Source organism: Chenopodium album, chromosome 1, assembly GCF_948465745.1.
Source record: "Chenopodium album chromosome 1, dcCheAlbu1.1, whole genome shotgun sequence".
NCBI lineage: Eukaryota > Viridiplantae > Streptophyta > Magnoliopsida > Caryophyllales > Amaranthaceae > Chenopodium > Chenopodium album.
Genome location: NC_137834.1, coordinates 66748551 through 66820639, shown reverse-complemented (window position 1 = coordinate 66820639; position 72089 = coordinate 66748551). Strand labels below are relative to the sequence as shown.

At 34.7% G+C, this 72089-nt stretch overlaps 2 protein-coding genes and 1 long non-coding RNA gene across 6 annotated transcripts; 2 read left to right on the top strand and 1 right to left on the bottom strand.

The window, feature by feature from the left end:
- Window positions 1–14647: 14647 nt before the first annotated feature.
- On the bottom strand, window positions 14648–45132 carry LOC145557351 (endonuclease 2-like). Of its 4 annotated transcripts, XR_014092297.1 has the most exons (10): window positions 44943–45132; window positions 43780–43954; window positions 23198–23314; window positions 22173–22228; window positions 20600–20683; window positions 20361–20456; window positions 19729–19796; window positions 18308–18381; window positions 18059–18215; window positions 17611–17932 (listed from the first exon to the last, which is right to left on the bottom strand). XR_014092297.1 is itself a non-coding variant. In XM_081618540.1 (9 exons), the coding sequence occupies exons 1-9, from the start codon at window positions 45048–45050 to the stop codon at window positions 18121–18123; spliced, it is 873 nt and encodes a 290-aa protein (XP_081474666.1). In that variant the 5' UTR covers window positions 45051–45132; the 3' UTR covers window positions 17948–18120. The 4 variants fall into 4 exon arrangements, 3 of the variants coding, with proteins under 3 accessions (XP_081474671.1, XP_081474676.1, XP_081474666.1); XM_081618540.1 differs by lacking the exon at window positions 17611–17932 and having other exon boundaries at window positions 17948–18215; XM_081618545.1 differs by lacking the exons at window positions 17611–17932; window positions 18059–18215; window positions 18308–18381 and adding an exon at window positions 14648–15061.
- LOC145557371 (uncharacterized) lies at window positions 24475–25987 on the top strand. Its single transcript, XR_014092300.1, has 3 exons — window positions 24475–24549; window positions 25655–25718; window positions 25861–25987. It is a non-coding gene; the product is annotated as an uncharacterized LOC145557371 (long non-coding RNA).
- Window positions 36345–38631, top strand: LOC145557344 (uncharacterized). The gene is made up of 5 exons (XM_081618535.1): window positions 36345–36451; window positions 36530–36641; window positions 36748–36926; window positions 37007–37127; window positions 37639–38631. The coding sequence occupies exons 1-5, from the start codon at window positions 36381–36383 to the stop codon at window positions 38224–38226; spliced, it is 1071 nt and encodes a 356-aa protein (XP_081474661.1). The 5' UTR covers window positions 36345–36380; the 3' UTR covers window positions 38227–38631.
- Window positions 45133–72089: the final 26957 nt, after the last annotated feature.

Below are 72089 nucleotides of genomic sequence, written 5' to 3'. Positions count from 1 at the left end.
ACAGACGGCGCCAAATGTTTTGGGTGTTTTTGTCCCTTGGGAGATTTACGTCACGAAGTCTGATCCGGCTGAGCTGTACCTGCAAAATAACGGAGACTCCGGGTGGTTGAAGCTCCGCCTCCGACGGTCAAGTTTGTAACTTGAAACGGAATAAAGAGAACGGAAATTTAGGTGGGTATCTGCTCGGATTCCAAGCTCAGGTCTTTCTCTGATGTAAGAGAGTAAAGGTGTAATAAATGATTGAATGTGTCCCCAAAATGGGGAAACATCTCCCTATTTATAGGGTCGTTGGAAATGTGCCCCTACCTAGGTCACTTGACCTAGATTTTAGTGGGCTGCGCCGTTTTACGGCGCTCCTAGGAATTTGGGCCCTTGAAGGCCGCCATTTCAGAGGCATATCTGAGGGCGCCAAGTGTTAAGAGGATGTTGAGCCACATGGGCCATCCTGAGCTCGACACGTGGCGACCTCTCATTGTTCCACGTGTCTAGGGTAAAAATACCCTAAACATTTACCACTACTAAGTAAAAATTGATTAAGCATGCAAAATAAGAAAGCCTTTCTTCTATAAATATGAAAAGATTCAGAAAGAGGTTTATCAAAATAATGGCGTGCAAATTCTTTCAAATTAACTATGTTGCCATATACTATTTTTGATATATCCCTTTCTTTTAAATTGAAGAAGCGTTCAAAATCCTTGTAATAATATGCATCTACTCTAGGGATTACTATGAGGTCTATTGCAGGGAAACCTAAAATAGCACCAAACTCTTCCGGCAAAGGGCTAATTTCATCATACCCTATTCTAAAGCAATGAGTATCAACATTCCAATATTCTAGAGCGGTATGAAAGAAATCTAAGTCAAGATCTACCCCTTTGACACCATAAATTCCCCCCAAGTGAAACAAATCTAATTCTTTTCTTTCTCTGGCATTAAGAGACCGACACCATTCGTGGGTGTATTGGGTAAAAGTTTTAGTGACTAGAGACATGATATTATTTTTCTAAGGCCAAGAATTATTTTATTTGCTGAAATTATGAAAATAATCGGTTGGGCAGGGGGCTATTTATGCACGAATTACGAGCAGTTTTAATCGGGGTAAAATACGGAGACAGCGCTAACTGGCGTCAAACGCCGCGATTTGCGCCAGACGCCAAAGCTTGGCGCCACATGCCAAGTGTAGCGCCTGGCGCTACACCCAATTGCGTGGCGCCAGCTGGCGCCAATCTGCCACGTCATCCGTGCTTTCTAAAATCGCGTTTTTACCTAAATTTGAGTCGACTAATGACTTTACGGCTCCGTTATCTTTTCTAAATGTCTTTTTATTCTTCTTTTAATTAATATAGCTATTATATTATTATATTATTCTTTTTTGGATTTTATTTAGGTTAATTTCTGAAGTTTTTTTTAAAATAAACACAAGCTTTTATTTGAATTTTCCTTTTTTTCATTTTTCTTTTTGGGGGAGAAAGTCGGATACCCTCCATCAATAATTAAAATGTTGGAATTTTTGCGCAAAATTACTTGTCACACTTTACTTGCACACACATACATGCACATAATAATATTAAAAAAAATGAAAAAAAACATGATAAATAAAATAAACTCATAATAAGTATGTATATACAAAATATGTCTAAAAATAGTGAGTCTAAGGCAAAGTTCTATACAAAGTCAAAATAAAAAAAATCACAGGAACAAACTACGGCGCCGGGGGACGTACACCCATCATCTCGTAAAACTGCGCCGTACGTGGAGTCACCTCTCCACCAGCTCCAGCTCCAGTATCCGCACGCATGAGGAGGAAAGCTCAACGTGGGTCCACTCCACCCGAGATCAACCTGAGGCTGAGGCTGCGGAGGCAACTGCGATGACGAGCCCACCTCGTACATCCCACCACCTCTAAAAGCCGAGGTAGCCTCTCCCTGGTCTACCAGTGCAACATGAGCACCCTCAGAAGAAGATCCCGAGCCCTCTGCCACATCAGCACGGGCAGCCTCAAAGCGACCACCTCTACCCCCTGACGTAGTGCGGCGACGTCTCGAGCTAGACCTCGCCGGATCCCTCCGCACCTCAGGTCTCGTGCGGGTATGAGAAGCAATAGGCTGACCCTGCCAAAAGAATTAAATCAGAAACAAGGCAAAATCAAAGCAGAAATGCAAAAACATATGAAAGACAGACTACCTCCTAGACGGCGTCGTCCCGACGGCAGGTAGCCGCATTCCTCATCCGGACGATCTGGCTCCGGAAGGCGTCTATACATCGTGCCATCGCCGAAACCACCTCGCGCAAGAACTGTCAAAGAAATAAGTCAATAAACATGCATAATATATATGGACAAAAATTGCAAATAAATAAGCTTACCCGAGTCTGTGGCGAGGAATCGACCGCTCTACGAAGCGCTCGCCCTCGGGAGCCGGAGGAATCATCTCCTCAATCGGCCCGTATGTCCCTTGGTAATGGATGGACATTCGGGGTGGCACGAACTCAGCAACATCGTCCTGATAAAGCAAAAACCAAGTCAGTAAAGCATTACTTGGGGGCTACTTAACGGAAAGTAAAAGCTGAAAAATCTTACCCCCACATCCTCAGCCGGTACAGGGGCTGGAGCTAACAACGGCAGTAGCTCCTCCGCGTAGCATCGCCCGAGGATTGCGTAAGACCGCCAAGGGGTACCATCTCCCTCGGACATGCTCAACAACCGTGCGGCGTCGAACATGTGACGTGGTGGAGGAGCAGGAACGACGAAAACATCAGAGGAATGTTGTCTAGCAACCCTCTCTCCCAAGTACGCGATCGCTCCATAAGTCCCCAGGAAATAGCGACGCTCAGCAGAGTACTGTGCGGCTAACCCAGGGATTGCCAAGCCGATCCACGGCCGGTACACCACCTCAGGCCCCTGCAAAGAGCATCAATCAGGCGAGAGTCCACCTAAAGCATCGCAAAAAAGGCAAATAAGAAAAAATCGTACCGCGATGATCTAGTCTCGGACATATGCAGTGGACATCCCCACACGGCGGCTGCCCCAAGAAGCGCTCACTGGAAATCCGCGCGGCGACGGTCTCGCCGGCGCAGCAAAGGGGAAGTACTCGTAGGACATCTACAAGGAGTTAAAATTATAAGCAAATGCTAGCTAAAATGTAGAGCTAAACTTTATAGGGAATAATTTTTACCTCTACGACCCTCCAAAAGACGGACAAAACAACATTCGTCCCAAAGGACCGGTGTCGACACGAGTCCCTCAGTGCACGAATGAAGTCAGCGTAGGCCAAACTGGCCCAATCATAAGTCCCGATCCAGTGTAGATCGCAGACAACAGGAAGGTAGTAAAGCAACGCCCTACTACCCTTGTCAGGGGAGAACGTCCCTGACAACAAAATGAGCGCAAAGATGCGCACCCGCTGCTCTCGGGTGGTCGCATCATCATCGAAAGCCGCTGCCAGCGTCGAGCGGCGAATCGCCCTTGCGCTGAACTGAGACAACTCGACCTCAGCTCGGGCCTGAATAGTGATCGGCCCCAACAGCTCCTCGACCTCGGGAGAAAAGACGCCGATTCCACTGTCGAACGGCAGTGGCACAGAGCTGAACTCCAGTCCTGTGATGAGACTGAAGTCCGTAGGAGTGACCATCATCTCACCCCAGGGGAAGTGGAAAGTGTTGGTGGTGTCCCAGAAGAACTTTACCAGAGCACACACTATGTGGTGACCCCCGCTGGAGGCAACCATCGCCTCGGAGGTCTTAAACAACGCAGCAAGTCCGCAAGACTCCCATGGGAGTCTTGTCTCAAGGTCCCTGGCGATGTACATCTTGTACAAATCGCCCAAGCCATCACAGCCGTAACCGTGATAGCGCGTCCTCCCGACCGTGATGCCCCGTCTCACCCTCTCAGAAATGTGGTGGACGGGGGGCAAAGAACAGGGTCCGCTCATCCCACGCGGGGAGTCGACCAAGCGAAGTGGATGGTGCAGGGTTGTCCTCCACAGGCTCATGCTCCCGTCGAGTGTCTCGGGACCGTGAACCAGAGCCTCGCTGTCTAGCCATGCTACATTATGCATAATTAACATAAATTAAGGTTCTATAGTATCTAAGGTTCGCCTAGCCGCATGATATTATGTTCGCAAAAAACAGAGTACGTAGTACTAAAACAAAGTACAAATTCAAATTGAGCATATACGACATTTTTCAAGCAATCAAACAATTTAATGCAATATTATAATAATTATTGTGACAAATTGGACAAGAATTTCTAGCAAAAACATCAAGAACAAGTCACATTGTTCTTCACGACCTCCAGAGGTCCAACAATGGCAAATTGCTCATTTCTTCACCAAATTGAGTCAAACAAGTCTCAAATTACTCCCAAGGCAATATATAAACATAATCAAGCAATTTCATGGCATAAAATTTGATAAACAAAGTGAATTAAGAATTATAAATTTTGAATTTACATGAAATTCGTGAATAAACATGTCTAAAATTTATGAAAACTGATGTGAGTTTGAAGAAAACTTACATAGATCGGGAAAGTTCTGCGAATTCGGTTGAGAAACGAGCAAGAACCAAGCAATTGAAGTTCTGCGAATTTTCGAGCAAACACGGCGAAGCAAAACAGCGAAAAATGAAGAAAAAAGGGTATTTAAAGAAAACCCCGTGCTGACGCCAAGCGCTAGGCTTTGGCGTCAAAAATCAGGCTTGGCGCCTGGCGCCAATCCTAGCGCCTGGCGCTAAGGCTATTTGTGTGGCGGTGATACTTTTTCAGCGACGCCAGAACACTCAGCTTCTCAGTGGGGTTGTTCTACCTCCTTGCAACATATTTTGGGTTCCTTGGTACGCCAGTTAGCCCCTCTAAGCAATTTGACACGATTTTTAGTAATCGGCTTGATTGCATAAAGTGATCGACCTGGTGAAAGATCGTCTCGTGCATTGGCTCATTAACAAAAGGCAGTGGTTCACTCGCAAAGGGCACCGACATACAGGTTCAAAGCAACAAAAGTGCCGACGTACAGGCATAGCGGGAGCAAAGTTCAAGCGAGCTTTTAAAGATCGACAAGCGGAGATCTTCGGTAATTTCCTTTGGAAAATTATTGCATCAAATGAGGATGGCTTCAAGCGAGGATATCTTCGACGGCATTCCATAGCTTGTGAAGAGTTGTCACACACAACTAAAGGTAATTTCAAGAGAAGTTGTCTTCGACCATATTCCCTTAGACGTGGAAGATGGTAATAAAACAGAAGAAGATTGTATCAAGCGAAGTAATCTTCGGTAATATTCCCTTGGACGTGGAATATTATCAACGCGGATGAAGATTTTTTCAAGCGAAATTATCTTCGGTAATGTTCCCTTGGACGTGGAATATTATCAATGCGGATGAAGATTATTTCAAGCGAAATTATCTTCGATAGTGTTCCCTTGGACAAGGAATATTATCAATGCGGATGGGGATTGTTTCAATCGAAACAATCTTCGATAGTGTTCCCTTGGATGTGGAATATTATCATAGCGGGAGAGGATCGTTTCAGGCGAAGCAGTCTTCTATGTTGGAAGCAGTTGCAAGCGTAGCGGTTTTCAAGCGGGATGGCATTCTCTAGCTTGCAGAAGGTCATCAAAACAGTAATGCAGCAACAAATCGGTTACTTTCAGAACGTGTGCTCGACGGTGCAAGATACGCGTTTCTTAACTCTCTTATCTGTTTTAACTAACGCTAGTTTTGCAGGTATCGGCGTTACAAGAATGGCTTAGAATCGCAGAACGTTCTGAATCATTCTCCGTCCCTATCGATACTTTGACTTTTGTTTTCGAAACTTGCGTTTCTCCAAACTCAATCAAAGTGGGGGCTTCTGTAGACACCCATTTGTGTCTCCCGAAAACCAAACCCAGTGATGAGTGCTTTTCGCGTCGAATCATAATCGAATGAAGTGAAAGTGTGGAAATTCTAGTGTTGCGGATAGTTTTAATTTCTTTTCTCTTCTCTCTGTTTTTTAAAACTTATTTTAAGAAAATAGCCAATCCAGTTTGGTTGGTCCATGATATGGGTCCAATAGTAGTGTAGTTGGATGGGGCTTGACAAGAGCTTTCCAACGATATATTATAAGCCCAATTCCGATGAATATTGAGGAAGTTATAGCCAATTTACTAAACTGGGCCCGTTTTGAGCCTTATATGCGGCCCAATGATCTAGGGGAGGGCCTAATATAGATTTATCATTCCTAATGCAATTAGGAATGGTTTTAGTCTTCTAGATTCTTCTAGAAGGTTCTTTTCATTCCTAATTCAATTAGCATTAATAAATTGACTTTTGTTGACTTTTCAGAGTTTTAATTAAAATTAAAGAGCATTTTTGAGGGAAATACGATTTTATCCTCCTGTACGACAATTTTTATCTGATTTTAAGAAAACGCGTGAATTTCTGAAATCAGCGCCAAACGCCAGCTGTAGCGCCTGGCGCTAGTGTTGGCGCTTGGCGCCAACAACCAGCGTTGGCGCTGGTTCCTTTTTTTGTGCATCAGACTCTGTTTTATTAATTTATCTTTTTGGCTGATTTTCTCTATAAATAACGTCGTAAAAACTCTGTTTTCATTCACCTACAACCAGTTTTCATTCTCATTCTCTTCTAATCATTCGCCAACAACTCTCACCAATTTTCTTTTTATTCTCTCTCTCTCTTTTTCTAAACTAGCTTTTTACATACAAAATTCCGCATTCATTAGATCTAGAAACACCTAGCCATATTCGAATTTGCCTTCGCCCTAGACGTGAAAGGTTTAATTTCTGAGGGTTTGGTCCCAAATCTCTATTTCAATTATTTAATTTAATTATTTGTTTATATTTTCCTTGAAGTTACTAACGTGTGTATTTTGTTATTAGAAAGAGGTACGAGGTATCAAAGTAAGTGCTTTAATGGTTTTTTTAATTGATGTTATGATGTAGAAATCATGTTTAGATTGTTATTTTGATTCCTAGTATCATGTCTAGGGTAAATTTAATATCAAATATGATTAGTGCGATGCTTCCTATTTTCTTCCTAATATTTATGATTGTTAGTATCATGTTAGGGTTAAAGATTTGATTTTTATTGCTTAGTGACATGCTAGGATTTGTTATTAATCTTGCTAGTATCATGCCTAGGATCTTGCTATGCCTTAACATGATTATTATTATTATTAATATGATTGTTATTATGATGATTGTTATTGTGATTATTCTTTATGATTTATGATTATAATTGTTGTGATGATGATTATTTTTTTTGTTATGATTGTTATGATTATAATTTTATTATTTTGATTATTATTATGTTGCTTGATTATATTTATTGTTATTGCTTGATCACACCTTTTATGCATGCTTAAAGGGAATTTGTACTTGTAATTGCGCTTAATAAGATAATTAATAATCTTGTTAGGGTTAATATGATTACAATTTCAAGTGATCGCCAATAATAGTTTATTTGTGCATTATATTCAACCAACATAGATAAACAGGTTTAGGGTTAAACCTATTGATTGTATGTTAGTCAGAGAGCGCACATGAATACGATCAGAATAAAGTAGAGGCTTATTATTAGGGCAGGTTCAATCTCTTTTAGGTTGGATTTGTACCTTCATCCCCGAACCCTATTTGGTTCAAGACCTTATGGAGTTGACGATCTCTTGGATCGTTAAGGGGTGTAACCTTCACCTCGTGAACGGTTTACAAGTTCCTAAAAAAACTTGTTGGCGACTCTTTTGCTCTATCTTCTTTCCCTTTGGACGCCACCGTACTTTAGTGTATGATCACAGTGGGGTTCAAGCTAGGGGTTAACGCTTAAAATTATTCCCCACATGACCCTAGAAGACATGGCAAGAACAATGCTCATAGCTAGTGGACTTCCTAGGAACTTCTAGGCTGAAGCTATCAATACTGCATGCTATATTTTAAATCGAGTTATGATATAAAACTCCATATGAACTGTTTAAGGGCAGAAAACCCAATATTTCTCACTTTAGAGCTTTTGGATGCGGGTGTTTTGTCCATAATAATGGAAAAAGGAACATTGGAAAATTGATGAAAGAAGTGATGAAGATGTGTTCCTTGGCTACGCATCTAATAGCAAGGCTTACAGAGTTTACAATAAAAATATTATGTGTGTCGAAGAAAGCATTCATGTGATATTTGATGTATCTAATATGTTTATGAATGTGCAAGAACAAGACACTAATGATTATGAAATTGGAATTGTTAGAGACAGGGAGGATGATGAAGAAGCATCTAGTCATCCCAAGGAGAGACAAGTTGAACCTGAACAAGATCATAAAGAAAATGCTGAAGTTCCTCCACCTGAAATTCAGGAGGAAAAAGGTCATGAAGAAACAGGCAACGAAGAGGAAGCAGAAAGAACAGAAGAAGAAGAAGAAGAAGTGCCTCAAATAGGAGTTCCATCCAAAGAGTTTCATCCAAAGCCTTTAAAATATCAAGGCTCTCATCCTACTGATCTCATCATAAGCGACATTGGTAGAGGAACTCGGATTAGATCATAGATGAGGAACTTATGTGCCTTCCAAGCCTTTATATCCATAATTGAGCCAAGAAATCATGAAGAAGCTTTTAAAGATGCTGACTGGATAATTTCCATGCAAGATGAACTCAATGAATTTGAAAGGAACAGAGTCTGGCATCTTGAAGAGAAACCCAAGAACAAAATGGTAATAGGGCTCAAGTGAGTTTTCGGAAACAAGATGGATGAATATGGAACCATTGTAAGGAACAAGGCCAGACTTCTTATGAAAGGCTACAATCAGCAAGAAGGTATTGACTTTGGAGAAACTTTTGCTCCAGTTGCTAGATTAGAAGCTATTAGAATATTAATTGCATGCTTTTGCTTCTTTTATGGGATTTAAATTATATCAAATGGATGTCAAATGTGCTTTCCTAAATGGTTTTCTTGAAGAAAATGTTTTTGTGGAACAACCACCTGGTTTTGAAAACCCCCAATTTCCTAATCATGTCTTCAAGCTTGATAAAGCTCTTTGTGCTATGAAGCAGGCACCAAGAGCCTGGTATGAAAGGCTCTCCAAGTTCCTTCTACAAAATGATTTTAAAAGAGGAAAAATTGATAAAACCTTGCTTTGGAAATCTGAAGGAATTGACTTATTAGTTGTTTAAATATATGTTGATGATATTATTTTTGGAGCAACTAACGAAATCTTGTGCAAGTATATGAATGGTGAATTTGAGATGAGTATGATGGGAGAACTCAATTTCTTCCTTGGACTTCAAATCAAACAAACTGAAAAAGGAATTGCAATTCACCAACAAAAATATGTCAAGGAACTTCTGAAGAAATATAACCTTGATCAAGCAAAAACCAACCATACACCAATGGGAACTGGCACAAGATTGGATGAAGATCTACAAGGAACTAGTGTAGATCAAACCAAGTATAGAGGTATGATTGGATCCCTTCTTTATTTAACTACTAGTAGACCTGAGATTACTTTTAGTGTTGGCTTGTATGCAAGGTTTCAATCAAATCCTAAAGAGTCTCACCTTACACCAGTAAAGAGGATTCTAAGATATCTCAAAGGAACTGATAATCTCTGTCTCTTCTATCCTAGAAATGATACTTTTGATTTAAAAGGTTTTGCAGATGCTGACTATGCAGGAGATTTGGTGAACAAAAAAAGTACTTCAGGAATGATCCAGTTCCTCGGGCCATGTCTAGTTTCTTGGGGCTCAAAGAAATAAAATACAGTGGCCTTATCAACTGCTGAAGCTGAGTACGTAGCTGCTGCAGCTTGTTGTTCTCAAGTTCTTTGGATAAAACAACAATTAAGAGATTATGGTATGAAGTATAATTGCATTCCTATTTATTAAGATAATACAAGTGCCATATGCATTTTAAAAGATCTAGTTCATCATTCTCGTGTGAAGCATATTCACATAAGGCATCATTTTCTTAAGGATAATGTGGAAAAAAGGCTTAATTAAGTTGGATTTTTGTAATACTGAAAATCAAATTGTTGACATTCTTACTAAGCCTTTGAGCAGGAATAAATTTGAAAAGATGCGCATGGAACTTGGCATGATACAATTGAGTTAAGAAGACCTCAAGTTCCCCCCAAAGGTATAAGTCAATTATGTATGCAATGTATGTCTTACACAAACTGAATATGTGAAAACATAGTCCTGAGCATTAGAATGTATGGCATTGCATAAGAGATTGTAGTTGTATGTGAAGAAATCAAATTGCATTGGGCATGTCTATGTTATAACAAACTATGTTGATTTGTTCCAAGTTCCTCCGAAATATTTTATAAGATTTTGTTTTATCTCTTTGTGAATTGATTAGCTAGTCAGTTAATTAATTTTATCTTTTTAAAAAAATCTTATCTCTTTATTTGATTTTGAATTATTCTAAAATGTTTATCTTTAAATTCAAATTTATCCTACAAAATTGTTGATTAAATACCCGTGACTCTTTGCATTCAATTCAAAGTTTCTGATCAAGCATTGCTTCTAGACTCTTCCTTGTCAAATCATATATAGCAAAAGTTAAATCTGACCAAGTGAGAAGTATTTTTACTTTTCTTCATCAATCGACACCTAACCCATTCAATTCACCTTCTACACTATTCCACGGACCTAATTTACCTCTCAAAATTCCACCACTATATAATGAAACCAAACCCTAACCATTGTTCCTCACCACCTCACTCCGTAAAATAAACTCTCATCTTTAGTGATTCTTCGCCAATTCCCATGGAAATCTCACCCAAAATTCAAACCTCACCTCAAAAAGAATCACCCATGGAAATAGAGAATGAAACCTCAACAAAAGCCGCTGTTGAAAATCCTCAAAATAAACCCATGGCTCGCAGCGATTCGAAAAAAAGGAAGATCGAGGTTGAAGAAGAATTGGACTATGAGGAACTTGGTGAACCAATTCAGCGGGAAAAATCGAAGTCAGCTGCTATCTAAAGGCTTGAAGCTAGATCCGATCGATTCACTCATGGTTTCTATATAAACCTAAAGGGGTGCGAGTCGAGTAAGTACATTGAACTTCTTGATATTCTTGAAGCGCAAAATTGGATTAAGTTGTTTAGTGAATGTTATGATAATATACTTGCTCATGCTCCTCTAAAAGAATTTTGTGCAAATTTTAAGAATGTGAATGGTGTGTGTACTAGCAAGGTTAAAAATAAGAAAATTAGTTTTGATGCTGATGATTTGTGTGCTGTGTTTGGAACTCCTAATGAGGGGTTTGATGAATGTTTTAAAGGAGAAACTGAGTTGAGTGTTGATGGTGTACCTATTGAAAAATTGTTGAATCAATTGGGAGTTAAGTTTCCAAAGTTCGAACCAACCATAATCTGTTATCACCTATTCAAAAGTTGCTATTTATCTTTGTTCACCTAGCTATCATCCCAAGAAACCAGGATAGACACGAGGCTAATCACCTTGATGTTGTGCTTATGTATTTCCTTGAAAACAAAATTCAGATATTTTCCATCCTTGATGATCCAGCACCTCACTCACTGTCTTGCCAATAATCTGAAGGTTGGGTATGCCAATCTGATCATTACCCTCCTTGAAAGTTGTGGCATCTCCATGACAAACTATGAAAGCCTCAAGCTTAAAACAAACCTCTATGTCCAACCCAAAACCCTTGAAGCCAAATTTCTAACTGTTGTTGATGGAGTTACCCAATTCCTTTCCAAATCTCTTCATAAGCCAAAATAGGATGAAAGAATTGTGAAGAAAATAGAAGATGAAGAGTTGGATAGATGCTTGGAGGAAGAAGACAGTGAGGGAGAGGGAGAAAAGAAAAAGAAAGAGGTGATTGAGGTAACAAATAATAAAGGTACTCAAAGTTCTAGGAAGAGAAAGAGTACTAGGTTGGCCTTCAGGCCAAAAAGGAAGGATAAAGCTGAGTCTGCCGCAGTTGTTGATTTCAGTGAGGAGAAATATAGTATACAGGGGGAGTAGGGCATCATTGGAGAGAAAGCTGGTTCTCAGGGGGAACAGGGTATGCTGCAACAAACCTCTATTGAAAAATCATTTCCTACAGGTTCAGGTTTTGCTGCCTTCAGCACTGTTAATTCCACCTTGGAACTCAAAGCTCTCAAGGAAACAGTGCAAAAACTTGTTGATGTCCAAATAGGTCTGGTTCAACGGATTGAAGCCCTTGAGAAGGTAGTGTCAGACTTGGTGAAAGCTTCCACAAAGCTTACCTCAACAATGCAACAGAGCACATCAATAGAGCTTACCTTATGTTTTGATGATGACTCAAGGAACCTAAGCAAACCCATATAAGTTTAAATTTCCTTTTTAGCTTTGATTAATGACAGGTTTATGCTACGAAATTCTAGAGTAAGAAGGGAGCATGGAACAAGGTATAGGTCAGCTATGGATGTAATACCCCTCATGACTGCTTTAAAAGGAGTTTAATATACTACTCGTACCAACAAGATGCATCTTCCTTTTAGGGAGCTCATATGCTAAGAATACTCTGTAGTTAAGCGTGCTTGGTTGGGAGTAGTCTTGACAGTTGTTGGCCCTTAATGCGCATTTCGTGGCAATAGGCCCCTCCGTAATTTGTTTGGGGTCGGGGTGTTACAAATGGTATCAGAGCAACCCTGCGACCGCGTGCTGACCGTAGATAATTAATCCTATGTCAGTCGTCTAGCGGGGGAGAATTCTGGGGCCATATAGCTGTAGCTAGACTGGATGTAACACTTTGGCTACCAACAAGATGCATCTTCCTTTTATGGAGCTCATATGATAAGAATACTCCATAGTTAAGCGTGCTTGGCTGAGAGTAGTCTTGGGATGGATGACCTCCTGGAAAGTTTTCTTAGGGCGTGCATGAGTGAGGACAAAATGTGCCGAAATGACTTGTATTGGTTTGTGAGGACTATTATTGGCCCTTGATGCGCATTTCGTGGCAATAGGCCCCTCCCTAATTTATTTGGGGTCGGGGTGTTACAATGGAAGGATAAAAAAGACAATCACAAGTCATGTTCTTTTAGTGAGGAACTAAAGCTCCAGAGTTAAAGCTTCAAAGGGGAGTTCCTTACATGAGGAACTGAAGCTTCAGAGTCGAATCTTCTCAGAGTTTCAAGGAGTCTAATGTAGTTTATTTTTATTTTAGGCTTCTTGTATTTGTGTTAAGTACAATGATAAATTAGGATTTAAGTGGATTTAATTTTATTAAGTAAGGATTTTATTATCCATATTTTAACTTGCTTAATTTCAAAAAATATCTTTTAAGTTAAAATATCTTTTTGTTAAAAAGGATTTTCTACTTTTATCTAAGTCTATCTTTTAGGAAAATCTGACTTGGGAAAATATTCTTTCCAACGTGTGTTTTACTTGGTCTAGGAGGTTGAGAAAAATCAGGGAGCAGTAAAACCACTTCCTGATAAAATGTTTTAGCTTGTTGCCCAAGCTCCCATGAACTGCACTTCCTAATTTCATGGAAGATGTGGATAAGTGGAGGTGAAACAGTGGTTTTTAACTTCCTTCTCCTCCTATAAATAAACTTGGTTTTCTGTTTGGAAAAATACACTTGAGCATTACAATCTTTTAGCTTTCAAAAGAGTCATAATCCACTTAAGTCCTTGAGTGTCTTTGCACTTAGCATTTAGAGTTTAATCTTGAGTTGTATTGAGATAGAGTTTGGGGAAACTCTAAGAGTGTTTATTGCTTTGAGTGAAGCAAGGAGAAAGAGAGAGTTAGAGAGATCAACTGATTGAGGGATCAGTTGAAGGGAGCTTGAGTTCGTTGAGGAACTTGAGTTTAGAGTCTTAATTTGTAATAGGTTGTTTGCTCTATTATTATTAAGAGTTGAGTTTAAAATGCCTTGTGGTCGTGGTTTTTCTTCTTATTAGGGCCAAGAAGTTTTCCACGTAAAATCTCTCTTTGCACTTTTAGTTTTGTTTGAGTTTCTTTATAAATTCCGCAAAAATTACCCTAGTTCCTCTACAATACAATTCACCCCCCTCTTGTATTGTTCATTTGAGTTAACAACTATAACTAGAACTTTAAGGTAATGACCTAAATAAACACAGGTAATGACCTAAATAAATACAGGTAATTACCTAATCACAAACATATTTCAAAAATCGCAAAACAAAATTCTGGATCAATCAATGCGGGGAAAAAAAAAAGAAAAAAAAAGGAACTCTAAACTGAATAGCAAACCCTTGTCATCCATTGACGTTAAAAAAAAATAAATAATAAAAATAATAAAAAACTTAAAATTAAGCATTTTACATCATCATATTACACACTCCTAAGGCTTTTTCCATTTTCAAAACTATCAAATAAAATGATTTTTACATTAATCAAAATCATCAATCGAACCCTAAATGAAATTTGTACCCTAATTTGGATGGGGTTTTGGACGGAATTTTGGTCGAAATTTGGTTGGAATTTTGGTCTGAATTGTTGTCGGAATTTCGGTCTTCGTTGCGAATAGATTATACATTAATCAAAACTATCATGAATGAAGAACAACGAAGTACAATGATGAATTTTTTTTCCTAAATTGTAACTCTAATTTAATTTTTGAAAATGATTTTAATTAAGTTAAAAATAGATTTTAAAAAACTATAATTATGTATTCTATAAAAAAATACACATATTTCACAATTTTGTTTTTTTTTTTTTTTTGAAAAACCGCATATTCACAATTATACATACATGTATAGTATATTTAGGTATTTAAAAATAAATAAAAAATGGACCAATCATAACATGACCCCTCATCATGAACCACGAGATGCCCCTAGTTTGATAGCTCTATGTAGAGGTATTGCTCCATCTACAAGCTTTCAGAGCTTGAAACATGTGAAAGTTGAGGAGTGTAAACTGGTAAAGATTCTCTTCCCCTTAGCTTTTGCAATAATACTAAATTAGCTGCATTACTTGGAGATATCAAATTGCGAAGTTATGGAAGCTGTAATTGGTTACATTGGAGATCATGAGATTCAGATGGGTGCGCCATCAGGTCAGCTAAATGATACCTGCACAGGGGTAGAGTACACCCATACCATCTTTCCTCGGCTGCAGGAATTAAAGCTGCAACATTTGAAGAACATCAGAAGCCTTACTCAACCATGGTTCCTTCTTGCTTTCCCAACTTTAGAACATCTAACGGTGTTCTCATGTCCATGCCTCAAGCTTCCCATAGGGCCTGAAGGCTTGGAAAGATTGATTGAGGTAAGAGTAGAAAGAAAGTGGTTTGAAGAGTTGGAATTTGAGAACAATGAAACAAAAATATCACTGCAAAAATGCTTTACAGGTAAACTAACTAGTGCAGGCTATCACTGCCTACTTTACTTGCTATCAATAGTATTTCTGCAGCAATACGTAGCAATAGTCTTAATAATCAAACATGACATAATTGCAGATGCAAGCTCATCGACTTAACGTAGCATCAACCATACTAGGAAGAAAGGCTTCATCAAGGTAGCTCACTATATTGTGGTTAGTCAAAGGAAATTTTGTCAAATATAACCTCTGTTGTTACCTTTTACAAGCAACTAGGTGAATTTGTGTTAGAGATGGATCATTTAGCTAATAATGACATAGTGGTTTCTATGAATTAATGTATACTTCGTATTCAGTATAAAAAGAAAGAATTTCTTAAGGAAACTTCAGTTTTCCTCTCTTTTACTAGACCGCCTTTGAAAACAATGACAAAGTTGAACTGTAACACATGCAATTGAGGGGTGTAGGCAAGTAGCCACACCCCTCAATGATAAATTTTGCAAATTGTTTTAAATGTTTTTTGTTCTGTATTAAAATAGTAGTTGTAAGTAATGAAACCAGTCTATGTGAATGCTATTCTTCTTAAAGTGACCTACTGTCAGTGAGAAACTGAATGTTTCACAAAACACTGAAGTCTGTTTAGCTAATGAAATATGCTATATGCTCTGCTCAGAAGTCTTAGGATGGAAACTTGTGTTTTCGCTAACAATGTGACTTAATATTCTCTCTAACTGTTACACATTTACAGAAAAAATCAATATGATAATGGCCTAATGGGGCATCAATGTTACTAAAGGCAACTAGGCATTATTAGTAATAGCAACTATCACTACCATTTAGCAAGTTCATCTATCCAACATAAACATCATAATACTCCATCTTGTCTCTAAATAAAAGTTTCGGCTGCAAATAGTTTTTTTATTTTTATTTTTAATTAACCAAATCCTACTATCTTGTTTTTTTTATATCCAACTTAATCAACCTATGCTCATCATCTTCATCTTTTTAAAAACGTGTGCAAATGGCAAATGAAACTGTTATATGGTGACAGAGGGAATACAAAATAAGCTTTAAATTTAGGGAGTAAAATTACATAACACAAAAGTATCGGCAGCAAAGAGTATTTTTTTATGTGCCATTTCAATAACCTGTTGTCGAGTCAGAGTATGGCAGCAATGCTGTACCTCAGTTTTATTTGTAAAAGGTTCAGAATTCAAAAATAGCCATTTGCAAAAGCAAACAAGTAGTCATCAATATAAGCAAGACAAAACATTGTAAATTCTGAATTGGTGATGAGATTTATATAGACATCACCTGAATTCATTTATCAACAGATGAAATTCCAGAATAAGAAATAGCAGCAAAATGCTGTAACAGTAAATCATCAAGCAGAAGTAGTCATAGGGCAACTCTCCTTTGGCAAGTGAATGGCAACCAAACATGCATAACATTTTAACAAGTCCATGCCATTGTATCATCACATGCCAAGGAAGATTCGCCCCATGACTAATTCGCTTGCTTCATGTAATGGCAACTCAAAAAATGCCTACACTTCCAATTTTGTGAGTCGGTTGCCTTTCACGAGTTTTACCTTTGGAGGAGCTCTCTGTATATATAGAGGGCTTTGTTATCTTAAACATGGAGTTTAAGTCTAGAAAAACTGGCATATCCTTGAAATATACTTAATTAAAATGCTCTATTACATTTAAAATTTCTACCTTTTTTGCAATTTATGTTGACTCTTCTATCATATCTGTAGCAAAAAACAAGAATCTGTCTCTAACTTTTATCATGAGTTATGCTTTTTCAAGATAGATAGATAAAGAAAATGGCAAAGCAAAGAGATGCCCTTTTGTGTGGGAATAATTGTAATATTATGGGCATATCCGCATATGCATGGTTTATACTATGTATTTCTACAAAATGGGGAGTGTTAACACCAACTAGCCTATGTAACATCTATAATCCAATCCCGTCTATACCACTGTCCTTAAGGCGTTCATGCATTCTTAATATAAAGGTGCAAATTAATAAATTACGCACGTTTAGTTTTGACAAGTGTCCAAGAACAAGAAGTAAGCAAAAGGGGAAATGTTGATCATTGCACTCATATTCACATATCACTACTTGAAAATGGAAAAATAGTGGAAACTTGCCAGATAAAAAAAAGCAAAGACTGATGAAATGTACAATTCACTCCAATAGTTTAGTGCACATAAACGTCTCTTCTCAAAATACATTGCTACGCAGCCTAAGTTACCTTTTTGGAAAAAGAGTGTTGTTTTGATCCTACGAGTAACCCATGCTTGAGCTAATTTGGTTGAAACAAAAAGAGATGGGAAGGTGATATATAACTACTAAAATGGGAGCAAAGCTACACATACACGTAGTGTATTAAGATACATGTATGAAGATCCTTGGAGAACACGTTACATAAGTTATCAATCGTTAGGAAAATTACTCACGTGTAAGTTTAGAGTTTTGTCCCACATTGAAAAATAAGAGAGAACAACACCAATAATACTCAAGTGAGCTTTGACATTGCCAATAAAATACTAACTTTTACTCATAGAATTATGTAATTTGTAGATTTCACCTTCCTATCAATCATTTGTATACAAGCACTATTACTGGATCCAAATATCATATATCTTACGCTTTTCCTTAAGTTCTTTCTATCTGAACGGTTAAAAAAAAAAAAAAAAAGTCAAAACATAAAGAAAATTTAGTAATGAAGGGGCATCAAGTATTAGAGTTAATATAACAAGAAATCTTTATAATCGATCGATTTGCCAATAATCCAACCTTTATTAGATGCCTACTAAATTCGAATTCGGAAATTGCCACAAATTACACCAGTTAAGTTGTTAAGTAAACACGCGATTAAGTGTGGCAGCTAATCGTACTCCGGCTTGTGCTAATCGTTGATTAACTATTGGTAATCGAGAAAAGAAGTAATCATCTGCAGTAAGTGAATAGATTATATGTCAACTAAGATAGTGGAACTTAATTTAATATTCTTTAGTATTGTTAGACCAATGATTAATGGCTTACCTTCTAGTGTTGAGTCTTCATCAACATCTTTGTAAGCCCAATTACAAGCTGCATTTATACTTTCTGATGCATATCTATAGCAACAGAATAACGTGTTAATTTACTTCTTTTGTTTTCCGACACATGCATACGTATGCGGCAGGCCCGTCTTTAGACATGTTTTTTCTCACATACGGAACATGGCCCCCAAAAATCAGGGGCCCATAATTAAAAAAAAAAAATCATAACCTCACATATTCACCTTCTTCTAAAGATCACACTTTCCAAACTAAGGGCATGTTCTCATTGACTGAACTCAGCTGAACTGAACTGAACTGAACTGAATTGAGCTGAACTGAACTGAGCTGAACTGAGCTGAACTGAACTGAACTGAACTGAATATTTTATAAGAGAAGGAAATAAGGAGCTGAACTGAACTGAACTGAACTGAACCGAGCTGAGCTGAACTGAACTGAACTGAACTGAACTGAACTGAGCTGAGCTGAACTAAACTGAGCTGAACTAAACTGAACTGAACTGAGCTGAACTGAATTTCAACGTAAGAGAATAGGCCCTAAAACCTAAAAATTCATCTTAAATCTTTGACTTTGTTTTTTAATTTCCAAAACAAAATTAAATTGATTATAAAAATATAATTGAGCATTTTGCTTTAAAAAGTATTAGAAGGATTATACTTTTTAAATAAAAAGTTTTTGTTTGTTGTTTTATTCAATTACTATTAAACTTAGTAATATGAATATTTTAGCTCTATAATAATTTGTTGTAATGTACTTTAAAAAAATTGTCATTTTATAATAATAATATTTTTAACCTTTTAAAATAGTCCTCTAAAATTGAAGGGCCCAATTTTAATAATTAGAACAAGGCCACTAAATTGTCGAAGATCATAGACGGCCCTGGTATGCGGTATGCCATATTGCCATTAATTCATTAATAAGCATATGGCTAGGTCTAACTAGTAATTAAGGGTGAGCTTATTCATCTGATTTTCCCTTATATAAATTATCTGAACTTATTAAACCAATCAATACTTAGTTTACTTGAATTTAAAGTTGGGTAGCTCTTATTATTAACCCTTAGTAGAACTTATATTTTCTAAACGTAATTTATCACAAACTTATTCATCCAGAGATAAGTGAAAATAAGAGGACTAAACAGGCCCTAACTTAATGGTTCCAAACTCTAGCACGTGTGAGGAGTTTAGCTCCCTACCCCCTCAAACATTGGAATATAAATTAATGAGTCTACTAATTAAGGTTTACTTCCTAGTTTCTAAAGACTTAATTGTTTATTTGAAACATCCTAAACACATTATTAATTAAAATAGATTATTGCATTGGAATTATATAAAGAAGGGTTCTAACTGAAACATAATATTGTAATAAATGATCGATCCAATAAATTAAAGTTGAAGAACATACATGTTTGGACATGTTGGTTTGTCATGATCGCAGTTTTCCCACTCTGGAACTTGATCAGCCCATTCATTCTAAATCACAGAATTAAAATAATAAATTGGTTAGAAAAAATTTCTTACCACTTGCAATATTAACATATATATCAGCAATTTTTTGGTGCAGCAGGCCAAACCATGCGACAGGGATTATCTGAGTTTTTTGGTTACTTGAATTACTCGGTCATCAGAGGGGTTACTTGAGTTTTTCAGTCAGGGGTTATTTAAGTTTTTCAGTGAGGGGTTACTTAGGGGTTCAAACAATGGTTACTCAAGGGGTTCACTCGGTTAAAGGTTACTTAGTCATGGGTTACTCGAGTTTCTTAGTGAGTCCACATTCAAAAAATTGTGACTCGAGTAACCCCTGACCGAGAAACTCGAGTAACCCCTGACCGAAAAACTCTAGTAACCCCTAACCGAGAAACTCAAGTAACCCCGAAAATTCGAATAAACCCTGACCGAAAAACTCAAGTAACCCCTGATCGAGAAACTCAAGTAACTCTTGCCGCACGGTAAATAGGCCGCATATAAAAATTTATGCATATACAAATCTCATGATCATAAAATAAGTCTATGTGAAAAATAGAAGAATGATAATACCGTAATATTATGCTGGATTGCAGCAACGAGGTCATCCACATTTGTTGTATTGTACGAGTCTTTTTCTTCTGTTTCAATAATGTTGTCATCCCAAACCTAAATTCAATAACACTAGTATTAGTTTGCAATTGTATCAATTTCAGTAATTTTTTGCCTTCAATTTCTTTGAAAGTACAAAACCATAATATAAAAAGGTACTCCGTACTCCGTAATACAAATGAAGTAACGCAATAACTTACGTGATGTAGATTAGTCTTCCTTGTGTACCAGTGCACATCTATTGTGTTTCCTCCCTTGTCTGAAACATGACTCACATGTAGTGGCTGATATGACATATATTAATCACGTTAGTAGTGTTACTCGTTTATGACTGGTAAAAATATTACTCCCGAAAAGATATACTTCCTAGATGAATTTGATAGCAATAATTTTTAGAATTACATATAGGAGATTAGGAGGCACAAACTGTTGTGTTATGTATATCAATTTTTTTAATAAAAGTGAAGTGACCAATTTATGTAGAATAAACTAAAAGATACTCCCTCCATTTTTAAATACTTGCTCCATTTCTATTTTTTGCACTATTCATTTGTCTTACTTTGACTAATGTTTGTGATTTATACATAAGAAAAAATATAGTCTTGTGGGTACTTGTTGGAATCATCTCAATGAATAGATTATTAATTTTCAATTGTTAGAATTTATACTTACTGATAATTAAAGATATTAGTGATCAAAGTTTAGCATCGACATACGTAGTGTCCAAGAAAAATGGACCAAGTATTTAAAAACGGAGGGAGTAGTAATTTTTTTTTTTTTAAAGAGACAAATAATGGTGGAGTATAATACCCTTGTTGATTTTCTCCACACATGCAAATATATGTCATTACTCATTTACATGCTCAAGTGATATGAAAAATGAACCCTGGCCTGAGGAAGAAGGGGAACTGTACACAATCCTATATTCCTATGCCAATAAGGGTATGTACTGTTTAGCCCAGCTTTTACAACTATATGTCTACTTTTAATTTCTGTTCGAAAATTGATTTTAAATAAACTACGGAGTATAAGTGAAAATAATTTCTAAAAAACAAAACTATTTCGTTTTAAAAAAATTAAACTAATCTTACTTAAAAGTAATCATTTCAACATACCATTGAAGTTCACTAACTTCAAATACACATAACTAATTACAAGTTAATTAATATTAAACAAAGCATATATTTCTACAATGCAAGGTTTGGCATAGTCGCAAGGGTTTAACCTCATGACTTAAATGGTTATGATCAAATCAAATTCCATTGGGAGCTCTATGGGGTGAAGTTTCCCTTATCCTTACCTTTTCATTCTCAATGAATTCAACCGATAAAACTAGATTGCCTTGACTTGTAAAAGGTGTTGATTCAGTGTTTAAACTCCAGCTAGAAATTGTTTCAAGAGCTTGACCATACATTGTCTAAGTTCTTTGTACTCAATCTATACAATACTATACGTTACCCAAATTGGCATATTGATTGTGGCCTTGTTTGGAGGGTAAGAAAATTGATCATTTCGAAGTTGTGGTAACATAATGTGAATTAGGAAAGCGTGAAAGTTTGAACTTAAGTACACTTTTGATTAAGACACATGATCTACCTGTTACTTGAGCACAACAAACGTGTTTATCATAAGAAGTTTTGTCATGTTTTTTTATATTCTACGAGTAAACAACTTAAATGATAGAAATGTCTAATAATACCCCCTCCTTTAAACACACACACAAATATAATATTATTTTTTATTCTAAATAATTCTAAAGACCTAATTATATACCTGGTGAATATCTCCAATAAAATGAGATAGGAAAAGAAGTGCTTCTGTGAAGTTATCTGTCAAATAAAGGAGTAATAAATTGAAGGAAAACATTAGTTTGAATCCAATAACTATGATAATTGGATCGATCACATAATTTCAAGTATATAATATAGGGAATGCGGAAAAGTTTTACTATTTTGTACTTATTATTAGATAACGAAATAGAAGCTTATTAAATAGAGGAAACTAAGAGCATAAACCGCAAGGGGTTAAATTAGAGTAATGAGGACAATGCATGTATCAATTAAAAATGGCTAAAAAGCAATCAATCAATGTTTTAGAAGATGGTGCAATAAGTAATTAAGTATTACTCCGTACATACCTCGCAAATTCAACTTCATGATACACATTTTCTCTCGCTTATTACGTATTACATGTGTGTTTTTTTTTTTAATCATTATTATTATTATTTATAACTTGATCATGTTATTAAAATAATGTCACATTCTTTTGTTCTTATTTCACTTTTTAATTTATGTTCTTTTATATTGAAAGAGAAAAATACAAGTTTATCTCCTTGATAAATAAAAGATATTTATCAAATGGCAAAACTGTAAATGTAAGTTAGGGGTTATAAGGGGACTATGGAGAAATTGGTGGGAAAAGGAGAAAAAAAATCATTGAAAATGGGTCATTAAACGTCTCTTATTCAATGCAATAATTCGGTAAATGGTAGTTTTTTACAACATTAATTATTTTATAAGGTAGTTTCTTACAACATCTATTATTTATAAGGTAGTTTCTTACAACATTTTTTTAATAAGGTAGTTTTTTCACAAAAATTGTCTTGTATAAGGTAGTTATTCACAAAAAATCCTTTTAATTACAATGCAACAAGAATGTTCCTAGAAACAAATAAGTGCCGAAATTGAAGAGTGAATGATATCAACATGACCTATTTTAGTAATAGCTAATAGATACTTTATAATCCATAAATAATAAAATTAAACGAACTCGTATTAGTTAGGTAGAGTGAGTCTTACATTGATTAGACGATGAAACAAGACTGTTACTTTTATGGGCAATAAGTTGAGTGGTGTAATTGTTAATAGCCCCAGCAACACAATTGTCCTTCACGCCATCTTCATCCTTGCAATCCCCTTTAAACCGTTTAGGTGTGCATGCCAAATTAAAAAGAGTGTAACATAAGCAATTAAGCATACAATGTTACAATATGCCAAACATGTAACATAAGCACGGAGACGTGAATTTAGACCCATTAAGAGTTTAAGACTGTTTCATATCCGATCAACAAATTTAATTTGAAAAGGAAACTTGAAAGTATCGTTAAGGATAACGATTTTCAATCAAATCAGACTCATGATCCTCAATCAAATCAAGTACCAAGTCAATGATAGCATACCTTGTGCAAATCTTTTCTCTAGCTGTCGTATATTTTTTGTATAGCATATGCTTAAAATAGTATTGGAATATTATCTTTTATACTCTTACTATCATTGCTTGTAGGATTCTAGAATATATAGCCTTATTGTTTATAATAATAAACTATTCCCGTGAGATATATTAATCTTTCTTGTAATCTATGTTATGTTACAATATACTTCAGTATTATATATGAAGATTATATTAGATATATAAATAATTTACATTTAAGGGAGTAAAAAATTAAAACCACATCAAATCTATAACCCTTATAAAAGCCCCAACCACCCTTACTATTCCAAATTTACTGTTCCTTATGAACAGGAAATTGACTTTTCTGCCCTCCCCTGCCCTTACCACCCTTCCCTGATTGCCAAAATTGCCAGGGGTGGTTCGGTCTTTTCGCTTTGCCATTCCAGCTGTTGTGAGTGAGCTGACGCGTGGCATTCATCCTGTTTGATTAGCTTTGTATTCTTTCTTTTTTCATTGTTCCATCCTGATTTTTGCTTTCTTTTTCCATTTCGTTTTTGTTTTTCCTTCTTGATTTTAAATGGGTGTTGCAGTGATTAGTTCGATGGCGAGGTTTCATGGAGCTGCTGGTGGTGTGGCTTTGGATGTCGTTGTTGCTTGCTGTAATTGCCGGTGCTATTTTAGTCTGAATGAGCTGAAGCGTGAAATCAAACAAATGAGGGAAGCAATCTGATCCCGATCAATAATTGTTCGATGAGTGCCATCAACAAATTATTACCATTTTTAGCTTTTATCTTCTTCATTTCGTTCTTTGTAAGGTATATGGCTTTGTTTTAAAATTTAACAATTTTTTCCCCGCTTCTTGTTGTTAATTGTAAATAGATAATAGTGTTTTTTTGTTTTGGCAGCTGTTAATTTCATGGAGTGGTTTGATGGAGCTTCTTTGGTCGCAGCTGTGGATCTGGTTATTGCTATGTGTGAGGTGTGGTTAGTTATTGTTTCGCATTTTTTGGCGAATTTTAGTTTAATTATTGTTGAGTTTGATGAGTAATGTGATTTGGTTGATTTAATTAATTAATTAGTTCATTGCTATGTTGTTTTAGTTTAGTTAGTTAATTAGTTCATTAGCCTAATTAAGTATGTTATGTTTTAGCTTTAGCTAATAAAATTGTGAACAAAAATTAATTTCCTGTAGATTTCTATTATGAATTAATTAGAGATTAACTTAGCCTCATTAAGTATGTTAATAAAAATTTGGCTTTGGAGGTTACAGTGGGAAAGGAAATTTGCTTTGGAGACTACACTGTTTAGATACAGTATTTATACAGGGAATTGTCTGGTACTGTATTGTGTATGTGTATATAAAATTTGACAGAGGGGTTTTAGTGTGTGCTTATTGTCTTTTTTTTTTCCTCCGAGGAGATTTAAAGATGGCTGTTTTTTGGTTATAATAATAATAGAAATATATTTAATATGTCCTTTTAAGTTGCATATCTATTATTTAATAGTTTTTAGAGGAGAGATATTTGTTTGTGGTGTACTGGATCAATTTATATGGTGTAGCTTTTTTGGCTAATAAAATATAATGGATATGTCCTTTGCTTTCAAATTCTATATTTATATGTGCTGCATATTTGGTTTGCCTTTTATTTCTTTTTGATTTCTGGCTTGCTTCTTCTTTATCTTGTGAGAAAAGAAGGTTGGTTTCTGAAACCTTGCTGCGGTGATTGTTTAGCTTGTAAATTTCTCATAAAAATGTAATATGCTTGCTGAAATTCCATATGGATGTCAATTGTACAGACAACATTGGATATTGACTTAATGAATCTTGAACTTTTACTCTACATGATCACCTGGACATATATTGATCTACAATTACTCACTTTACAATTATGATGTTCTTACAAATAATCTACAACGATTAATTCAAATTGGCTGTTTATGCATTTGTGTTATTTAAAGTTAATTTATGGAACCTTGGATTTGGTTAGATAGCTTATGTTTTTAATTTTCTGTGTTTTCTGTTTTCTCCTTTTTCTTTTCCTTATTTTCCCCCTTTTTTGAAAAATAAATGAAAAAAAAAACAGAAATATTGTAGGACTGTGCAGTTGGAGCTGGCTGTGGTGTTAAAATTGCTTGCTGCTATTGTTGGTAAGTTTGCTGAGTTCTTTTAAATTGAGATTTTACAAGGTGACTTAGTTTTCTTAGATATGCTAACTTAGCTGTAATTTGATTGTGGTTTTGGTTTAGTGGATGTGTATGTTTGTTTAATTTTAGTTTTTGCCGGTTACAGGTTATGACTATTCAGTCAAGCAAAATTGCCATTCCATTTCGACCTCTTTTAGGTCAATTGGTTGAGTGTTTAAATTTTCCTAAACCAATTTATGGTTTTATAGATAAGGATAGGAACAATGCCTGCGTTCGTATTAAAACTGAATGTGGGAAGCCTGAATTTGTATTTTTCGGTGGGGAGGCTAATACAGTTCAGGAGTCACAAGAAAGGGCTGCTCAAAAAGCAGTGCAAAAATTGATGAGCCAGTTTGGGGTGAAGGTGAGTGATTTTTCATCTGATAGAGAAAGGATGTATCAGCTATGCAGTAAGCTTTTTAAGCATAAGGTTGTTGAGTTATGTCGTGAGAAAGGAATAGAAATGCCTGTTGCACAGAAGAATTTGGGCAAAAAACCATCTGATGATGTTGTCCATGTGACGATTGATTTTGTGGGCTTTTTAGGAGTTGTTGTTACAAGGACTGGGGCAGAGGTGAGTCCATTAGAGACTATTTGGGTTGAAGATTTGGGTTTCGTGTCTTGGCTGACAGTGTCTTGCCCACATAATGGAGCTGAAATGGAATGCATCTATAGTGATCCTTGTCCTGAGGTAACTGGTGCAAAGGAAAAGGCTGCTAAAAGAGCTATACATTACCTGGTGACTAAGTATAGCCTGGAAATTGTCGATGCTAATTATGGTGCAGTTTCGGAGAAGAGTGTTGCTTGTAATGCTTTAAAGAGTAGGTTTTACCAGTTAAAGGAGCACTTGGCTGCCAGAGAAGAAAACTTTGCTGGTGATGAATGCTTGACTCCCACTTCTGAAAGGTTTCAGATACCTAAGGTTGGTTTGCCTCCACCTGCTCCAATGAAAAGACGCTTTGCTACACCATTAGATGCTGCATCTTCTTCTACTGTTAGAGTTTCGGAGCCTTTGGTTTCTGGCATACCTGAACTAGAGACTGTTTGGAAGCGCACGAAGTTTGCTTAGGCTATTTGGAGTCTTAGTTTAGTATTTTGGGTAGCAAGATGTTTGCCTGATTAAAGGTGTTTAGGTTTAGCATTGACATATGCTTAGTATTATTTAGATTTCTATCTTTCCTTTTGTTTTATTTAGTGCTTAAGTCTATGAATAGTTATGGCTGAAATATTTCATTACAAAATAGACTTGTATGCTGTAACTGAAATCTAATGTAATGTGTATTTCGAGTAATAAATGGACGAACTTTTGATTTGTATGTTGGTTCTAGAATATTTTATAATTTTATTGTTTATTGTATGGCTTCTTAATTTAATAATGCTCTTTCATGTTTGATGAATATGTTTAGCTTTCTGTTTTTAGAAGCAATATGAAATGTTTAAATATGGACTAGATTTATGCATTTCCTTTTCTCTTTGTAGTTTAAAAATATGTAAATTGGAATAGGTAAGATTAAACTTAGAAGAGGTAACAGGATGGGAAGGTGACGAATTTCAGAGGCTTTATAAAATGTCGAAAGGAAAATATTGTTAGTGATATGCAGAATTTCTTAAAAAGAAAAAAAGCAATGCAGTAGATTAATAGTATTCATTTTGTTTTGTTTTATGGCATTGAAAATAGGGGGCTTGATCACATTCAGGAATTATTGTATTGATGCTGCCTTGATCACAGGATGTTATGCAAAACAAATACTAGAACAGGTAAACATCTAGGTTGATGTATCAGGTTGTTGGAACTTTTGTAGATTTAATTTGCAGAACCTTTTAAATACCTGCTCGTTTTACAGACCCAAAAACATCTTCTGAATTGCAACTACGGAGAATTTAATATGTTTTCTTTTTACAGTAAATGACATAAACAGGAATCATCAGTATCTTGTGCACATTCTATGTTGAGATAGCTTGATCTGCACCAAAGTAATATGGGTATGTCTCAAAATTGACATGATGTTTAGGATGGATTTTTTTACGTATGCTCATTGCTATACTTATTTATGGTGTTTGTTTAGTGTCTAATTTGCTGAGTTACTGCTTTAAATATTTATATGATAGCTGAAGCACCTGTTAATTTTAAGAGACCATCAAGTAAAGGGCGGAAATCAAAGCGAATGAGTGATTTGATATCAGCTTATAATTCTTCTAGGTAAAATAGATGACTTATAATAATGGATTTTATTTTTTGCGAAGAAAATTCATAAATTTTTTATGCTTTCCACAGTCAAGCAGAACAATCAAATTCCAAAAAGGCGAAATCAAGGCCTTCAACATACACTGTACTTGAAAGTGGGTATTTTGCCTTGGTTTAGGTTTATAAAGTAGATATATATGTGGTGCTTTTTAATCGGACCTGGCGTAATTTTCTCTTTGTACTGCTACAGAAAGACCCGTGTCTCTTAAAATTGCACCATCAAATGCACAGAGTTCAAAGCAGCTAAGGGATGCTGCTAAAAGTAAGCCTTAGTCGTGATTTCAGTTAATAGAGTTAACACATATATGTTGTTGCACAATACAGTTATTCTAGATATCCTTTTATATTATTGCAGAAATCCCTGCGGCTACTATAGGAAAACCATTGCCTACGCAACCCCTAGAATTATCTCCGCCTACCTACTGTGCTAAATGCGGGGCTAAAAAGTTTGCGTTTGAAACCTTGCATTTCTGTTGTGGCAATGGTGATATTAAAATAGCTGCAAATGAATATCACCCTGAATTAGCGAGACTTTTTACTTCAAGGGATGAAGATGCTGTGCATTTTAGAAAGTATGCTCGATTATACAATAACTTATTTGCCTTTAGTTCCATTGGAGGTAAGACTGATAGAGAAACATATAAAGGTATATATGTCTTTAAATTACATGGCCAAATATATCATTCTGTACCAGAATTAATACCAGATGAGGATGGTCCAAAGTATCTGCAGCTTTATTTCTATGATGGCCAAAACGAATTGAAACACAGAACAAATTGCTTTCCTGAATTAAGACAGGATGTTATAGACAAATTAATGCAAATAACTAAAGATAATCCATATGCAAGATTTTTCAGATCTTTGAGAGAAGTAAATGTTGATGAAAGTACTAACATTATAATAAATTCAAACACTGTGCCAGATCAAAGGGTGTATAATGATCCCACTTCAGATGAAGTTGCTGTTATCTGGCCTGATAGTGTTTCATCGAGTCAGAGTTCATGGCCACATATTCTTGTGACAGCAAAATCTGCAAAATCCCATCGAGTTGCCCATTTTTATGGGTGCTATGATCCTTTACAGTATCCACTGCTCTTTCCAAGAGGCGAATGCGGTTGGCATCAGGGTCTTAAAAAAACTTCTTATGGTGGAGATAGGCAAGTGGCAGCAGAACCTGATCCTATTCATTCATGTGCAGTGCACACTATGGGATTTTTTGGGTTAATTACTTCTTTGCCTATGTTTCCTTAGAATTTGCTTAGTTTGGATTTTTTCTTGGATTTTAATGTATATAGGAGCTTCCGGAAGACATACCAAAGCTGATAAGAATATCTCCGCAAGGGAGTACTATGCTTATAAGCTTCAAATTAGACCAGGAAACATGCTGTTAAGAGCTGGGCGTGCATTTCTGCAATATATCACAGACATGTATATCAAGGTTGAAAATACAAGGTTAGATTTTTTCCGGCAAAATCAAGATACAATAAGAGCCGATCTTTATAAAGGAATTCTTGACACAGTGGAGAGCGGACAGACAAGTGCGGCTGATGTTGGTCATAAGTTCATTTTGCCACCATCATTTATAGGAGGCCCTCGTGATATGAAAAGGAGATATCTGAATGCAATGGCTCTTGTGCAGAAATACGAGAAACCTGATCTCTTTGTCACTATGACATGCAATGCAAATTGGCCTGAGATAAAAGCCGAACTAGAGCCTGGTGAGACTGCACAAGACCGACCGGATTTAGTAGCTCGTATATTTCGGGCAAAGTTAATTTCTCTGAAAAAAAAAATCAAGGAAGACATGGTATTTGGTAAAGTGGCAGCGATGATATATGTTGTAGAATTTCAAAAAAGAGGATTGCCACATGCTCATTTCCTGTTGATTCTGGAACAGCAACATAAGATGAAATCTCCTGCTGATTATGATAAGTATGTTTGTGCAGAGATACCTCCTGTGACTCAGCCTGAACTGCGTAAGATTGTAGTAAGGCATATGATGCATGGACCATGTGGCCAATTAAATCCAGAGTGCCCTTGTATGAGAAAGAAGGATAATCACTTTTCTTGTAAAAATGGATATCCAAAGCAATTCACCGTACAAACAACAACAAATAAAGATGGTTATCCTTGTTATAAGAGAACTGATACCGGAGAACGAGTGAAGGTCAGAAATGCTGAGTTAGATAATCGATGGGTTGTACCTTATAACCCTTACCTCACAGCACTCTTTGATTGTCATTTAAATGTAGAAGTTTGTTCAACTATAAAAGCGGTGAAATACTTATATAAATATGTCTACAAAGGGCATGATCGAGTGGCCTTCAATATTTCGGCTGAGGATAGAAATTCTGGAGATGAAATTGCTCAGTTTCAGTCAGGACGGTGGGTGTCACCGTGTGAAGCGGCTTGGAGAATTTTCGGGTTTGATTTATTTGAAATGTATCCACCAGTCTTACCTCTGTCTGTTCATATTCCAGACATGAATACTGTCTGTGTACGCCCGTATGAACGTCTGGATGTAGGTATTGCAAGCGGTGTTTATGCTAGGACTCAATTAACAGAGTTCTTCCGTATGAATGCAGCTACTGATAATGGTCTTGGTTACTTATATGGAGAATTTCCAGAACATTATAAGTGGGATGCTTCAGCAAAATCATGGTCCAACCGACAAAATAAAAAAAAGATGGTTGGGCGATTAGCTTTTGTGTCTCCTTCTGAAGGTGAACGCTTTTACCTTCGACTGCTATTACTGCATGTCAGGAGTCCAAAATCTTTTACAGACTTACGCACAGTTCAAGGTTATGTATGTGCAACTTTCAAGGAAGCATGTCTTAAAGCTGGCATTTTAGAAGAGGATGATGCTGCAAGCATTTGTTTGGCTGAAGCAACTGAAATTCAGCTCCCTGAGGCTCTACGCCGGCTATTTGCAACTGTTCTTATATTTTGTCAGCCGAGTGATCCTGAAGAACTGTGGCGCAAATATTATTCTGCATTGTCAGAAGATTTTGCACAAAAAAACTCTGGTGCAGAAGCCAAAATTAAAAAACTAACTATCAGATCAGTGGAGCAACATCTAGAGGCTATGGGGAAGTCATTATCTGCCTGTGGTCTGGCTGTTTTAATGGATGACGATGATAGCCAGATTAATAGAACAAAAGACATTCAAGATGCCTTAGATGCTCCAATTCCTCAGGCTTGTATAGACAGCCGTGGCCTACTAAATACAGCGCAGAAAGAAATTTTTACATGTATTATGCAGCATATAGTGGAAGGAAAACCAGGGGCATTTTTTGTAGATGGTCCTGGTGGAACCGGCAAAACTTTCTTATATAATGCGCTGTATGCTGAGATCCGCCTTATGAATAAGATTGTTTTACCTACCGCTACATCTGGAATAGCTGCAGCAAATATTCCCTCAGGTAGAACAGCACACTCAAGATTTAAGATTCCAATGGACAGCGATACTTCATTAGCCTGCAGCGTCTCTAAGCAAAGTAGCTTAGCAGCGTTAATAAAAGAAACAGCTCTTATAATATGGGATGAAGCATCAATGGCAAACAAGCAAAATCTAGAATCTCTAGACCTTTTATTACAAGACATATGTGATAGTGATGTGATATTTGGTGGGAAAGTAATTGTCTTCGGTGGAGACTTTCGACAAGTGTTGCCTGTTGTTCCTAACAAGACTCAGAGAGAAGCAGTCGAAGCAAGTGTAGTGAGTTCTTATATATGGCAGCATTTGAGGAGATTCAGGTTAACTGAAAATCTAAGAGCTAGGGAAGATCCTTCATTCTGTCAGTTTTTACTAGCACTGGGAAACGGTGAACTGCAGACCAAGGAAAGTGATTTTGTTGAGTTGTCGCCTCAGATAGTGCAGACTTTCCAACCTGATGCTGATCCAATAGAGAAGTTGCTTGAATCTTCTTTTCCAGAACTTGGTTCAGGTGCTCTGGATCCTCAAATCTTTTCAAGAAGGGCTGTTCTAACACCTATAAACGACGATGTTGACACTATAAATTCGTTCATGATTGAGAGATTCCCAGGACAAGCCATATCTTATACAAGCTATGACAGTATTCTAGATGATTGTGGCAGTGTATATCCTACGGAATTCCTGAATAAACTATGTCCGGGTGGAATGAGCCCTCACAATCTTGTGCTCAAAGAAAACTGCCCAGTAATATTACTTAGAAACCTCCTGCCGTCTTCTGGTTTATGCAATGGAACATGCCTTATATGTAAAAGGTTTTTCCCTAATTTAATTGAGTGCGTGATTTCTGTCGGACAATATCAAGGAGAACATGTATTTATACCCAGAATTAAACTCAGACCATCAAGTTCTCAAAAATATCCTTTCCAATTTCAGAGGAACCAATTTCCTATCAAGCTGAGCTTTGCAATGACTATTAACAAGTCACAGGGTCAAACTTTAGATCAAGTGTTAATCTATCTCCCTCGTTCGTGTTTTTCACATGGTCAGTTATATGTGGCTCTTTCACGTGCACGGTCTGCAGATAAAGTGAGGGTTATATCAGTAGCTCCTACTTTACAGCATTCAGAGAACTCTGTTAAAAATGTCGTATCTTATGCTGTCCTAAAGCTAGCAGGAGTAATCTAGGTGATTATACACCAACCAAGCTTAGTAAGTTGATTTTTCTCCGTGTCTAACTTTACTACATTGCAGGGCAAAAAATTTCAAGAGAAAGTTAGACAAACAAATTACTAATAAGATAAGCATTAAAGAGCATACATTTATAGGTGAACTAAGGTGATTTGAAGAGTTTCTTATATGTGATAAATAAAGACTGAAATTGTTTTAAAATTAATACTTGGTTACTTGGTCTTTGTGTTGCACTGTAAATTGTTCTTGATTAAAAGAATGATTAGACAATGGTAGGTGTAAGGTGCTACTCCACTACTCCATGACATTTTTTATGGGTAATTTGTCCAAATTTATCGAATTTGTTTGCCTATTAGTTATTGTACTATGTTACTTTGTGTTTTATGGTAAATGAAGCAAATTGTAATTTTGTATATGTATGCTGTCAATTACTGTAAGATACTTAGATGTGGGTAAAATGGATTTTTTCAAAGAGCTTGTCTTGTTGATTTGAAACTCAACCAAGTTTATTTAACTATATTTCAATTTCAGGTCCTTCAAAAGTTCAGAAGCGGCTCCAGAGCAATTTTGTGAGCATGGTTTTGTCATAGCTAAAGCACCCTGAGTTGAGAAATGCAGCTTAGAAGTTGTTTAGAAAGCCAGAACTTAATTCTAGACCTAATGTTTTCTTTCGAGAGTGTTGAAGCTGCAATAAAGTTTGTTCTTGCCAATGGTGAAGAGCCCGGTATAATATTGCACATGCAGTGACAAGCCAGGTATCATATTGCACATGTCATATATAAACATTTTGTGCGCTTCGAACCTCCTAAGGTTCGATAAAGAGCCTGAGTTTCATAAAGCCTGATAGAGATTATTAGCTTTGCCTCTATTTCCTATACACAGCTAATTTCCAGAATACGTCTCTGTCCTCTCACTCTCTCCTCTATTGTGGTGCACTCCGAGTTTCGCATTGAACCGTTATCTAAGCTTCCTACATTGAAACTTCTTGTGATTTGAGGTAAATTTTTATCCTTCTTTATAACCATTGAGTATGAATTTGACAATCTACGGTTTAATTTTACTCATATTTTCATTTAGTTGTCAGTATAATCAATATAGGTTTAATCTACGGTAAATTTTTATCCTTCTTTATGACCATTGAGTTTGAATTTGACAATCTACGATTTGAGGTAAACTTCATCCGCATTTACATTCAATGTAATGCATCTAAGATCTAAAAAAGCTATACTTTTGTGCTCAAGGAAAAACAGGATATTTGTTAATCTTTAAGATATATATTAGGATTGTCATAGAGTCTGCATTTAAAAGCCCAAAAATTATTGAAATGTATAAATTTTGTATTCAAACATGAAATAGAAATTGATATTAAGAGCTGTGGAGTGTGTATATATATATGTGTGTGTGTGTGTGTGTGTGTGTGTGTGTATGTGTGTGTGTGAAAGAAATGCTATGAAATATAGGTCTGCTTTGATTATGACAGATTGTAAAAGCCACTCCCTTAAAAAAAGGAAGATTGTAGGTCTGCTTTGATTATGACAGATTGTAAAAGCCACTCCCTTAAAAAAAGGAAGATTGTACTGCAATATTTTTACTACAATATGACTGTCTATTATATAAAAATAACATATTATTATTCTATTACTTATAAAGACAGTAAACTTTTGCAAGCTTTAAAAGCTAATTCAAAAGTACAGTAGGGAGCTGGAATTCTTTACCTAAAGTATGGAATGAACAGTACAAACAGTAAGAAGAATAAAAAATTAACATTTGCTATTCTGAACACTGTAACCAGAAGCTTCCCCAATTACTGTGTTCTATTCTCTATTTTAAAAATCTGTCCTGACTCATATAAAGGTATTTGCTCTTTTGCCTTTCGTTTTTTTTTTTCACAGAAGATATCAAACAAAGTAGCAGTGCCTTACTCAGCCATGGCAGGTATGGTCTCTTCTTTTACAGCTTGCTTACATTATCCTTTAGCTCAATTAATCTTAAAATTTAATTTTAAATGTTATAAAATTTAACATCATTAACTAAAACTACTACTATACAAAATAATATGAAACCATTTATACACACAGATCAAAAATACAAAACGGCTAGACAGAAGCCAGAGTATGTGTACTTGAATCAGTTAAATGCAGCAAGCAAGGCTTATATAGTAAGGGTAGTTGTTGCTGAAAAGGGGAGGGACACACTATCTTCCAAAAAAACAGTTAGATTCCAAACTTTACTTCTAAAGGATGAAAAGGTATGTATTTATTACTTCTCATACTAACTCTATTACAGTTATGATAGAATTAAAAGAATATTCCTGAGTATAGTCTAAATTATGTCAAGCATTATGGTAGGCTGTACAAAAATTAGACAAGCATATAGTGTAAATAGTTATGGTGGGCTATAGACAAATTATATCAACTACTTTTATAATAATCATGCTTATGCTATAATCATGCTTTTACTTATGCTATAATCATGTTCAGCTTAAGATGCAATTAAATAAAGTACACTTAAAGCTAAAGCATGAGTCAGGTGAACTTTAGTTTTATAATTATATCATCAAGCATTCAAGGTAATTAGATTATATCATCAAGCATGAGTCAGGTGAACTTTAGTTTTATAATTATATCATCATGTTCAAATTATATCATCAAGCATTCAAGGTATTTTTTTTTAAAAACTATATCGATTTACCTTACAATAAAATCTCAAAACATCTTCTAAATATGCTATTCTACAAAGCTTAATATAGTTAGATATTTTGAGTAACCTTCTTTTTGTCTTTTATAATGTAAAGTACATAAGTGCTAAAATCACTTTGTTTTAGCAAAAATTATGTTACAGAAAGAACGTGTTCTGTGCACTTTAAATCTCAAACATAAAAAGACTTATTCTACATGTAAAATATCAAAGCATGTATAGTTAATAATTTTAAGGAAGTTTATAATATAGTTATTAGGCACACTTACTTCATTATCATTTTCTGCTTTATAGGGTAATAGGATGCGAGGTACTTTATTCGGCGATCAAATTGAAGCATTTGAAGAAGCATTACAGTACCTAGGTGAATACGACATTTCTGCTGCACCTATTAAGTTCATTGACGAAAAATGGAGAACTGAACTTGATCAATTTCCCTACCAAATGACTTTTGGTAGTAGAACTGTGATCCAACCAGTTCATCCAAAGCTCGGACCAATTCTGCCTAACTATCAACCAATAGCGAGTATACCTCGTGCAATTGATCTTGATGAGAAATGCGGTATATTACACTCACATAACAGTTTCACAAAAAAATAAAATTAACAGAACATTAACAAACTTGTCTGAATTTACAGATGTGATGGGTGTGGTGTTATATGTGGAAGAAGAAGCAAGGAAAGTTGAAGCCAGAGATGGAAAGCGAGAAAGCTTCGTGCGAGAAATAGTAATTACTGATCAAAGGTTAAAATAAAAACAGCTAAATGTTTAGGCATACTCAAAATATTATTGGATACATGTTACAAATTGAAATCACTAACAATAACCATTTCATGTAACAGTTGTGATCAGCCGCTCACCATCTCACTGTGGAATGATCTAACTGCACCAAAATACTTTGACAAGTTAACTAATTGGGCAGAAGCATTCCAGGTTATAGGTTTCAGGGCTCTTAAACCACATACTCGCCGTAGTAAGACAAAAGCTACTGTACTTTAGTTCTTTGAATGATCTGTTGCTATGAGTAAATAAACACTATCTATTTTATTTAGGATTTTCAATGAATTCTGGTATGTCCACTCGAATAATCTATGAACCTGAAGGAGATCGTGCACGTGAGCTATCTGACTGGTAATCTCCAAAACTTAGCTAAGCAAAAACAACAACCTTTATAGTATGCTGATGGTCTCTATAATTAACAATGTGCAGGGCTAACCTCTTTCACCAGAAGGTATTAGATAGACAGGCTAGAATATTGGATGTTAAGTACCCAAGTGAAAACAAGAAAGTTGTTTCAATCGCTGAGCTGCGGCAGAAAAAGGTAAAAAATAGTTCATTACAGCCTCTCAGAAGTTAAGTTCACAACTCAGTGGTACTTAAGTGTGCATGCTCTAACTGATATTCTGTAACTTATAATAAATTTGTAGCCAAGCAACACCATACAAGAAGAACTTCTATGGATAGAGGTAACTATTCAGAATGCAGAATTAGAAAAGGTGAATGCATATACAGGCTGTTCGAATTGCTGGAAACGCACCAACCTTCCACTGCAGAAGCGTTATTCTTGCACTTCTTGTTATAAAAAAGAATGCATCTGCACTGAGAGGTATAACAAATACTCTTTTTTAAAGCCAACCGTATCTGTTAATATTGTACCTAACAAAAATTACTTTGAATTTATGCCAGGACTACCTTTAAGTTTGAGGCTAGCGATGGCACAGGAACTATGGCATTCACCACATTCAACGATGACACTGAAAGACTGTTTAAGAGAAGTGCAGCTGAAATCTACGCCATAAAAGAAGCGGTAAATTACACTTACCATGTACCTAGCTTCTAATTTTCAAAACAGTTTATATATGCTTTGTAAAATTCCAAAGAATGCTCGAACGTTCAAACTTTATAAAATTATAATTAAAAGCAAGAAAATTGATAAGCTTAAAATTAACCAAATTCAATTTAACCAAACAAGAGCATAGTTAAACATAAGATAAATAAAGAATATAGATTTTTGAATAAGCAATCAGCCTTGACATGTCTAACGATCCAGTAAAGTTCAAAATGCCAAGCACACTTATCTTATACCATAGTAACATAGAACACAATCCCTTAATTAAGCATGAATTGTAGAATAACCCTGCTAATCAGTCTCACCTAAAGAGATATCAAAAAAAAAAGGAAGTAAAAATAGAGTAGAGAAGAAATATAGTCATCTAAGTAGATAATATTAGCATAATAAACAACCAAAGATATATATTATAACGGTTACAAGTTTGAAGTTAATACTAATGCTTGACATGATGATAAACACAATGCAGGATGATCACGATGCATTCAGGCCAATTCAAGACATGCTTAGCAACAAGCCGTTCTTCATTAAAGTAGGCCCCACATTGCATTTAGGCCAAAACAATGTCCTGGAATGGACTCTCAAGAGTATTGAGCTGAAGGAAGATCTTGAGACACAAGAAGTTCTGCAACCATTTGATAGCAGCTCCAACCAAGCAAAAGATGCCAATGAAAAAGCTAAACAGCAGACAATGCAACTAGCAAATCCTGAACCAGTCATTCCAACCCCAAACATGAAGGATTCTTCAGAAAAGCATACACAAGAACGACATTTCACTGAAACGCTGGAGTCACCTCAGCAAGATATTGAATCACTTAAGCGCAAGAAATCTTTAGGGAAAAGCCCTGTGCAATTCCAAGGTGACGAAAATGAGTCCCAGCCACCGCTATCACAAGTCCGTGCAAAGAAGAAACTTTGCTTTGGCGGAATGACTCCAGAGAAGCACAACCCAGAGATATCACCAGAAAAGGATCAAGCTCAAGATGTACCTGTGCCTCTGGAAACTGAGAAAAAGCAAGCCAAGCCTGTAATTGTGAAGACTGAGAAACTGAAATAATCTTCCATCAAATCTGCCACGAACAATGATCGTCTCTAGACTACAAAAAAATATATAGTAGCCTAATGAAGTACTGCAGAACAGAAATTTAAGGTGCACTACCTACACATCCTCTAAATATTAAATCTTTTGCTAGACTATAAATATATGGGCAACTATAAGAACTTTGCTTTTGCTAAATACTAAGCACAGTAAATAGTTGCCCAGGTATTTTATATAAAACTCCAGCATCATGTAGTACTTAATCTACAGCTTAGGTTCATAATTTCATGTATATAGGAGTAGAATGCTGTAGCAGTTAATCTTTTGAGGGTTTCCCAGGAACAGTAACAGCAGTTGTTGTTCCAGGGAAACACCGTACCAGGATAATGATCTGATGTATTGCTAAATTAAAGCAGATGTTAAATTATATTTATAAATATATAGTAGATTATATATGTTGCTTATATTCAATTTATTATTACACTCTTTTTCAAAGAACTGCATAAAATTATAAGAAATAGTCATTAATACAAATAATTCACATTAACAATAAACTTCAACAATTTTGAAAGCAGCACCTCCATAAGGTATTATGATACTGCAGCACAAAAAAGAAGCATGCATGACACTTATTCAGAGAGGACAGCCATTGCAATTTATCATCCACCATTCGTTTAAAGCTGTAACCATTCGTTTAAAGCTGTACCCATGACACTCTGCTAGCTTCTTTATATGAATACAGATATTAGTGAAGGACAAATGAATTCAGATTTCAAGGACAATATACTTGGTTTATTGATTTTATTTTGTGAACTGTAGCCATGTGAACTACAACATAAAGTAAGTTACTTATCAGCATTGATGTATCAATGCAGAGAAGACAAAAAAATAACAGAAGAAAAAAGCTTCCTCAAGTTTGGGCTCAAAGTTCTACCTTCCTCAAGTTGAATTTTACGATTTAATTGGGGTTAATGTGGGTATGATTGGTTTTTTTTTTTTAACATTTTAAATTAATGGATCATTTTGTTTTTTTGATAATTTAGGTGGTTTTGCTGGGGGTGGGAGTGGGAGTAGGTTGGGGAAGGAGTATGGGTTGGTTTGTCAGTTGTGAACGCAATTAAGCATTCAAAGATAGAATAAAGAGCTTGTCCATTGCTATATGCAATTATGCTGATAATCAATTTAATGATGATCACAAGTTGATTCATAGAAACTGAATTGGTCGTAGCTTTCATATAAATTTATTGGATAATCCATATAGTCTATTATATCACATTGCATTCATAGAAACTGAATTGGTCGTAGCTTTCAGTGAGTAGTAATTTTAATGACAAATCAATAAGAGTTGTCATTCATACCCACTGAACAACAAAGCAATAAAGATAAGCATGCAAATGAACAATGTCGACAGCAAGAATAAATTTTCAGCTTATAATATCCAATAAAAGCAAATAGATAAAGATGAATTTCTTCACATATTGTCAGCCTTAACAATGCATCATATATTTATAGCCTGAAACAAATATAAACGAGAACATGGAAAAAAAAGGACACTTCAGCATGTCTAAAATCAGTAATCATACAATTTATTTGTACATATAGACATAGGATTCCAATTTTATCAATAAGACAAAAAATAAAAAAAAAAGCATAGAGATATATTATAACACTACAAACATATATACACCTTTTTTATGGATATAAACTTCCTAAATATTTCATAGAACTACCTACGTGCAATGCATGCAATTGCAATTCACATTATTTTTTTTTAACAAAAAGAAAAAAAAAAAAAACAAAAAAGATTGTGTGTATAAATATAGAGCTATTGCTTTGCAATTCACATAACAAAAACAAAAAAAAACAGAAACAATCCTCTACCAAGTATAATACACCCATCTCACAAAATGCTTCAAAAAATAATGCAAGATCACACTAGCTTTCACCTTCCTCTTATTAGCCAAAAAAAAATACCGGCTTACCTCAAAATACCATTCTATATATCGAATTACTAAAAATCAACACCAAAGTTAATGGTAAATAAGGGAATCAACTCCAAAGTTAATGGTAATGTATTCCCTAATAATAAACTTTACTGCAATTACGTTGTTTTCAGTTGAATTCACTACGTAGGCTACGTAATTGTAATAGAGTTCATTAACGGCTATTTAGGTAATTTGTCAATAGAAAAACCTATGTAAATATTGGCAATTACATACCTAAATAGCACCCAAATTACGTGTTGAAGCCAATGATTTGGGTCTTACAACGAAAAAAAAACACCGTGCAATCCGTTCGGTTCAACAATTTCCTACGAATAACTTAAGAGAAGTGTGCCAATATGAAAGATTCACAAAGGCGACTGATTATGGATGCCGGGGTAAAAAAAAAAAATAAACATTTCTACGATTTCAAGCATTAGTACTTTAGATGCTCTCACAAATTAGCCGACATTACTTTCTATGTATTCTAGGATTAATGTAATTTAAATATTGTTTCAATAAAGCAATAGAATTATTATTAACTTTGCAAATCTGTTTTTATGTGGTTGTTTATTGTTTTAGTTGGGTGATTTGATGGATTTTTTTTTATTTTTTCTATACACGGTAGTTCTCAAGCCATGTTCAATTTTTTGGAATCATTAATAGTTCTTGTAATTGAAATGCAGAAATCTTTATAAAACTACTCAGTCATAATAATGTATAAATAAATAAGTTTCTAAGCAAATTAATGATTTTATACAAAAAAAAAAAAAAAAAAAAAAAAAAAAAAAAAAAAAAAAAAAAAAAAACAAACGGTTGGCTTTAAAAAGTGTTTCTTTGCTTTATCAATAGAACGATTAAGTAGGATATACATTGCATATTCCTTCTGTGGAAGGGAAAAGAGAACGGTTGTTCCCGATAACCACTTTTTATGATTGGGCTTAGAAAATGCTTTTTTTTAACCCATTTTATAAACTTTGTACATCGCTTACTTGAATAACAGTTCTAATGCGTTCTATGAGGACTATATATTATGAGAGTGAGTTTAGGAAGTAGAAGTAACACTTAGCTTAATTGGGTCCAATTAATCTATTACACTACTACTAATTAAAATATAAACACTAAATTAATTGATTTTCTTTCTTCGTTAATATCTTAATTTCTTTCTGCCTACTTTCCTTTTTTGCCCTTTAAGAAATTAAAAAGCTACATTTTCACATGTAAATTTTTGGACGGTTGTGATTGAGTTGATGGGAACCAAGTGTGGGCCACGTGGGTATATCCGACAAATAATAGTTGTCTGAGTGGGGCACTTAAATCTACTCATGGGGGTATTTTAGATGCTATACTTAAAAATGGGCCCTCTCTTATTTCTTTCTCTATCTTGATCTGGCTATAAATATAGCACTTGAACTTCTCATTTACAACAACAATAACACAACAATATCATTCACCGTCTCTCATCTACACAATGGCTCAAAAAACAACCCAAAAAAATAATACATTCCTCCCTCCTCTCATCAATCTAAAATCACTAATAGCTTTCCTAAGGATACCTCTACACACAAAAGGTTAGACATGCTCAACCCCAAAGTTGATGGTAAAAAGGGAGTTATCGCCAGAGCTTGTGATAGCGTATTCCCTTAAAATATTCTTTAATACAATTATGTCACCAACGGCTTAATCAACACCGTCGGCACCATACTTGTATTAAAGTTTATTAATAACGCCCAAGTTATGCGTTGAAGCAAATGGTATTGGTGTTTACAAGAAAGAAATGGAAAAATCTTTCACCGGATAAACCCAACACCTACTAACTAACTTGGGACAACGACGTCTACATATAAAATCCTTTAATTTAAGGAAATTTGTATGTTAGGCGAAAATGAAATAGATTTCTTATGTAATAATTTTAGAAAAACAAATGTACAATCAATATAAGTTTGTATGTCGTACTTAATGTATTTTCGCATTGCAAAAAAAAAAAAAAAACAAATATTCTTCCTATCAATAATATTCAATAATTCCAAGATAGTTTCATTTGCTCGTTAATCTTAGTTAGCTATAGATAGATTAATTTATTAGGATGGTTTCATTCCAATAAGCAAAAAAAGTTGGAGTAAAAAGGTTTCTCATGGAATTGTTATATAGTAAGGTAATAATCAAAGAGAACATCAGTAAAAAAAAATTGTTACTACTCATATCCTTGTAAGACCTGAAAGAAGACTTTTCTACTCTCTTCGGTTCATATACTTATTGTTTTAACCAATTTTGTCTACAAAAAAAAAAAAAAATAAAAAATAAAAAAAATAAATAAAAATAAATAAATAAAAAATAACATAAAATGGGGAGAGCATAACATTTTGGGCTAGATCCTCAAAATGGGGACAAATTCCTCAAGGGTTCAAACCAAGTCCAGTAGAGCCTTGGCTTTATCCAGATAGGCCCAATTGTTGAGGCTACACCGACCCATCAGAATCTAAAGCTCATAGAAGCACAATATTTTGTTGATTACTGTGAAATTTACATTGATATACAAACAATTAGAGTCCCCATCTATAGCATGATCATCAAAGTTAAATAGTCTAGGAAACTACACCTTCGAATTATACAGAACTCATAATCAATCAAAGCATGCAACAAAACAATCGAAATATGGCGAATTACATTAAAGGATACACAACAGGTAATTAGACACTAATCACAGAAGCAGGATCACCGTTGAGGGACCGGGCGCGTAGCGCGCGGGCCAACAACTAGTGAAGTATAAAAATGGATTGTTTCAAAAAAAAATTTAAAAAAAAAAAAAAAATTAAAAAAAAAGGTATAAAAATGGACACCTATAGATTGTTTCAAAAAAAAAATGTTGGTAATAGAAGCCCCTATTATGCACGTTATATCTAGAAGAAATGATTTCAACAACATAGGTATGTATTTTATTTTAATTGAAACGTGTTTAAGGTGATATATCTTACTTTTTAGAAAGATGAGAGAAATCTTATGTATCTTTTTAGAAATATAAGAGAAATCTAAAGAGAGTAACTAAAGAAACACGTATACTTTTTTTTTCCTTGGGGTGTTAATGTGTCATGTAGTGTGGTGTTAATGTGTCATGTCGGTATCAATATTATAGGATAGATCAAGGTTAATTTGGTATTTATAAGTTTATGGAACCCAAGTCATAAACCAACCTGAAGACACCACACTAGATGCCACGATGATAGCTATCCCACCTATCCTAGCCTCATGGCCCCAACCTTATGTGGCACTTGGCTTGGGATGCCTCCAAATACCTTACCCAACTCACAACACTTATAAAACGTTTACTACGTATTACAAAGAACTTACAACTCAATTTACACTCTATTTGAACCATTGATAGTTCCCTCAAAGCACCCCAAGTGTTGTTAAATTATTTTAAGGTCAACGTTGTTTATTGACATGTGTGTCATTTGTTGTCCATATTTAAAAATAGAGAGAGTAATTTATTTTCAACTTTTCAATAAAAAACGTACACATGAATAAATGATACTCTGTAAGAAATTAAGAAGTAAAAACATTGTGAAAAGAAGCATAGAAGAAGGCATACTGTTGTACAGGAAAGTGCAAAGAGAATCAGGGACGTTAATGTAATGGAGGGGTGAAGACCAATGGTAACGGAACTTAACATGGTCTGCCCATGAACATAAACTCCCTAAGTCCCCTTCGGCGTAATCTGGTAGCAGCTGCTTCACTGCTTCATTTGCCCCATCGCTTAACCGCGACTGCCAACAATTATACATAATTAATGGTGTGATACACATGTATATAATACATCAAGTTATTCGTGCATATAATAAATTAGTGTGATACGGTCTCACTTCCAATTTAATTGACACTGACACTCACATAAAATAAATTAGTAGTGTTGCTAATTTAAATTTAAAATATTCTTCTATGGCTTAGTGCTTTAGTCATTATATTTCTTTATTGTTTCATCAATCGGTTAGTTTTCGCCACATTAGGACATCTTTTTTGATTGTATGTTGTCTTTATTTTTTGGTCAAGTAGTCGAACACACTATTTAAGTCAATGACATTCTAAGTTATTTAAGTCAAAACCAAAAAGTGGAGAAAATTTTGCTAGGCCAAATTAAAGAGAGTACTAAAAATTGTCGTGGATTTTGGCTTTTGAATTTGGTACTCCGTATAAAAGTTGACTAGTTCAGTAGTTTGCACATAAACAACAATCAATAGTTTTAAGAAAGAATCAATATTAATGGTATTTATAAACAACTACTCTGTAATAAGTAATACTATTATAAGTCAAAATCTTTATGGTCAAACAAATCAAGTGAATCAGCTACAGTAATAACAAATCAAGTGAATTAGCTAATTAACTAGATAAAATCATTAACATACAAGTAATTAATACGAGTAAATTAATACGTTACAAGTAACAATAACAACCTTTTCTTGATCGATTGCAAAATTTTTCCAAAGGTTATGTTTTAGTAAATTGTTACTTGCAAGTTTCAAAGAGTATCAGTATAATCCCTATGCAGCGAATAAATAAGATTCAATCAAAGAAAAAAAATATAGTGAAGAAAGAAGATTAGTACGGAGTACAATATTAACAATGAACGTTAACAAACTAACTTGGCCAGAACATTATACTATAAATTAATCAGAACGATGAATATAACATGAATTTCTTCAAAAAAAAAATAAATGAATGTAACATGAATTGTTATAAGAAAAGTAGAAGAAGAACCTGAGCAATTTTGCAAACAGATGCATGACCATCAATGCCCCAACAATGAACATTTGAACAGAAAAGCGCAACAAAGAGGAAAACTAGCGTCAATTTCACAGTTTCCATTTGTATTCCCTTTTTTTTTTGGTTTTTCTTGAATAAGAATTTTTGAATTTGTGATGCAATTTAATTAATACAGTAGCTAGGTCAGTAGTATCTATATATTTTGTGCATTGTTCTTATATCAATGGGAAAAGGTCCCAAAAAGGAAGAAAATATCAACAAAATAAAGGCTAAGTGTGAATTTGTGAAACTTTGTTGTACATATTTAGTAGCATATCCTCCATTTAATTTGTATATCAAATCATATCTTTTGACTTTTGTTGGATGGTTAAATTTGTACCTCTTTTGCCTCTCAGTATATGTGTGAAAAATTGTTATGGAGGGAGTACAATATACGGAGCACGGTACTTTCTCCATTTCTTTTAATACTTGTAACATGTTTCAACTTTTAACATTGCTCTTCTTCAAAAAAAAAAAAAAAATTGCTCAACACTACTAGAAAACCGGCCATTTTCGACGGAAAAAATCCGTTGAAAACACCCTGAATTCCGTCGGAAAACACGTTTCACGCAGAATTCTGTCGGAACTGGTCGTCGGAAAAGCGGACGGAAAAATCCGTCGGAAAATTATTTCATGAAATTAAAAAAAATACATCGCGCCACCACCGGCATGGCGTATTACCACCTACAACCACCCAAAACGCAGCTGTCAACCCCACCCCCACCCAACTAACTGAACCACACCACGACCCACCTAAACCCGACCCATTTCCTAGCCCTAACCTAACCACAGCCACCACCTAAACCCCCCCAACTAACTCTAACCCTCCCAAACTAAACCAAGATTTAAAACCACCCACATTGCCCCATCTAAACCCGACCCACTTCCTAGCCCTCACCTAACCAGAGCCACCACCTTAACCCACCCCACCTAACCCTAACCCTCCCAAACTAAACCTAGATCTAAAACCACCCACCCAGGGGCGGACCATAAGAGGGGCTCCCTTGGGCTTGGCCCCTGATGATTTTTGGGGAAAAAGTTTTAAAGCCCAATTTAAAAAAAAAAAACAAAAAAAAAACAAAAAAAAACTACTGATGGCTTTATGTGGCTAACTAAGAGAAAATTTAGGAAAAGGAAAAGATTCCTTAGCTTCCCAATTCCCAAAAAAAAGTACGTGACAAATTAATTCATTGTGAAGCCTAACCCTTTGGCCTTTCCCCTCCCTCTACTCTGTACATTTTTTTTTGTTCCAATTCAATTTCAATTTCAACTTTCAAGAACAAATTACAAATTTACAATATCACTAAATCAGGTATTATACTCAACTGCTTTCTCAATTTTTTGTTTTTAATTTTTTGTTTTCAATTATTATTTTTTTTATTTTTGCAATTAATTTTTTTTATGTTATACTATGTACTATTGATTAATTTGAGTATTAATAAACAAATTGATAATTTAGGTGACAAGATGTTATCAAAGTCAATAAATTACTTGCTTTAATAGTTTGCTAAAGAAATAGATTGTGACAATTGTATGAGAAAGAATTGGATTGTGACACTTGCATTTTTTTTTTTAATTGTTTGGTAATATTTATTAGGAAAAATGGAATCTAAAAATCCAACCTTTGGCCGGTCTGACAATAAAAATTCAACTTTTCATTAACCTCACAAAAATCCAACCTTTGCCCCCCACCTTCTTTGACAGATCCATTACCTGTTGATGCCCGGTTTTTGTAAGTTACATGCCACATGTCAGCTATTAATTGGTCAATTATTTTTTTAATCATTTAAAAAAAATTAAAAGAAAAAAAAAGCCCCATCCCCACAGTACCTAACCACCCAATTCCCCTGCCACCACTACCACCTTAGGGTGGTCGGTTTTTGAAGGGGAGGGGGTAGGGTGGTCGGTTTTTGATGGGGAGGGGGTTAGGGTGGTCGGATTTTGATGGGGAGGGGATTAGGGTGGTCGGATTTTGATGGGGAGGGGGTTAGGGTGGTCGGATTTTGATGGGGAGGGGGTTAGGGTGGTCGGATTTTGAAGGGGAGGGGATTAGGGTGGTCGGATTTTGAAGGGGAGGGGATTAGGGTGGTCGGTTTTTGAAGGGGAGGGGGTTGGGTGGTCGTGGTTGGGTGGTCGTGGGTCGGTGACCGGAAAACATGGAGGGGAAGGAAAGAGAAAGGAAGGAGGAAGGAGAAAGAAAAAAAAGGGAAAAAAAAAATTAACCTGTTTAACAGGTTCAAGGTCCAATGGACCTGTCAAAGAAGGTAGGGGGCAAAGGTTGGATTTTTGTGAGATTAATGGAAGGTTGGATTTTTATTGTCAGACCGGCTAAAGGTTGGATTTTTAGATTCCATTTTTCCTATTTATTATATTTAGCTATATTCTTATACTCCTTGTTATTGTTTTAGACGTACACTTATGTTAGATATAATTGGCCCCCGAAAGAAAAGGTTTCAAGATCCGCCACTGCACCCACCGCGGCCCCCCTAAACTCGACCCACCCACCAAGGAAAAAAATACAACATAACAAAAAATGTTAAAAAAAAATCAACAAATAAGTACTCGAATAACATACCTCAGTAACCGAAATTGGCTTCTTTTTTTTGAGAAAAGGAAAAAATTTATTAATCACAATCACAAAATTTACACGGAGGCTACTAAGCCCCTAAGCAAATAAGCTTAAGCCAAGATAACTCACTAGCCTTACCTCTAATAGCAATTACGTTACTAATTCTATGATATACATCATGACATATCCTGCTAATTACAACTTCATGTCTAAGCAATCTACTCTTCCACACAACCTTATTCCCTTACTGCCAGATGCTGTAAATGAGTGTAGAACAAAGAGCATGCAGAACAACCTTCTGGAATCTATTTTTAGCCTTCCAACACTAAGTATTGCAATCCTCCAAAGTAGAGAACTGATTATGAGAAACTGAACAAGTTTCTTGCTGTAATCACAGTGAAAAAATAAATGATGAATGTTTTCAACATCCTGAGAGCAAAGAGGACAAGTATCATCGGAAATTACACCATATTGCTTCAATTTTTCCTTGGTTCTCAGTCTGCCCCACATAGCCATTCAAGCAATAAATCTATGCTTTGGAATGATGTACCTACCTGTTCTAGACCATATTTCACCATGGAACTTCAGGATTATCATTCTGCATCCATCTATAAGAATTAGCCACAGTATAACCACCATGATTATGCTTCCAAACATTTCCAGCAAACCCATCTTTAATTTTCTCCTTAATCTTCCAGATTTGCTTCCATTGCCAGCTAGCTTGCCCAGGATAGCCCACTCTCTTCCAACTTCTGCCTTTAATGTAATGGTGACAAACCCATCTTAACCACAAGCTGTCATTCGATCCCACACATACTTTCCCATTGCAACAACATTCCATATGTGACAGTCATGAACACCTAAGCCACCCTGCTTCTTAGGTCTACAGATGATATCCCAAGCAATAGGAGGAATTCTAAAGAAAACATCCCTACCATCCCATAAGAAATTTCTACACACAACCATAACTTCATCCAACACCTTTTGGGCAAAATGAACAGGTTTGCCCAATAAGTGTGCAAGGAGAAAAGAACACAGTTAACCAAAGTTACTCTAGCATAATAGGACAAAGATCTGCTTCCCCAAATTCTAATTCTAGGAAAAACCTTATTGATCAAAATCTGACAATCATCAATAGAGAGTTTTTTAGCATTAACTTGCACTCCCAAATATCTAAAAGGAAGATGGCCCTTCTTAAAATTAAAAAAAAAATCTTATAATTCTATCCTTTACTTCCTTAGGCACATTGCAGAAATAGACATTAGACTTGTCCTCATTAGCTATCAGACCAGAAGCAGCAACAATTGTTGTAACGCCTCTTAAAATAAGCTTAGCAGATTTCTCATCACCTCTACACATAACAATCAAATCATCTACAAACACAAGATGATTAAGCTTAATCCCCCTGCATCTGGGACGAAAGTGATAGTCCTTGTGATCACCAATTTTATGCAAGATTTTGGAAAGATAATCCATGCATAAGAAAAATTAAAGAGGTGATAAAGGATCCCCTTACCTTAAACCCTTCTTCCTTGGAAAAAAAACCCCTTAACTTCTCCATTAGTAACAAGAGAAAAGATAGGAGTTCTAACACATTCCATAATCATCTTACAGAAATGATCAGGAAACTTTAAAGCAGCCAACATATCTTCAAGGAACCCCCAATTCATAGAATCATAGGCTTTTCTAACATAAATCTTGAAAATCCACCCAGGAGGAGAGCTCTTCCTTCTATACCTACCCACAAGATCTTACACAATACAGATGTTATGAAAAATTCTTCTGCCTGTAATGAAACCATATTGGTTTGGGGCAATAATATCAGGAAGAACTTTCTTCAACCTATTACAGAGGAGCTTAGTGATCACTTTGTACACTACATTGCAGCATGTTATTGGTCTGAAGTCAGTTACATCAACTGGATGATCACACTTTGGAATCAGGACCAAGTTAGTAAACTTAAGCTCTTGACTGAAAAAACTCCAAAACTACCTCACACACATCATTACCAACAACATCCCACCCAATCTTGAAAAATAAGCTGTTAAAGCCATCTGGACCAGGGGCTTTGATCCCATGAATACCAAACATCACCTTCCTAATCTCATCCTTTGTAACAGGAGTATTCAAAATTTGTTAATGATTAACTGTCAACTGAGGCCCTAAAACAATAGTCTCGGGGTCAACTTTGACATCACAAGGGTGCTCAGAACCAAGAAGCCACTTGTAATAATCAGTGATAGCCCTTGATATATCATTCTTATCATTACACCAACATTCATGCATATCTTTAATAGCCATAACCCTCTTTTTATAAGCCTGCATCCTTATACTCTTATGGAAAAAACCAGTATTCTCATCACCCATGCATTTTCAGCCAATTCAACTTACTTTTTTGCTGAAGAAAAGAAAAATAATATTTCCTTAGCTTATTAAATTTGTCTAGAACTGCAGCTTCATTCTCCTACAAACTCATATCAGTATAATTAGCCTAAATTCTCTTTTGAACGTTAGCTAATTCCTGTTTAGCTTCCAAGAACCTAGCTCCTATTTATGAGTATTTAGATTTATTATGAGCTTTGAGCACTCTCTTGACTTCCTTGAGCTTCTTAACCACTTGAAACAACTTCCTGCCAATGACAGCTTTGTCACAAGCATGCTTCATTAGCTCCCCAAACTCAGGATGGCTTCCCCACATATCAAAAAATTTAAAAGGTCTAGGACCACTTCTTACTTCCTCCTCAAAGTGAATAATGGTTGGACAATGGTCAAACCACAATTCAGAGCTATAATAAACATAAGAAGCAGGGAACACATTAATCCAATCAGCATATATCATAGTCCTGACAATTTTACTGTATACCCTTGCCTCACCCAGCTGCTTATTAGTCCAAGAAAACCTAGCTCCAGCTTGAGTCATATCTTGCAAATCACAAAATTGAACACAATCCTTCAAAGGGGCAGTCTCTCTATTAGTAATCTATCTACCAATTCTATTGTCAAGATTTAAGGGACAATTGAAATCACCAGATGTAATACCCCTAATTTTTAAACCAATTTAATTTAATTATTATTTATTATAATTATTAAGCTTTAAGTATGTCTTATTTCGGATCTTATAATCCCGTTTATAAAAATGGACAAATAATTTTCCTATACTATAAACTATTTTCTTAAGATATTCAGATTATTAAATTATTAAATTTCAAGTGGATTTTTAATAAGAAAATTGTCATAATTTCCTAAACTCCAATTATAAAGTTATTATTTATAATATGAGCCTTATTTCATGAACATAGTTTTAGGTGAGTAAGCCATTTATTCTAACCCATATGAGTACTTACAAGCCCAATTGATATTTACAACCCAACTCATACTTTTAGCCAAAAAAAAAAGGAAAAAGAAAATAATTTAAGCCAAAAAAAAGGAAAAAGAAAATAAAATTTCATCCCCAATCACCACAAACTACGTTCATTTTCTCCGTTCCTCCATGAAAGCTTCATAAAATTAGCTTTTCCAACTAATACCTCACCCGACTATAATTTCTGACTACATTCACCTTCACCCTCCACATGTAACTCATCTACTCCATCACCATTATAAAACTTGCTCCCAACCATTAAATTTCACCTCCAAATTAACCAATTGTAATTCAAAGTTTCACCTCCAAAACAACCAATTGCAAATTAAAGTTACAATATTTAATCTTATTTTAATCCCTAATTTTCCCTATAAATAAAGCAAAGATTTTGAACAAATTCATTTGCAAATTATACCCACAAAATTTCAGCAAATTAAAATACTCAAAACCCATTTTTTCCCCTTTCTCTCTCCTCTGCGCCACCATCGACCGCACCGCCACCCCCTGGCCGCGCGCCACCAGCCGCACCACCTCCACCTCGCCGGCAGGCCACCAGCACCTGCTGCCCAGCCAAACTCACCACCCACCCTACTTCCTTCGTACTTCCTGTAAACAAACAAAAAAAGAGTGTTAAGTTTGTTCTTCTAACTTACTTGATATAAAACCCACCAAAAATACTTATAAGTAAGTGGGATTTTTCTATAATTTATGTATGGTTGTATAAGTACTTTTATATTGGACTACTTGTTTTGAAATAGTTATGATTTGTCTTACTTATTATTATTTTTAGTTTAATAACAACTACTACTTATATGCTACTATGCACTACTACTACTTCTTACTTATATATTATTATTATTATTATTATTATTATTATTATTATTATTATTATTATTATTATTATTATTATTATTATTATTATTATTATTATTTTATCATTATTATTATTACTATTACTATTATTACTACTATTATTATTATTATTATTATTATTATTATTAATGAATTACTAAAGATTAGTTTATAAAGTAAGTATTAATTTTATAAAAAGTAATATTTAAGTTGTTCAAGCACAACTAGTTTAGAGTTTGTATTATGTCTTTGGGTTTATTGTTAAAGAGTTATTGAATAAGAGTTAGTGGTTATTGTAGGGAGAGTTTCAAGTTCGTAATTAGGAGTTTCGTACTTGTGTGCAAAGATCAAAGTACGTATTCGTGCCTAGATATTTAACTATGTGATTTTATATGCAAATGCGTTTTATGTTTTTAAATGATGAACTATGTTTGAATGTTGAACAATGGTTTATAAATGTTTATAATCTAAATTCTATAAGCATGTTTCAATAAAAACTATTGTTCGCTCTTAAATAATTAAATGCTTTATGAGCTTGATTGTTAACTTACTTTGTTTACCAAATTGTTTAAAAGGGAAAATGTTATCATTTTTATCATCCCATACATGGGAATTGGAAGACTGATTTATCAAAGATATTTATTGGATTTTTCTTGACTCCTACTACGCGGAGATAAATTATAAGACTATGATCTTTGTATTATCTAGTCTTTCCTTGAGTATATACTATGTAAATGAGTTACTAGCTTGAGGGGTGTGCACACTTAGGTTGGGAAATTTTTTATGAAATGGTTAATTATTCAACCTTTATTGAAAAATACTTTAGAAAATTATAAATTTTGGAATGTTTTCAAAAATATGAAATCTTGCCTATGGAAAGTTCGAATAACCATGTTTTATGAAAATTATATATTTAGAAAAAAAATGTTAACTAATTTACGTGTTTAGCACTTATATGTACTTAGCATTTTGCTAACGCGTATTTTTCTTTTGTTTTGGCTTGGCCCTACTTATCATTTATGATGAGTAAATAGGTGATGGCGATGACTCAACGTGAGCTAAATGTTGCATCAGGGACGAAGGGCAAAATCACCTAGTCTAGGTTCACTATTATGAATTAGTATGAATACCATTTATGTTTCAAAAAGATTTATGTTTCAAAACTATTTCTATTTTCAATTAATTAATGAAAGCTAAGATGTATTCCTTCCGTTGCAAGTCTCTGTTTTTAAAAGCTTTACGTTATCACGTGGCAGTAATGCTCCTAAGCTACTCTCTTAATCATGTTTTGTATTATTATTATTGGAGAGTAATTTGGGGGTGTTACACCAGACATTATCCAAGGACCAGAACAGCTTCTAGAGAGCTCATTTTACTTGCTCCACAACTTAGCTCTATCATTAGCATCATTGAAACCATACACAAAAGAGCAACTAAAACTATTTTGCAAAGTCTTATTTATGATTTTAGTGTGAATCAGGCCACCAAAATTCTTCCTCCTTTAACCTTGATGAAACTAGTAGTGACACACCACCCATTAAACATTCTAAGATAAATCTCAGGAAAATTCTCCACTAAAACTTTATTCTCAATCAAACAACAAAGACCAATCATATTCTGAATTAAGCAGTTTTTTTATCTCTAGTTGCTTAACAGGGCGATTTAAGCCCCTGATATTCTATATAAGGGCTCTATCCATAATCCAAAGCTGAAGAAACACCCTAAGTTTGATAACCTAAGGGAATATCTCCCACTACAAGTTGGTCAGCTTCCCCTGCACCACCTAGCATAGAAAAGGCATTCTTAACAGGCACCTCCACTCTCTTAGAAGACTTAATGGGGCTTAATCTCTTCTCTTTCCTAGTAGGGCTAAAAATTGGATCATTTTTGTTCAAAGTAACATCCTCAATCTGCTCATAGTTATCAGTAGCCTTAGCTTAAACTGGAACTGGAACAGATTCAAGTTAAACTTGAACCACTTTAGGCCTCCACTCCTTTCTTATTTTCTTATTTGGGCAGTGATTAAGATCATATCCAATACCCTTACATCCTAAACTCCATATAGGCTTCCATTCCCAATAAACTTCTTGAACAAACAATTCACCATTTTCATCATAATATTCTATAGAATCTGGAAAGTTCTGCTTCAAATCAACTTCTATCATATATCTCACATATGCAACCCTATCACGAGATTGAGTAGCATTATCAGGTTTGATTAGAGTTCTAATTAAACCCAAAATCTTCTACAAACACCCTTTCCCCCAATACTTCAGAGGAAGACCATGCAATTGAACCTAGACAGGAATCTTCTACATTTCATTTGCATTCAATTTCATCCCATCCTCCCATTGCTTAAGGAAAATTGGTCTCCTATACATTAATAAGTTTGCAATAGCTAAAGCTTTATCTCTCGATTCAACATTAAGAAACCTAATAAAAAAATACCCCCTCTTCAATGGAATTACTTTGTCTATGTTCATTTTACCCCAAATTCTCCATCAAAACCCTTTAAAGGTCTTAATGTGAGGATTAGCAGCAATAGTGAAAGCAACTACCCCTAATTTCCAAAAATCCAATTCATCTACAATGTCCTCCATTGTTAATTTCAAGCTAGGTTTGACATGCAAATCTATATTAGAATCAATTACAACATTTTCAATATCAATCGGAGATGATACCTTTGCACCAGAATTAGATCCTCTGTTTTTCGACCCCATAGACCTAGATTCACCAGCCTTGAGATGAGTCATCCACTCTGAAAGCTTTAATTTCTCCCTTGATTTGGTGTCAACTCCTCCAAAGATTGCGCAGGAGAGAATGCATCGATCCAAATAATCTTCAAGGTCAAACTCCTATGGCAGAATTTGACCCATATTTCCTCTAGACTTTGTTTTCTGCCCCCAGTGTATCCCAGCAAATCATCACAAATTATTAAACTCTTAGTGTTCCTTATAGCAGTCTATTCCCATTCCTTCAAGCTCTGTTTCCCCTTCTTCTTCCTCTCCATGGCAGAGGAGCTTCGAGAGAGTGAGAGTCTAGAGAGAGAAAGAATATTTTTTTTAATTATAAAGTAGTTTTTTATTCTTTACACCGAAATTGGGTTTGAATTATTAAATTTGGTATAAATTGGCCAAATTTGACCATGAAAAGTTTAGCTCTACACTATTCATGGTCAAATTTGACTAAAAAAATCATTAATTTCGACCATGAAAAACACCAAAGAGAAGAGAAATGAGGAAAGAGAAGAAAGAAGGAGAAGATGGGGCGGAGGAAAGAAATAAAGAAGAGGGGCGCAGGAGAGAAAGAGAAGAGGGGCGCAGGGGAGAGAGAGAGAAGAGGGGCGCAGGAAAGAGAGAGAGGAAAGAGGGGCAGGAGAAGAAGGAGAATGAGGAGGTAGGGTTTTAACAAGGAAGGGTTTGTTTTATATATATATATATATATATATATATATATATATATATATATATATATATATATATATATTTATATATATTCCGACAAAATATTCCATTAGAAACTTCCAACGGATTTAAATTTCGTCGAAAAGCCCATTTTTTCCGACGGAATAAAAATCCATCGAAATTTTTGATGTTTCCGACGGAATTTTGTGTCCGTCGAAACCAGTCCGTCGGAAATTAGCCTATTTCTGGTAGTGACACACTTCTAGTTGAGACAAAAACTATAAGAGGGGGGTGAATTGTATGTGAGTTCCTAGTGACTACTTTTGCAGGATATAAACAAAATATAATAGGAACTTGCCATAGTAGGGAATATTTTAAGAATCACACACTTGAGCCCCACTGTGATCATACACTTAAGCATGGTGGCATCCAAATGGAAGGAAGCTAGAGTAAAAGAGTCGCCAACAACTTTTAGGAACTTGTAAACGGTTCACAGGGTGAAAGTTACACCCCTTTACGATCCATGAGATCGCTAACTCCATAGTGGTCTAGAGCAATGACTTTATATTCGGGAATGAAGGTAAAAATCCAACCTAAAAGAGATAGAACCTGCCCTAAAAATAGGCCTCTACTTTATGCTTCTCATATTCATGTGCGCTTTCTAACTAACATACAATCAATATATTAATCCTAAACATGTTTAATCTATGTTGGTTGAATATTAATGCACAAACAAATCTATAATTGGCGATCACTTGAATTATAATCATATTATCCTAAACAAGATTATTAATTATCTTATTAAGCGTGATTACAAATACAAATTTCCTTTAAACCTGCAAGAGAGGGCGTGATCAAGCAATAACAATAAGGGGTCGTTTGGTTGTCATAAGGTAAACGGAATGGAATGACCAAAGGGAAAGAAGGACAATGGAATGAAAATCCCTTAAATTTTCAATGTTATTTGTTTTAAAAAACAAAGGGAATGAAGCCACTAGTCCAACCACCATACCACCACCACACAACAACCTATCTCTTCACTTTCTACCTTTTCCAACCACCATATAGCCACCTCACTATGCGCCGCACCCCCCTCCACCACCGCCGCGCTTTGCCGCCTCTCCCCAGGCCTTTGCCGCCCCTCCCCTCCTCCCACAAAACTCTCCCTCCTCCTTGAAAAACAGGCCCGTACAACCCTAGAAACCCCTCCATATTCCCGTAAAACCGTCGCCCGCCCTTCCCTCCACCCTAAAACCCTAGCCGCTAGGGTTTTGAGGGTGGAGGGAAGGGCGGGCGGCGGTTTTACGAAAATATGGAGGGGTTTCTAAGGTTGTACGGGGCTATGAGTTGTTCTTGCGGGGGAGGGGGAGGGGCGGCGTGTCATACCCGTATTTTTAATGTATTTTATATAATATTTATTTAATTATTAAATATTTTTTGGGTCAAACTATTTTAATTATTGGACTATAAATAAAACAAGATTAATACTTGGATCAACAAATATTAATCCATACGTAGCCCGTCTTCATAATATACCCAACCATTCTATTTTCATATTTAGGCTACCTATACTATTAATCAAGTCCATAATTTTTATAAAGCCCAAACCTACCCTACATTATAAATACTCATTCAATCTCCAAAATTTTCCCTACACAAAAGTCAAATGGTCCAAGTAAGTTATTTCTTTTCTTTTCCCTTTTTTCCATTCTTTTCTTCTTCTTCTTTCTTTTCTCATTGTTTTTTTCTTTTCCTTTTGGTTTCCCTTGTTTCACGTGGGATTCACACAAGGAGGAAATGGGGTGCTTTCTTCCTCACGGCCCCACCCACCGAAATCCGCCACCGATGCCGGACCACTAGCGGTACCAGATGAGTTAGCCACCACCGTACCACCTTCATTCTCTCTCTCTCTCTCTCTCTCTTCTCCTTAATTTTAATTATCTTGACAATTATATGTATGGATTTTGGTTTTCATTGCATTGTTTAAAGTATGTTTGAGTAGTATTAAAATCATAATATTAAAATCATGTTTTAATAGTTTAAATTTTATTTTCAGATTTTGATAGGACTATAAGTTAGGGCTTTAAATTATTCAAGACTTGATTTTTAGGGTTCATGTATAAATTAATTTATCTTTTATATACTCAATGTTTCTACGGATAATTTAAGTATAAAGATGTATTTTGATGAAGTTTTTAAAGGGTTTTTGATTAGTTTAAATTGTGGTTTTATGAAAAGGGTTTAATTACTATTTAAAGAAGAGATTAATTAAGGATTTTACTATAATTTTCAGATTATTATAAGTTGTTTAAAGTGAGTTTAAGTTGCTGGAAATTGTGTATACATGAATAATTAATATAGTATTATTGTCCCTTTATGTAGGAGACTTGGTTCGAGAGGTGTTATAGTGTATTTGGCCACTTCAAGGGCTTAATTGAGGTACGTTCGCGTACTCAAAAAATTATTAAGCGTATAAAAACATGCTAGGATTTACTTAATTGATTCCAAGTTAGTGCCATGATAGAAATTGGTTGGAATGCATGGTTGAATTGAAATGAGATTGGTGATTTGAATTGGATTGATCAAATTGAGAATGGTTTTCGTGAATTATTTGTGAAGCATGATTGGTTGAAATCAATTACTTATTGAAATTATTGGTGATATTGAAATATTGTCATTGAACCATATTATTATTATTGGCACGTTTGACGGTTTATTTAATTAAACTAAATGTTTAATTTGGCTTGGAATATTGAAAAAAAAAATTATTATGGTTCATATAATTTTTATTAATGCTATAAGCATGAGGAAGGAGCTATTTAAGTGTCTTTGTACACGAGAAATAAATTATATTTTTGGTGCCTTAGTGCACTTAAGGTGTTTTCAACACCAGGGGATAGGATATGTGCAGTGGCGCATTATGCGTTTAAGGTGTCTTTGACACCGAGGTAGATTTAAAAAGGGTTCAACATTAAATATTATGTAGTCACTAATTATTCAAGAATTAAATTGGTATGTTTGATTGTTTGAATAATTAAGATGATTGTTTGTGTTATGGTTTGAGAGTCATCACCAAGTCTAATAATATGTAAATCAACGTAAAGTGAAAGATATTACACACAAAAACTCTTGGAACGTATACCTTGAATATGAACATATGGGGGGGGGGAGTTATGCGACTTTATATTTTGACCATAACTTCTACTGGGGATACCGGACGTTGTACTTTCCATTTTATTATGCGCAGGAATTTCTCCACTTACGAGTGGTTCTTTTATACTGGCACAATTAGCTCTCGTGTTAGTACCCCCTTTATTGGGGCAGGTTAAGGGAAACCCATTTGATGCGTAATCAAGCTAAATAAATAAATTAGTTATTTATTGGATGGTCATGTTGTATGTTGTGTACTTGTAAACAGGTACAACACGGTAAGTTGTGTGATGATAGGGTGAAAGCATGTTAGTGTGTTTTTTTTACGCTTATGTACTCAACATTGCTGATTGTGTGTTTGTGTGTTTTGTTGACCTTGTCTTTACTTTGGCCCTATGACGACCTATTTCTAATGGCGAGTAGTGGGGACAAGTAGATAGGAGCTTTTCACTGATGGGCATGAGTGAAGAGCGAAGCATGCTTAGTTACCATAAGACTATGATGTGATTTATTGCTTTAATTTATTGATTATATTATTATGCTTGTGAGACTAACGCAAAGGTTTTAAGTTTTATTCGGTTTTGATAAGGGCCTACAATGGTTCCAAGATGTAGGTTGACTTTGTTAAACTTTGGTTTGACTTTACTTTCGTTTGGTTGACTTTTAAAGTTGACTTATTTTGAACGGTTTTAAAGATAATATTCCGCTGTGTGTCTTTGATAATTGTCTTAGTCGTCATCACGATGGCTGTAATGTCTTATATTTTCCTATTTTGACTTTTAAAAAGAGAAAAACCGGTTTATTTTAAAGGAAAGGTATTTCTAGAATGTTACACGGCGAAGGTTGGGGGAGGGGCGGCGAAGGTCGGGGGAGGGGTGGCGAGGGTCGGGTCAGAAGGTGGTTGGGTTTTCTGGTGGTGTGGATAGGTAGGAAGGTGGTGATGTGGTGGTGTGTTTGTGGATAGGGAATGAGAATGGAAATATCTTGGGGGGTGGGGAATGAAGTTGGAAGGAATTGGGGGAATGGAGGGGGTAAAGGAAATTAAAAAAAATGGCTAACAAACAGCAACAAAGAGAATCAGGGTGGTTGATTCCCTTTCCCTTTGATGAATATCCCCAACCAAACGGCCCCTAATATATAATATCAAGCAACATAATAACAACAATTATCATAATAATATTCTCATCAAAACATAATAATATTAGCAAGATCTTAGGCATGATACTAAAAAGATTAATAACATATCCTAACTTGTCACTAAACAATAAAATTCAAAGCTTTATCCCTAACATGATACTAACATGATTAAAGAGATAGGAAGCAACCTAAGCATGATGCTATAAAGCAATAAATAACATCCTAACATAATAACAGGAATTAATATAATATAAACATGCTTTCCAAAGAAATAGATCAATAAAAACAACTTACTTTGTTGCCTCGTATCTCTTTCTATCAAAACAATACAAACGTTAGCAACTTCAAGGAAAATATTAAATCTAACAATTAATTTAAATAATTGAAATAGGGATTTGAGACCAAACCCAAAGAAATTATCAACCTTTCACGTCTAGGGCAAAAGCAACTTCGAACTTGGCTAGGTGTGTCTAGAACTTGTGAATGCGATATTTTTATTTGTCAGAAAGAGGGAGAAAGAATAAGCTTCTAGCTTGAGAGAGAAAGAGAATAGAATTAGATGATTATTGAATGATTGTGAATGATTAAAAATGGAGAAATACAACCCTATATATAAGGAAAATGGCCCGGAAACGATCTGAAAAATACCGAATCCAACCTGGAATAAAATTAACTCTGTAGCGGCACGACAGGGTCCAGTGCGGCGCGACAGACTTATCGTTTCGCGATGGTTCACGCGTTTTCTAAAAAAACGTACGGAATCCTTAATCTAATTAAATTCGATTAATTAACGTCCGTACTTATCTTTGAAAATCAGTTTTAATCTTCTTGAAACACTTGTTTTAATCCAAATAGAATTCTTTATTTTCATAAAAGATACAATTATTATTCCTAATCCCATTAGAACTTAAAATAACCTTCTAAATTATTCTATAAGATTAAAATTAGTCCTAATAATTGAAGGAATATTAATTAATGGGGCCTCCACTTGATCATTGGGCCATATAAAATCATTTCAGGCCCAATTTAGTATTTTGGCCATAACTTCCTCATTATTCATCGGAATTGGGCTTATAATATATGGTTGGAAATCTCTTTTCGAGCCCAATCCATATACACTATTATTGGACCCTTTCATGGATCAAACTAAATTTGACCGAACATTTTCATAAATAGAGTTCATTTTTAAAACGAAAAAAAATTATTTTTATTAAAACAACCGCATCACAAGACTTTTCACACTTTCACTTTGTTCAATAATCAAATGACGCGAAAGTTATTCATCACTGGGTTTGGTTTTTGGGGAGACACAATTAGGTGTCTTCTGCCATGCATACAAGATTTTACGCGGAAACCTTCCAGGGACCAACTAGAAGTAAAACCTCGACCCTCTAAGGAATTTCAAACACAAAATAACTTCAATATAATATGGCTAACTCTCATGTTACAACCTATTATGATTAGAATTTTACTCACAAGTTCCAGACTAAACTTGCTACCTAGTAGAACCCTATTCTACCCAACCTAAGTCCTTGACTTAGATTCACTTAGTACTCCCTGAGTACTCTCTCACTTAGCTTCAATATAGAAGCCTACAATCTGTATGTAATTAACAAAACACTCACCCAAACCAAAACAATACAAACACCTGACTTCTAATATGTGATAGGAAAGCTACACATGGAATCCGAAACTAATATGACAAAGCTTAGACTTGGCAAACTTACACAATTGAGCTTTATTTCTTCATATTCTTCATGCATAAATTCACGAAGTGTGTAAAATATGAATTATACTTTATATACTTGATACTCTCGTATGTAAAGTAGAGTTTTCCAAAAGATAGAAATGTAAAATTGCCGTTTTTTATCAATACACATTTTTTGAGTAAATCATTTGTAAAGAAAATCTTTTTAGAAAACTTATCAAAGATAAATTTATGAAAAAAATAATATCTTTTAAAACAGGATTTTATAAGATAAAATCTTTAGAAAATCTTTTCATGAATTAAGACTTATCTTTATAAACTTTCCTTATATAAGCTTGCCAAGCTTTGTCACGCTTCTAATAAATTCCATGCATAAACTAACCTAACATATTTACAACAATCCTTACATAAATAAACTTAACATAAACTAGATTGTCTCGTCAATGCTTATAGGTGTAGACACCCATTTGTGTCTCCCCAAAACCAAACCCAGTGATGAATACCTTTCATTTCATTTGATTATCGAACAAAGCAAAAGTGTGAAAAGTCTAGTGATGAGGATGTTTTTATTAAAATATCTCTTCTTTCTGTTTTTGAAAATATTCCTTTTTCTTACCTTATTTATGAAAAACGTGCATTCCAGTTTAGTTTGGTCAATGATATGGGTACAATAATGGTGTAGTTGGATGGGGCTTGAAAAGAGCTTTTTAACGATATATTATAAGCCCAATTCCAATGAATAATGAGGAAGTTATGGCCAAAATACTAAACTGGGCTCAAACCGGATTTTACCTACGACCCAATGATCATGTGGAGGGTCCAAAGGTCTAATCCTATTCCTAAACTAATTAGGATTAATTGGAAGATTCTATAAGTTTCTAAAATATCTTAATTATCCTTTTTGAAAAGATAAAATTAAAGAATTTGAGTTAAATAAAAACTTTCCTTTTTTAAAACTTTCCTTTCTCTTTAATCCTAATTCTATTCGAATTTAAAGATGTTCAAAGACAGTCAGATTTTATTTTCGTGCCTCATAATATTTATCCAAATTTTATATGGTTGAATAGATCTTGAAATTATCTTTCCAATGATATATTATAATATTAAATCCAAGCTATAACGAAAAAGATATGAATGAGATATGAAACTCTATCCAAAACTGACACCTTCCCACTATTTCGGCCATATCTTTTTATATACAAAAGATTTTAATCTTATTCTAATTGGGTTTAAAAGCAGACTTCAATAGCTTTCCAACTACATATCATATGCCTTATTTGGACTTATAGATCAAAAGATATGATAAAAACAAAATCTGCAAAAACTGCTGTCCATCGAGTTCTATTTCGATTCGAATTCGGATTCTTTTCTTATTCTTCGACCCTCTTTTTTTCTCTATAAATAGAGGTCGTATCTCCCTTTTTTCAATCATCAATTGTTATCAATTCTTATTCCTTCTAATTCTTTCTTCTCACCAACTCTCATCAAGAATTTCTTGATTCTCTCTCTAGACACACCTAGCCAAATTCGAAGTTGTCTTCGCCCTAGACGTGAAAGGTTTTAATTTCTGAGGGTTTGATCCCAAATCTCTATTTTAATTATTTAATTTAATTGTTTGTTTTATATTTTCCTTGAAGTTACTAACGTGTGTATTTTAATATTAGAAAGAGGTACGAGGCATCCAAGTAAGTGCTTTAATTGATTTATTGATATTATGATATAGAAATCATGCTTAGATTGTTATTTTGATTCCTAATGTCATGTTAGGGTGTTTGATCTTCCTAATATCATGTTTAGGGTAACAACTATAATTTCTAATATAAAATATGCTTATTATGATTCCTGTGATGCTTCCTATTTTCTTTCCTAATATTCATGTTAGTATCATGTTAGGGCTAAAACTTTGATCTTTATTGCTTAGTGACATGCTAGGGTTTGTTATTAATCTTGTTAGTATCATGCCTAGGATCTTGCTATTATTATTATTATGCTTTAACATGATTATGATTATAATTGTCATAATTATTGTTATGATTATTATTATACATGTTATTATTATTATTATTATTATTATTATTATTATTATTATTATTATTATTATGATTATTGTTATAATTTATTATGATTATTATGTTGCTTGGTTATATTTATTGTTATTGCTTGATCACACCTTTTATGCATGTTTAAAGGAAATTTGTACTTGTAATCACGCTTAATAAGATAATTAATAATCTTGTTAGGGTTAATTTGATTATAATTCAAGTGATAGCCAATAATAGTTTTGTTTGTGCATTAATATTCAACCAACAATAAACAGGTTTAGGGTAAACCTAATGATTGTATGTTAATCAGAAAGCGCACATGAATACGATCAGAATAAAGTAGAGGCCTATTATTAGGGCAGGTTCAATCTCTTTTAGGTTGGATTTGTACCTTCATCCCCGAACTACCAGTCATGGTTCCAGGCCTATTGGAGTTAACGATCTTCTGGATCGTTAAGGGGTGTAACCTTCACCCTGTGAACGGTTTACAAGTTCCTAAAACTTGTTGGCGATTCTTTTGCTTTATCTTCTTTCCCTTTGGACGCCACTGTACTTTAGTGTATGATCACAGTGGGGTTCAAGCTAGGGGTAATGCTTGAAATATTCCCTACAATAGGTTAAGGATATTCGGGCTTCACGCAGTCAAGGATTAAGATCCTGCTTACTTCTATTCTCCATCTCCTTGCTGGAACTTAGGGGTGAAAGTAATATGGATAAAACCCGAAAACTAAATCAAACCAATCCAAATTATCAATTCGGTTTGGATTTTTTAAAATTTCGCTGCGGTTTGGATTGAGAATTTTGGAATTTTGATTTTTCGGTTTGGATTCGATTTTGGGCTTCTCAAAACCAAAAACCGAATTCAAACCGAAGTATGCTTGAGATAATGTAGTTTGATTTAATTACTACAATATAGGCCCATTTTATAAGCCCACCAACCTTTGCCTTCTATATAAATGAATAGAAAATAAAAACCCTAAAGTTTACAAACCCTTCAACCGCCCCATCTCTCTCTCTCCTTCCATCCTTTCTTTATTCTCGATCTCTCTCCTGACATTCCTCCATGCCTTTCTTCTCTATCTTTCATTTTTCCTCTAGTCTTTTCTTCCTCTCAAATTTAATTTTTTGAGTTCAATCAAACCTCTTTCCTCTCTTATATCATTTTTCCTCTCTCCTATATATTTCGATCAAATTCATGCAAAGTTTTTGTTTTGCTATTGCGATTTTGCTATATTTCGGAATCCATACCCAAATTTGAAGAAGGAGATTTTTGGATACCCAAATTTGAAGAAGGAACGAAATTTTTGGTTCTTTTTGTAAGGAAATATAGTAGCAGCTTAAGAAAGAAGAGAAAATTGTGAATATATCAATATATTTATATATATGGACTAAGGTCAATTTATTAAAATTTTAAAGATCTACTGTATAATTTTATTTTATTTACTTTTTCAATAATCTGGAAATAAAACCTAAAAAATTCGGTTTTCGGTATGGAACCGAATTAAAATTTTTAATTTTGGTTTGGATTGGTTTGGTTTCAGATCTAATTCAGTTCGGTTTCAGTTTAGAAAATTCAAAACCGAATTAATTTGATTTGGATTCAGTTTGGGTTAAAATCCAAACTGAATACCGAACTTTCACCCCTACTAGAACTTCATTCGTAGGCCAAGTTCTCATGGACCTTGCTTTCTTCAACACAAACCAAGTTAAACTTCTCAACTTGTTGTCTTCATGTTCCTGTTAGGGAAATCAGTTAATTCCACTGAGGAACTCTTTTTCTACTTTCTTTAACTTTCCTTGGAGTCTCCTTGAGTCTTCATAGGTAGGGCTCACCTATTCTAATCACAACACTTAGAGAATTCTCACTAGTTGAAGTTTGCTTTCTATTCATAATCATCAAAACTCTTAAGGTTCAACACACACTCTTCATCGACTAACTTTTATAATTATCGTATAGTTATAGTAAAAACTAGTCTTGTCTCAAAAAAATAGTAAAACCTAGTCATGTTGGATCTTGTAAAAATCGTCTCAATATATATTTTACAATATCAATTTATTATATATTATTATTTTATAAATATTTAAACATATCGATCATTAAACATATGTGTTGGCAAACATGATAAAAGAAAAATTGGTCGTAACACCCTGAAGTATGGCTTAATTAGGTGCACAAAGCACTCTAAACTTTTCGTAGTAGCCAAAACAAAACGCCACCAAATATGGTGTAAGGTGCGATACATGCCTTAAATGAAAATTTTCGACCACTTATTTCATCGGATTGGGTGAATCTTCACTCTCTAGAACAGTTTTAAAAAATGGTGAACAATTCTCATCCACTTGGCAAGCTCGAATTCACCTCATTCAATGAAATAAGTGGTCGGAATTTTTCATTAAAAACACACATCGCACCTTACACCATAGTTGGTGGTGTGTTAGTTACTAAGCAAAGTTCAGTGTGCTCAGTGCACCTAAACCATGCTTCAGGGTGTTATGACCAATTTTGCTAAGAAATTAAACATGCCAACTAATAAAAAAAAACAGATGAATTATGGTTTTTTAGACAATGAATGATCTCAAAATTTTATAAATAACCAACTAAGCCAGTTGGCTTTGTCACACTGTCTCTATGTTTTTAGGTGAAATAAAATGATTTACTCCCTTCATTTTAGATTAATTAATACAGTTCGACTAGACTCACGTGTTAATACATAAGTTTGAGCATGAACATATGAAAATATACATTTAAAAAAAAAAAAAAAAAAAGGAAACCGGGCCTCAGATTGGCTAGCTAATTATGGGTGAAGTTAAATCATAAATGGGTTCTTTTGGAGGCGGTCCCGAAGGACCTTCGTAGTGCTATTTTATTAGAGGACTTGGCAGGAGTTGCTTGGCCTCGTTTGCTTCCAAATAATGCAGGGAATGAAGACTAAGAGCAGCTGAGAACCTAGGAGCGTGAATTTTTTTTTTTTTTTTTTTTTTTTTTGCCTTGATTAGTTTCTATTTAGTTTAAGCTTTATTTTGTTTCATTTTATGTTTTGTTCTTGTTCACGTCGTGCTTGGGGCTCTGCCCCTCTCTTTCACCAAAAAAAAAATAATAAAATATAAAAAATAGCATTATGAAAAAATATATATATTAATTGTAACACCCTGTCCTTATCAAGGAGATGTCGGTGCCTCGGTGGAAATAACATCGGAACGGCAATGTCACTCAAAACAAGTGAAATGGGGTTGAGATAGAAAGAAACAACTAACTTGTTTACCTCATAGGAAAAAGAAACCAACACTAGGTTCAAACAAAGCTAGGAAACTTAGTAATTTAGCATGCCTATAATACAAAGCCCATGATTGCATACAAAATTCAATGGCCTTGTTTGGTAAATAGCCTTATTTAAACAAAATTAGCTTATTTGACCAACAATAGCTTATTGGCTATTAAATAAGCTAATATAAGGTGTTTGGTGGAAATTGGAAACCTTATTTAAAAAGCTTATTCCACTTAATAAGCTCTTTTTCAAAAATCTTCTTTCCACTAAATAAGCTCTTTTTCAAAAAGCTTTTTTTAAGAGTTTTTTCAATTAGCTTATTCAATTATTATGGTGAAATGACACTTATTATACTCTCATTTAATATAAAATCATTTATGAACTACCGATCCCATTACTCCCTCCGTTTTTTAATACTTGCTCCATTTCTCCATGCGCGGAGTTTTAGGAGAAAATGGAGAAAGTAATAAAATATGGAGGTAGTGGGGTTTGTGGAAGAATAAAAATTGTAAAAAAACCAAAAGTAGTGGAAAGAATTAAAGGAGAGAGAATATTGAATAATATTGTTAGGTCCACTTGGTGAGAGAAATTAATAAAATATTGTAAAAATTTTCCAAATAAGAAAATGGAGCAAGTATTTAAAAATGGATGAAGTATTAGCTTATTGGTCCTTTCACATTATCAATCATCTTTAAGCAATTGGAGGAGAGAGAATTTTAGGAGAAATTGGAGAAAGTAATAAAATATGAAGGAAGTAAGGTATGTGGAAAAATAAAAATAAAAATGTAAAAAATAAAAGCAGTGGGGAGAATTAGAGGAGAGAGAATATGAATTTAATAAAAATATGATCATGGTGGATCCACTAGGTGAGAAAAATTAATTAAATATACTAAAAGTTTTCCAAATAAGGAAATGGAGCAAGTATTTAAAAACGGCCGAAAAAATAAAGTTGAGCAAGTATTTAAAAACGAAGAGAGTATTTACCAAGCACTTTTATATAGGCCTTGTTAGACAAATGGCTGTTGGCGATTGGCTAGTTCACTTGGCTTGTTTGACCAGCTGGAATGTTTGGTTGTTTATAATGGCTTTATAAATTGGATGTTTAAGCTGGCTGTTTATAAAAGTGTTTGGTAAATTAATTGTTGGTTATTGGCTGTTTATTAGATAATTTGTGGGCCAACAAGCCAAAAGTCAACAAAAAAAGCTACTCAAAGCAGCTTTTTCATTTTGGCTTAAAAGCCAGCTTTTTCGCTAACTAAAAAGCCAATTACCAAACACATTTTTTGGTTGTTTGACCACCTAAAAAAGCCAAAAGCCAAAAGCTAATCAAAAAGCCATTAAAAAGCCAATTACCAAACATGGCCATAATCAGCTAATAAAATAAGTTAGTCAAATCGGTTAATACAATCAGCTAACACAATCAGCTTCAGCTTTCAGCTTTTCACCCAACACGGCCAAAAAATTAAGTTATAAATATCAGATATTAGATTAAAAGTGTCAAAAATTAGATAATAATGGTTGGATATTAAGTTATATTTATCTGATATTAGATAAAAGTGTTAGAAATTAGATAGTAATGGTCAGATATTAGACGATATTGATTAGATATTTGACAATATTGATCAGATATTAGACAATATTGATAAGATATTAGACATGTATTCGGTAAATACACAACTGATGCAATAGAAAGCCTTACTGCATTTAGTGATCTGAAAACCAGCAGCAGAGCTTCATGACCAAGGGATTACTATGCACCGTGAAATCAAGTGATTATGAGCAAATGACAGTCACACTTAAACATGGGCAACGTGCCGTGCCGTGCCGCGGTGGGGGTCGTTCCGTGCCGTGCCTGAAATTGGCACACCCCAGCCCACGGCACGGCACGGCCCACGTGCCTTGCGGGCCGTGCCGCGGGCCAAACCGTGCCACCCTTTTTTTTTTTAATAAATAAAAAAAACGAATTAAACGATATATATTTTTTTTAGTACAACTTAATATATGTGATTAATTTATGTTTATGTTTATGTTAATGTTAATATATTTTGTTTTCATTTTTTGAACAACATTATTTTAATTTAGGTTATATAAATTATTTATCTAATTAATAATTATGTTTAAGTTTATATAAACAAATAAAAACAATTTTATTAATTTAGCAAAAAACAACAATGCATATAATAAAAAAAAATACGAGTGCGATAATCCAAAAACACAAAAAATTGAAGAATAACTTATTTTATTATATGACGGTAGCTGGTACGAATGTACGATAATTCAATAATACAAAATAAGTAATGATAATTAAAAATCGTACAATAGTGTATGAATATTGAATAACTTCATTTATTATACGGAATACGAAGTTCGATAATACAAAATTATACAATAGTGTATAATGTAAATATGTAATCATGTAATTATTATTGGTCGTCTTCGCCTTCGCCTTCGTCTTCATCTTCGTCTTCGTCTCCTAGAGGTTCAAGTTCATCCGCCAATTGAGTTGATTGAGAAGTATGAGAACTAAAAGAAGTCGACGTTCCTTCATCGTCGTCGTCGTTTTGTGCATAAGTACGATCTTGAGAACGAGTTTCGGCATCTAACCAATCCTTGAAGCAAACAAACATTTCAAGTGTTTCGGGTTTTAGTCTTGTTCTTCTATCGTCTAAAACTCGTCCCGACGCACTAAAAGCTCTTTCGGAGGCAACGGAGGAGACTTGGATAGCAAAAATATCACGAGTCATTGCCGACAAAATTAGATGTTTTACGGTTTGTAATTTCCTCCAATCAAGGATGTCGAGGCCAAACTTCTCTTCATCGTCCATGCCTTTCATGAAGTCGTAACTTAAGTACATTTGCAACTCCGAAACATCGCTTTGTGTTCTCTTACTTGATGATGATTCCGTACCTGAAAACTTGGACATCATGTTAGCAGCTTGTGCAAATAAACCTTTGGCCCGTTTACTTACATTTTTGGATGTTTGAGAAAGGAAAATCGAGACACGGTTCCATATTCACTTTCATAAACTCTATATAAAGAAAAAAACTCATTAGTCACCTTATTTTTAAAAGTTTCAACATCATCTTCAAAATTCATGTTACTATAATAAATATCAATTAATAAAAAGGTGCCATCATATCTTTGCCTAGGATCTAAAATAGAAGCAAAAATATAAATCATAGGAATATCGGTGTAATATTTACGCCATTTTTCTTCCATGGATGGAAGATATCCACGATAAACATGTTGTGATTGGTGTTCCGCAAAAAGTTGTGCAAGTAAACATGCATTGCTAAGAAAAGAATGAGAACAAGGATTATATACAGAAGAAAAACAATGTGTCATACCATATAGTAATTGTAAAAATTGCATATATTTTTCACAATTAACCCAATCATCTTCTAGTAAAGCACATTATGGAAATTTCATATTATAAAAAAGTGTTAAATGAACCTTGCACTCGATTGCCCAACTCAACATTTCATAGGTGGAGTTCCGCCTAGTTGGACAATCCGGTGCTATTTTTATGGTTTTTATCCGTTGTTGCCTGCAAAAACCTTTCCATTCTTGATATCTCAAGTTAGAGCTATTAATAGACATAATAGCATTCCTTATTTTGTGATAAAATGGACCAATTGCTTGTGTTCCATCCTTTACACACAAGTTAAGAACATGACAAATGCATCTAACATGAAGTGCATCTCCATCTAATATAACATCGGTCAATTGGAATTTGACCAAATTCTCACTATATGTCATAGAAGTTGCATTATCGAAAGTCATAGACATGATTTTATCCCTAAGACTATATGCATCAATGGCTTCCATTAAATGGTGTGAAATGTTAAGACCGATATGAGGGTATTCAAGCATTTTGAAATGAATGATGTGTTTTTGTAACAACCACTCATTATCTAACCAATGACAAGTAACACATAAATAGTGAAGTCCGTATCCACCATCCCATGCATCGGCGGTTAAAGAAACTCTACTAGGAAGATTAGCTAATTCATTTACTAATTTCAATTTGTACTCTAGATAAGTCTTCATGGCAGCAGATCGAACGGTTTTTCGGGAGATTTTTTTTGTGTTTTGGTTGTAGTGCTCGGTTAATGTAGTTGTTGAAGGCATCATTTTTGGCGAAAAGAAAAGGTTGTTCGGCATGTACAATCATTCTCCCAAGTTCATCCCTATCTCTCTCGTAATTGTAAATGAAGCCTTGTGGATGGAATTGAGAAATTTTGGGTTGGGTTGGATCACTAGATGGTCCACCACATTTTTTTGAATGTCTACTAAGGTGTCCCGTCCCTCCCTTAGTATCGGCCGAGAAAATTTTACCACAAGTCCGACACTTGGCTTTTTGTCCATTTGTACTCAATCGATAATGTGACCAAACTTCACTCTTTCGTTTGGTTTGAGCAAAATCCTCTTCGGTACACCACTCTAATATGTTAGGATTTTGGGTGTTGGGCATTTGGGTGGATGGTTCACTCGACCCGGAGCTTGTGTTTGGCTACCTTGGGAAGGAGGAGGAAAAAGAAATTCATGTTGTTGAAATTGGGTTTGTTGAAATTGGGTCCAAGGAGCCATATCATCCATTTGTTCTTGCCCTCCCGTGTTTTGGGGATGAAAGAAAGGGGTGGAAGTGTTTGGAAAGGGCATGTTAGGGGGGGCATAAGCATTGAAGTGTTTGGGTTTGGTGATTCCCTAAGTTTTGACTTGGCTTTTCTAGAGGAGGAGGAAGAGTTCGGGTTTGATGCTATGATTAATATTAATAATAATAATAATAAAAGTAACAATAACAATAATAATAATAAAACAAATAACAATAACAAAGTAACAATAATAATAACAATTAACAACAATAATAATAACAATAACAATAAGAATTAGTAAGTAGTTTTTATATAAATTAAATTTTTAAAAATAATTATAATAATAGTAGATTACTTTGATCAATGAGATCCCAGGTAGGAGAGGTTAGGAGCGACGTTGTCCAGAGCCCAGGCCCCGCCTAAGACAGATTTCAACAATCCAAATAACCCACAATTAAAATAGAAAGTAGTTTTTATATAATTAAGTAGTTTCAAGAATACAATAATAATAATAATAATAATAATAATAATAATAATAATAATAATAATAATAATAATAATAATAACAATAACAATAACAATAACAATAACAATAACAATAACAATAACAACTAACAATAAAAATAACAATAACAAATTAAAATAAAGTTGAGTTAGATCTTACAATGACGCTTCAATGCTTTCCCAAATTTATAATTTCCCGAACTTATAATTTCCCGAATTTATAATTTCCCGAATGTAAATATAACAATATTTTTTTTTTGGTAGTAGACTAATAAAAGTAATAATAGTAAAAATGTAAAATTTATAAGAGAGTAGGAATTTTTTTTTCTTTTCACAAATGAGAGCAAGATTGTAGGATTTGTAGGAGTTTGAGAATTGAGAATTTGAGAGTAAGAAAATTAGAGAATAAGAGAGAAGAGATGAGTTGATGAATTGTGAAAATTTTGGAGGAAAAAATGAGGTATTTATAGGGAATTTGGGTGGGAAATGGGGTGGGAAACTAGCCGTTTATAG

What these genes read in the sequence shown, in the direction of transcription:
- LOC145557351 (XM_081618540.1), bottom strand. Translation starts at nt 45,050, where the DNA reads ATGGAAACTGTGAAATTGACGCTAGTTTTCCTCTTTGTTGCGCTTTTC. An exon ending in CTGTTTGCAAAATTGCTCAG is followed by an intron (nt 43,955 to 44,942) that starts GTTCTTCTTCTA and finishes AATTGTTGGCAG; the next exon opens with TCGCGGTTAAGCGATGGGGC. An exon ending in CAATCCAGCATAATATTACG is followed by an intron (nt 19,797 to 20,360) that starts GTATTATCATTC and finishes TCTGTGATTTAG; the next exon opens with AATGAATGGGCTGATCAAGT.
- LOC145557344 (XM_081618535.1), top strand. Translation starts at nt 36,381, where the DNA reads ATGAATTCTGGTATGTCCACTCGAATAATCTATGAACCTGAAGGAGAT. An exon ending in GCACGTGAGCTATCTGACTG is followed by an intron (nt 36,452 to 36,529) that starts GTAATCTCCAAA and finishes AACAATGTGCAG; the next exon opens with GGCTAACCTCTTTCACCAGA. An exon ending in TCTACGCCATAAAAGAAGCG is followed by an intron (nt 37,128 to 37,638) that starts GTAAATTACACT and finishes AACACAATGCAG; the next exon opens with GATGATCACGATGCATTCAG.